This window comes from Elephas maximus, chromosome 7, assembly GCF_024166365.1.
Source record: "Elephas maximus indicus isolate mEleMax1 chromosome 7, mEleMax1 primary haplotype, whole genome shotgun sequence".
NCBI lineage: Eukaryota > Metazoa > Chordata > Mammalia > Proboscidea > Elephantidae > Elephas > Elephas maximus.
In genome coordinates this window covers 121639141-121711229 of record NC_064825.1, presented here as the reverse complement: position 1 = coordinate 121711229, position 72089 = coordinate 121639141, and the positions used below count along the sequence as shown (strand labels likewise).

Below are 72089 nucleotides of genomic sequence, written 5' to 3'. Positions count from 1 at the left end.
TATTCATAAGGTTTTCGCTGGCTAATGCTTTTCAGAAGTAGACTGCCAGGTCCTTCTTCCTAGTCTTAGTCTGGAAGCTCAGCTGAAACCTGTCCTCCATGGGTGACCCTGCTGGTATCTGAATACTGGTGGCATAGCTTCCAGCACCACAGCAACACACAAGCCCCCACAGTACGACAAACTGACAGACACTAACACTTAGGCAGGTATTATTATCCCTGCAAGAAGGAGGGAGGTGAGAATGTACGTCATCTTTTTCAGATAACAGCAACAATTAGGCAGCAAGAAGTGGTGAAAACCTGATTTCCTTGATTCCTGGTACCATCATGCTTGAGTGCCACCAACAAGTGATCTTTCTAGGACAGCAACATCAATGCTGAATTCAGCTTAAAAAGCCAGTTTCTATGATTAGAACTCAGGTAGATAAAAGTCTAAAAGATGACTGCGCTTTGAGGACAGAAGTGCTGGTAGATATTATCTGCATAGAAGTGATAAGAAGCCAGGATACCACACAGCCTGTTCTTTTTTTTTCAGGTTTTATTTATTTCTTTTTAACTGTTTAACTTTTATTTATGTTTCAATAAAATAAAATAATATGCTAAGTTAAATATGTGACAAATAAAACATTTATAAAAGAACACTTTATAACTTTTCCCCAAACTGAGAAAGAAAGAGGATTTGGCTGGGTTTAATTCCAAGGAACATTGCTCCATCCACTTTACCCCTCAAGCCTATGGGATAAATTTGAATTGTGAAAAAGATATAGGAGATATAATGGCTAGGAAGAAGGGGAAACCTTTAGGGCCAAGAGTTGTGGAGTGTCCCAGATGCTAGAAAGAAGTTAAAGGTCAGCAATTTCTGGTCATAGGTGGGTCTGTTGCATGTTCCATTGCAGCACATTGGAGACCGTACAGGGTCTCAGAAATGATGGCTGTCAAAGTGTGTCCGGGGAATCAGGTCCCAATTCCTAGAGATCTGAGCCTTCCTGTGATTCCAGGGCCTTGGGTTTCAAAAGGGGTCAGCAGAGCCATCAGACTCAGGCATACCACGAAGATTCAGACTCTAGCTGGAGAAATTTTAAAAACAGATTTCTCTTTCAGACTGGAGTTTATGGGCCAAGTTTCATGCATATTGCATTAGCATTTGTACAATACTTTACCCTTCACATAGTTCTGTCACACAGATTTGATTTTTCTATTCCTGCATGAGGTTGGCAGGTGAAAAATTACCCGCATTTTACAGATGGAATGTTTGGGCCTATAGAGGTCTTCCACCTTGTTCCAATGTAGGCAATGATCTATCTCAAATATCACAAAATGGGAGTTGTGGAACATAAATTTTTCTAAACGACCAAAATATTTCCTGCTTTGACCTACCACTTTTGTAAATTTCATAGTCTTGGTATTATTCTTGAAATCTGTCTTAAGAAGCTGTTCATTAATAAAATAATTAACTCACTGTCTCCTCCCTTACCCTTTTCTCCATAAAAATATATTTGCCTGGAACAGATCAAACCAAGAATGTAATCTCTTCTAAAACATTTTTGTAGCCCTACTAACTGGCAGGTAGGTGAGATCCCTTCCAAAAAGTAATGTAATCCAGAATGACCCTAAGTAGGTATTTTTAATGAAAGTTTAGAAACACAGCATAATATTTGGGAAAGAACTCTAAATCAGGACATATAAATTATACCTACTACTAATATAGGGTCACTACGTGTCAGAATTGACTAGATGGCAATGGGTTTGATTTTTTACTAATAGAGGAAAGAGCCCTGGTGGCATAACAATTAAGCTCTTGGCTGCTAACTAAATGTTGGCAGATCTAACCCATCCAGTGGTTCTGTGGGAGAAAGACCTGGCAGTCTGTTCCTCTAAAGATAACTACCTAGAAAACCTTCTGAGGCAGTTCTACTCTGTCACGTTGTGTTGCTATGGGTTGCAAATTGACTCAAAGGCACCGAACAAGGACAATAACACTAACATAAGGCCTATTTAATATTATAAAAAAAACCTAAAAAACCAAACCCGTTGCCATTGAGTCTATTCCAACTCATAGCGACCCTATAGGTCAGAGTAGAACTGCCCCATAGAGTTTCTAAGGAGCACCTGATGGATTTGTACTGCTGACCTTTTTTTGGTTAGCAGCGGTAGCACTTAACCACCATGCCACCAGGGTTTTCATTTTATACTATACGAAGTGTTTTATCACCCTTACCCAATTTAATTTTCTCTGTGAAGAGCTACTCTATGAATTTGTTGTTGTTTTAGGTTGCTGTGGCGTTAATACTTTCTCATGCCAATCCCCTGTGTGCAGAGTAGAACTGCTCCATAGGATTTTCAAGGCTTTGCAAGCAGATCACCAGGCCTGTCTTCTGAGGTGCCTCTGGGTGGGTTCCAACTGCCAAACTCTCATTTACTAGTCAAGTTCTTAACTGTTTGTGCCACCCCAGGAATCACTCTATGAAGTAGCTACTACTATTAGCGATAATTTATAGGTGACAAAACTGAGGTTTGGAGAGGTTATTACCCTCCATGGTCATGTGTTCAAGATTACGTGACCAGCAAGTTGCAGAGCCAGAATTCAGTCTGTAATAAGTAGTGTCTCTGTCATGAATTAGCTTTTTGTATTTCTTAGTGCCTCCGTTACCTTACTTATGCATAGGAAATTATACCGTATCTGCTTCACATGCTACTCTGGTGGCCGATTTGTGTATTTTAATAAATGTGTGTATGTGTTTTTCTAAAATGAAAGTGCATTGTAAGGAGGGAAGTGCGTGCACCCATACAAAATTTATTGCTATTAGGCAGTCGTTGATGGATTGACATAATGGTTGGAACAAGGGCCTCAAACATAGCAACAATTGTGAGAATGGTACAAACTGGGCAGTGTTTTGTTCTATGTACACAGGGTTGCTATGAGTCAGAACCAACTCCACAGCACCTAACAACAAATTGTATTAACAGCTAGGGGTGTCCCCTGGTTCCTCACCTGAAAATTCAGGGTGTTGGACTAGATGATCCCTAGGTCTATTTTAGCTCAAATGGCTTCAAAGACAGTAATTAAAATCTTACAATCATGACATCTTGATAGGTTCACAGGTAAGTGAGAAATGGATCCAGCAGGGATGTGGCAAAGTGGGGCATCAAATCAGCAAGGACAAAACTCCAAGGCAACCAGACACCACCTGGAGACTTTCCTCCCTCTAATTGGTTTGTCTCCTTTCACTTCTGCCCTTAACAGCACATTTCAGAAGATGCCCAGTTGTTGACATCTCTCTTGCTGGGTGTTCAGTATGGATCACACCTCGACATAAAGAAAACATAAGTCCTCTCAACTGGACCAATAAGCAACAAAGTGATACTAATACTTCCTGAGAATCAAAACTAAACCATATTCTTTAACACCCACAGATATAAAGCAAAAACAGAACTTCAATGAAGAGAACTAAAGTAGGATATTCATCTAGAGTCATCTGTAAAACCCCTCAGAGGAAAACCCCTCACCATTAATCAAATCTTCCTTTTTAGTGCTTCATTCTGTAACATGGACATTAAGTACACCCAAAGATGACCAGAGACAGGACCTAAATGCACAAACAGGAAAAAGAAAGAAACTCAGAAGGCAAAAAGATAATACCGAGAGCATAAGAATATGTAAAAAACAAGTCTAAAAATAGTATCCTCAAGAGATTAAAGAAAATATTCTTTTTTAAAGCTATATTAAGGTTTATTATGCTTTTTCTTTTTATTTATTTGTACTGTACTTTAGATAAAAGTTTATAGAACAAACCAGCTTCTCATTAAACAGTTAGTACACAGCGTTCTATGACATTGGATAACAACCCCACAACATGTCAGTACTCTACATTCTGGACCTTGGGTTTACTATTACCAGCATTCATGTCCCCTCATGCCTTCTAGTCCTTTCTCCTGGGCTGGTGAGACCCTTTAGTCTCGTTTTGTTTTATTGGCCTTTCTAATTTTGGGGTGAAGAGTGAACCTCGGGAGTGACTTCATTACTGAGCTAAAAGGGTGTCCGGAAGCCATACTATCAGGGTTTCTCCAGCCTCTTTCAGGGCAGTAAGTGTGGTATTTTTTGTGAATTAGAAGTTTGTCCTACATGTTTCTCCAGCTCTGTCTGTTGTTGTTCTTGTTAGGTGCCATTGAGTCAGTTCTGACTCATGGTGACCCTATGCACAACAGAACGAAACACTGCCCTGTCCTGCGCCATCCTTACAATTGTTATGCTTGAGCTCATTGTTGCAGCCACTGTGTCAATTCATCTCGTTCAGGGTCTTCCTCTTTTCTGCTGACCCTGTACTCTGCCAAGCATGATGTCCTTCTCCAGGGACTAATCCCTCCTGATAACATGTCCAAAGTATATAAGACGCAGTCTTGCCATCCTTGCTTCTAAGGAGCATTCTGGCTGTACTTCTAAGACAGATTTGTTCGTTCTTTTGGCAGTCCATGGTATATTCAATATTCTTCACCAACACCACAATTCAAAGGCGTCAACTCTTCTTTTTTTTTTTTTTTCCTTCATAGCTGGGTCATTATTGAAGGAGGCTAACTCAAGCATTGCTACCAATAGGCTTTGTGCTCATATGAGTACTGATAGAATGGGAAGCTCTCAGAAACTGTAAGTCGAAATACCTGTTCACCATTTCTGAGTATCTAGGTACCAAGTAAAAGGAGTTGAAACGCCTTCTCAGAACTCTTAGGTGAGTCACTTAGGGACTACTGTTTAAGAAATATCAAGGACCTAGGATAGAGGCACAACTCACAGGTTTACAAATAACTCAGAATCATTGTCCTTGAAGTCTAAATTTTCATGGTGACTCTTTTGGCCTGACAAACAAACCTGTAGAAGGACAGTATAAAATGTAGCCCACGTCAGTATACGTTAGGATAATGTGAAGTCTGGCAAACCTCTTACTCCTTTCATTAGTATTTCAAATAAATGGGAAAACACAGACCCAGAAGAATAGCTGCAGATTTTTTTTGAGGGGTCTTTGTAATATCATTTGTTCCATTTAAAAAGTCAAACCTAAGCAGTCCACAGGTGACTCTGTTGAGGTAAGGATTCCAGAGTGAATGAACCCAACATAGCTCTTGATTAACCTGTCATGTTGTAGCAGAAGCTAGGGACCATTAGTCAAATATACATGTAATACTTGGTCTTCTGAAAGAAATCTGCCTCATTTTTCCTGGACAAAACTCTTCAGATTTTGCTTCTTGATCTACCTACATGTTGAATTTTTTCAAAACCAACTAATCTACATTAATGCTAGACATACAATGGAGCCAAAGAAAATACTAGGAAATGTTGCTGATGAAATGTCTTAAAGAAAAAACACATGTCAAACAGGCTACTTTTTTATGATCTGTTCCAATTTCCTTCTCAATTCGCTAAGAAAGGTAAAATGGAAGTAAGCATGGAGATGGGGAGTATATCATGTCAAGAATGGTGTGAAAAAAGCTGAAGTAAGAGAACCAAGAGAAACTCCATCCTAAGATAAACGTGATCCAAAATAGAAGAAGAAAGCTGGAGTCACCCATAAATAAGACGCAACAAAATATAAGGTTTGATTGGGAATTATAGACTCTGCAGTGGTAGAGAAAAACAATGTGACAATTAAAAGGTGGCTCTGAGATTAGCAGTGACATCACTGGTTTAACTTGCTCCTCTGTCTATGGTAAGGCTTGCTGTGGTAATTTTAATTTTAAACAACCGTGGACATAGGCTTTGCAGTAGCTACCATCTAAAGGCTGAAATTTCTCTGCCCTTCAGTTATTTACATATTGCAAACACTTCAATATCTTTTCATTTCTTCCTCTTGAAAAGACTAAATTCTCCTTCAGTTTGTCTCATTTCCTTGGCAACCACTGAGTGTTACTGTTTTTTTTTTTTTTTGTGCATTTACTGAAAGAGTATCTGTGTGAAGAGACATGATGATTGTGTTGTTGATGGTAATCTCCAGTATATTGTGATTGCCCTATTCGTACAATACACCAAAGCAAACCCATTGCTCATTGAGTTGATTTCAACTCACAGTGAGTTGAGGATAGAGTTGAAACGCCTCATGCGGTTTCCGAGGAGCAGCTGGTGGATTCAAAATGACGACCTTTTGGTTAAGCAGCCAAACTCTTAACCACTATGTCACTAGGGCTCAATTTGTACTATAATGCCTCTGAAATAAGCTCTGCCAATCTGGAGACCTTTTGTGAGAAATTCTTACAAAGAATATGTAACGACCTTCCTGGATCCATAACTTCCGGCCCACATGTAGGAGCTGATGATTATCCACAGGATATGATCTCTTTCTCTATCTCGTGCTATACATCACCTCTTTCCTGTGTTATGTCTTTTCGGGCACATTTCTCATCCATCTTCCTGGGCTTTCCCCCCTCATACTGTCTCCTTTGTATCCTCCAAGTCACAAAATACAGTGCTTTGAGACTGAGGGTTGTTTAGAAATAAGGTTAATGATGTAATTGACACCTTTTAGAGAGACAGTGGAATGTAGTTGTTAAAGCTATGGCTCTGGAACTAGACGGCCTGGACTTGAAACCTAGTTCTACTCTTTATGGGTTGTGTGACCTGTGCCTGATAACCACTGTGAGTTACACAGTCACTTACTGTGTAAAATAGGAGAAATAAGAATATATATCATGTAGGGTTGTTGGACAAATAAAATTAAATAAAACATACAAAGTTTCAGAATAACACCAGGAACTTAATATGCACTATTAATCATATCTGGAACCAAAAATTTTAAGCAAGTCAAACAAGGTTGGGGTTTTAGAAAAAATGTCCAGGAATAAACTGGGGTAATTAAGACTTTCGTAGATATATTGTTTTTAAACTTGTTTCTTGAAAAATGTTAGATTATATTGTCAGGGAAAATGCTCAGAAGCCTGGATAACATCTAGAACAAGTCTTTTTTCCCCGTGGCTCAGCCAGCGAGGAAAAAAAAAGAAATTCTTCAAAATACAGAAGAGGCAAGAAAGCACTAATCGCAAGAGGTCTTAGGGTGGGGCCAACATTTTACCAGTTTGTTGTTAGGTGCTGTCAAGTTGGTTCCAACTCATAGTGACCCTATGTACAACAGGATTAAACACTACCAGATCCAGCGCCATCCTCACAATCTTACTATGTTTTTGCCCATTGTTACAGCCACTGTGTCAATCCATCTTATGGAGGATCTTTCTCTTTTTTCCAGAACTTCCACTTAACAAAGCAAGATGCCCTCCAGGGACTGGAGTCTCCTGATACCACTTCCAAAGCACATGAGACGAAGTATCGCAATCCTCCTTTCTAAGGACTGTTCTCACTGTGCTTCTTCCAAGACAGATTTGTTTGTTTTTCTGGTAGTCCATGATATATTCAATATTCTTTGCAAACACTATTATTCAAGGGCATCAATTCTTCTTCCGTCTTCTGTATTCATTGTCTAACTTTCACATGAATATAAGGTGATTGAAAACACCATGGGGATTTTGTCTTTTTCTTCATTTTTGGAACCTGGTAACTGGGAAATGATTGGGGAGAAGGAAAATGTATTGAGCAGCTAATGTTGGCAAATATTTGTAGTTCATAGAAATGTTTTATTCCCTTAATACACCAGTTTTTGTCTTTGAAAATCTCCAATATGTCTACTTTCTACCCTCCTACATAACTCCCAGTTACATTTGGCAGCTGTAGCCTACATTTAAAATATTTCATAATTTTCCTTCTAGTTTGGGTTCACCTGACTATAACTTTACTTTTCTTGAAGATGTTTCAATGATACCCTAAGGAACATGACAGCTATAACATCTTGAAGGGAGCATGGAGTTCCTGATGCAAAAATAATTTTTCGGTTAGTTACCGTTTGTTTGAAGACTTACTTCTGTGTTTCTCTGGACTGACCCCAATGTGAAGGAGAGAAAAAAAAAAAAAAAAACTTCATAAATTTTACCCAGGCTTTCCACTGTTCATGCCTGTTGTCTAAGCATGAATCTAACAAAAGTTCAAGTCAATCTCCCATGTAGGAGACACCTCTGACCTGGGAACCACAAATAAATTTCAGGATGACTGAAAATCATAAACACTCTATGTAAAGATGGTAAGAAGTTGTATTTTGCTGGATAGAGGAACCTGAGTTTCCACAGATTTTCAAAAGGACACTAAGAAAATCAATAATTACTGTCCTAGACAATTGAACTCTGAAGTATTTCTGATTGAGGAAAGGAAAATCTGCACCAGCAAGAAAGGGAGTTTCACAGCTCCCTGAACCTTCTATCACTTCATTTCTCAGGAGGCTTCCTAGAGTCACTAATTTGGTTATGTCCCATCCGTTTTCGAGCTGCTGCTGCTTCTGATTGGCTCTTCCCAACACTCTGCTACATGATTCTTATAACTCTCCAGGTATTATAAAAGCAGAAAGGATATTACAGAATTGTCAAGGGTCCCTCATTATAGATTAATTAAAGGCCAATTCTCGAGGAGATTTTAAAAAGTACTTACCCAGTCTCATTATTGTGAATATCCAGGAGCTTCTCCAATCATTAATTTAATGCAAAGCAATGTCCAAGTAGAATTTTTCTGTTTCACCATATAAAGAAACCGCACTTTTTCCTAATTTGGCCTATCTCCTAAGTCTCACATATTCGCAGAGCCTGCCCTGGGAAAATATGAAATGAAGACATTTTAGAGAAAATGGACTAATGATACCCATTGAATGCCTTTTGCCCTCAAAGGAAGAATGATAATTTATAGCCAAGAGGATATTCCAATTAAGGTAGATGATTGCATTAACTCAACATTGATAATTTGTTCTTGTTAGGTGACTTTGAGTTGGTTAAGATTCTTAGTGACCCCATGTACAACAGAATGAAATACTGTCTAGTTCTGAGCCATCCTCGCAATTGTTGCTGTGCTTGAGCCCATTGTTGCAGCCACTGTATCTAACCATCTTGTTGAGGATCTTCCTCTTTTTGGGGATCCTCTATTTTACCAAGCATGATTTTCTTCTGCAGCGACTGATCCCTCCTGATAACCTGTCAAAAGTATGGGACATATAGTCTCACAATTGTTGCTTCCAAGGAGCATCGTGGCTGCACTTCTTCCAAGACAGACTTGTTCATTCTTTTGGCAGTCCATGGTATATGTAATATTCTCCGCCAACACCACAATTCGAAAGCGTCGGTCAGTTCTTCTTCAGTCTTCTGTATTCATTGTCTAGCTTTTGCATGCATATGAGGTGATTGAAAACACCTTGGCTTGGGTCAGATGCACCTTGGTCCTCAAGGTGGGATCTTTGCTTTTCAACACTTTAAAGAGGTCTTTTGCAGCGGATTTGCCCAGTGCAATATGTCTTTTGATTTCTTCACTGCTGCTTCCATGGTGTTGATTGTGGATCCAAGTAAAATGGAATCGTAGGCAACCACAATCTTTTCTCCATTAATTAGGATGTTGCTTATTGGTCTAGTTGTAAGGATTTTTGTTTTCTTTATGTTGAGGTATAATCCATACTGAAGGCTGTGGTCTTTGATCTTCATCAGTAAGTACTTCAAATTCTCTTCACTCTCAGCAGGCAAGGTTGTGTCATCTGCATAATGCAGGTTGTTAATAAGTCTTCCTCCACTCCTGATGCCCTATTCTTCTTCATGTAGTCCAGCTTCTCTAATTATTTACTCAGCATACAGATTGAATAGATGTAGTGAAATGATACAACCCTGTTGCATGCCTTTCATAACTTTAAACCATGCAGTCTCCCCTTGTTCTGTTCGAACAGCTGCCTCTTGATCCATGTACAGATTCCTCACGAGCACAATTAAGTGTTCCTGAATTCCCAGTCTCTGCAATATTATCCATAATTTGTTATGATCCACACAGTTGAATACCTTAGCATAGTCAATAAAACACAGGCAAACATCATTCTGGTACTGTCTGCTTCAGCCAGGGTCTATCTGACCTCAGTAATAGTATCCCTGGTTCCGCGTCCTCTTCTAAATCTGGCTTGAATTTCTGGCAGTGCCCTGTCGATATGCTGCTGCAGTTTCTTTAGGAAGATTTTCAGAAAAATTTTGCTGGCATGTGATAATGATATTGTTCAATAATTTCCACTTTCGGTTGGATCACCTTTCTTGGGAATAGGTATAAATATGTATCTCTTTCAGTTGGTAGGCTGAGTAGTTGTGTTCCAAATGTCTTGGCATAGACAAGTGGAAACTTCCAGTGCTGCATCCGTTTGTCGAAATATCTCAGTTGATTCCCAAAGCCTCATTTTTCATCGATGCCTTCAGTGCAGCTTGGACTTCGTCCTTTATTATCATCAGTTCTTTATCATATATTACCTCCTGAGGTGGGTGAGCATCGACCAATTCTTTTTGGTGTAGTAACTCTGTGCATTTCTTCCATCCTCTTTGAATTCTTCCTGCATTGTTTAATATTTTTTCTATACAATCCTTCAGTATTGCAGCTTGAGGCTTGAAATTTTTCTTCAGTTCTTTCGGCTTGATAAATGCTGTGCATGTTCTTCACTTTCGGTTTTCTATCTCCAGGTCTTTGCACACGTCATCATAGTACTTTACTTTGTATTCTCACGCCACCCTTTGAAATCTTCTGTTTAGATCTTTTACTTCATTTTTTTTTTCCCCTTTTGCTTTAGCTACTTGACATTCAAGAGCAAGTTTCAGAGTCTCTTCTGACATCCATTTAGGTCTTTTCTTTCTCTCCTGTGTTTTTAATGACCTCTTGCTTTGTTCATGTATGATGTCCTTTATGCCATTTCACAACTCATCTGGTCTTAGGTCATTAGTGTTAAGTCTCTTGTTGAGATTGCCTTTAAATTCAGGTGAGATATACTCAAGGTTATACTTTGACTTCTGCGGACTTCTTCTAATTCCTTCAGTTTCAACTTGAACTTGTATATGAGTAATTGGTGGCCTGATCTGCGGTTGGCCCCTGTCCTTGTACTGACTGATGATATTGAGCTTTTCCATCATCTCTTTCCACAGATGTAGTCAATTTGATTCCTGTGTATTTCATCTGGTGAGGTCCCTGTATATAGTCGTCTTTTATGTTGCTGAAAAAGTATATTTTCAATGAGGAATTCGTTGGTCTTGCAAAATTCAATCATGTGGTCTCCACCTTCGTTTTTACCACCAAGGCCATATTTTCCAACTACCGATCCTTCTTCTTTGTTTCCAACTTTTGCATTCCAATCACCAGTAATTATCAGTGCAACCTGATTGCATGTTTGATCAATTTCAGACTACCGAAGTTGGCAAAAATCTTCAATTTCATCTTTGGCTTTAGTGGTTTGTGCATAAATTTGAATAATAGTTGTATTAACTGGTCTTCCTTGTAGGATTATGGATATTATCCTATCACCAACATGTTTTACTTCAGGGCAGATCTTGAAATGTTCTTTTTAACAATGAATGCAATGCCATTCCTATTCAATTTGTCTTTCCTGGCAGAGTGTACCATACGATAGTCCAATTCAAAATGGCCAATACCAGTCCATTTCAGCTCACTAATGCCAAGGATATCAATGTTTATACATTCCATTTCACTTTTGACAATTTCCAATTTTTCTAGATTCATACTTTCTACATTCCTTATTCTGATTATTAATGGATACTTGTAGTTGTGCCTTTTCATTTTGAGTTGTGCCACATCAGGAAATGAAGGCCCCGAAAGCTCGAATCCATTCACATCATTAAGGTTGACTCTACTTTGAGGAGGCAGCTCTTCCCCAGTCATATCTGAGTGGCTTCCAAGCTGAGGCTTCCAGCACTATATCAGACAGTGTTTTGCTTTTATTCATAAGGTTTTCACTGGCTAATTCTTTTCAGAAGTAGACTGCCAGGTCTTTCTTCCTAGTCTTTCTTAGTCTGGAAGCTAGCTGAAACTTGTCCTCCATGGGTGACTGTGCTGGTGTTTGACTAGTGGAGGCATAGCTTCCAGCAACACCTGCCCCCACAGTATGAAAAACTGACAGACATGTGAGGGGTTGATAATTTAATGTTGTAAAATTACCTGATGCATGACTAAAAAAATGATGGGTGTTTTTTGGGAATAAATCTACTTCCTTCTCTCATCTTTTCTTTAGCAGATGACATCAAGCAGATCCATGAAATGGAATGGAAATCAATCTTCTGTGGCCATGTTTGTTCTCCTGGGACTCTCAGATGAAAGAGAGCTGCAGCTCACCCTCTTTCCAATATTCCTAGTGATGTACCTTGTGACCCTGATCTAGAATTTGGGTCTCATTCTCATAGTTAGAATGAACTCCCACCTGCACACACCCATGTACTTTTTTCTCAGTTTCCTCTCATTTATAGACATCTGCTATTATTCCATCAGTCCGAAGATGCTTTCAGACTTCCTAAAAAATGAAAAAGTTATTTTCTTCATTGCCTGTGCCTCTCGGTATTTTGTTGCAGCCTCGATGGCTCTGGCTGAGTGCTGCCTGTTGGCTGCCATGGTTTATGACCCATAAGTCGAAGTTGGTGGCCCTGTATAATACTCAGTCATCTTGGTACCTGGACTCTGTGAGAAGATGGTTGTTAGGGCCTCTTTAGTAGTTTATCTTAAACAGTCTCTTGCTTTCATCTTTACTACCGTGGGCCCAAAATCATTTAAAATTTCTTCTGTGACTTGCCTCAGATTATTTCCTTGTCTTGCTCCAATCCCTTCATCAGCCAAAAGACTCTTCTTCTAGTAATTATTATTGTTGGATTTGGTTCTTTTCTTGTTATCCTCTATCCTATGGTTTCATTGGCGCTTTCATCCTGAAAATATCCTCAGGCAAAACTGTTCCAAGGCCCTTAATACCTGTGCCTCCCACCTGGCCGCTGTGACACTATACTATGGTACAACCCTCTCTGTGTACTTGTGTCTCAAGTCTAATCAGTCCATGAAACAGGGTAAGGTACTATCAGCGTTCTATGTCATAATCATCCCCATTTTAAACCCTTCGATCTATAGTCTGAGGAACAAGGAGAGCAAAGAGTCCCTCAAGAGGCTTAAAAAGAGAACCACAGCATTTCGTCAGTCAGAATAATATTTGAGCGAGTATTGTACAAGGTATAGGGAGATAAAAATGTGTCAGTGGCCTTTTGCATGTCGCATGAATAACTAGACAGCAAGAAAAAATTAAAACTTGCCTTCTTTATTTCTTGGTGCCGTCATGTTTAGCTGCCATTCAAGATGTAATCTGACGAAGTGAAACTGAATGCCATTTGAAAAACTAGTTTCCATAATAAGAAATCAGGTAGATACAAGCCTAAAAGATGATTGTGCTTTGAGAGAAAAAGTGTTGGTAAATATGATTTGTACAGAAATGACAAGAATCCAGGACACCAAGCAGCACGTTCTTCCCTTCACAGATTTTCTTCATTTCTTTTATTTATCATTAATTGTTCAACATTTATTTATGATCCAGTAAAATAAAATAGTGCATAAAATTAGATATATGAAAAATTAAAAATAATTTTAAAAGGAGCACTTTATAAGTTTGGACCCAAAATGAGAGGGAAGGAGAGAAATAGAGAGATTGAGATTTGGTGTCTTGGTCATCTAGTTCTGTTGTAACAGAAATACCACAAGTGGGTGGGCTCAACAAACAGAAGTTTACTCCCTCCCACTTTAAGAGGCTAGAAGTCCAAATCAGGGCGTCATCTCGAGGGAAGGCCTTCCTCTCTGTCAGTTCTGGAGGAAGGTCCTTCTCATCCATCGTCCCTTGGTCTAGGAGCTTCTCTGCACAGGAACTCCAAGTCCAAAGGATGTGCTCTGCTCCCTGTGCTGCTTTCTCAGTGGTATGAGATCCCCATGTCTCTGTTCCCAAGTCTCTTTTGTATCTCAAAAGAGATTGGTTTAAGACACAATCCAATCTTGTAGATCTCATCATTACAACTGCTGCTATTCTATCTCATTAACATCATAGTGATAGGATTTACAACTCATAGGAAAATCACATTAGATAACAAAAGGGTGGCCAAGCTCCCAATACAGGGAATCATTGCATAGCTAAATTGATACACATTTTTGGGGGGACACAGTCCAATCCATGACAGCTGGGTTTACTTCCAAGGACCCTTGTTTCTTCCATTTTGCCACTCAATTCAATGGAAGGAAGTGAGTGGTGAAAAATAAAGGGAAGCTACAAAGAGGAGGAGGGAGGGGGCACCTTCAAGGTCAAGGGTTGGGAAGATTTCTGGATGCCAGAAAGAAGTAAAAGTCAGCATTTTCTGGGCATAGGTGGGACTGGAGCATGCTCCATGGTAGCACACTATAGACTGTGCAAAGTCAACCAAATGATGGCTTCCATGCTGTGCCCATGAAGGCAGGCCTTGACTCTCAGAAATCTGAGCCTCTGACTGACTCCAGGGCCTTAGGTTTGACAAGAGAGTATCAGAGTCACCAGACTTGGGGGTACCATGGAGACTTAGAGTCCAGGGGAAAGAATTTAAAGGAATCTTTTTTGTGTGTGTTATTGTACTTTAGATGAAGGTTTCCAGAACAAACTACCTTCTCATTAAGCAGTTAGTGCACATATTGTTTTGTGACATTGGTTATCAACCCACAACATGTGAATACTCTCCCTTCTCAATCTTAGGTTCCCTATTATCAGCTTTCCAGACCCCTCCTGCCTTCTAGGGCTGGTGTGCCCCTTTAGTCTCATTTTGTTTTATGAGCCTGTCTATTCTTTGGCTGGGAAACCCTGGTGGCGTAGTGGTAAGTGCTACAGCTACTAACCAAGGGGTCAGTAGTTCAAATTCACCAGTTGCTCCTTGGAAACTCTATGGAGCAGTTCTACTCTGTCCTATAGGGTTGCTATGTGTTGGAATCAACTCGACGGCAGTGGTTGGGTATTCTTTGGCGGAATGGTGAACCTCAGGAGAGATTTCATTATTGAGCTAAAAGGGTGTCTAGGGCCCTTACTTCCAGAATTTCTCCAGGCTCCATCAGGCCAGTAAGTCTGGTCTTTTTTCGTGAGTTAGAATTTTGTTCTATATTTTTCTGCAGCTCTGTCTGGTACCCTCTGTTGTGATCCCTGTCAGAGCAGTCGGTGGTGGTAACCAGGCACCATGTAGTTGTAGTGGACTCAGTTTGGTGGAGGTTGTGGTAATCATGGTCCATTAGTCCTTTGAACTAACCTTCCCCTTGTGTCTTTAGTTTTCATCATCCTCCCTTGCTTCTGACTGGGTGAGGCCAGTGAAGTGTCTTAGATGGCCACTCACAGACTTTTAAGACCCCAGATGCTACTCAACAAAGTCGAATGTAGAACATTTTCTAGAATTTAAAGGAATTTTAAAGAGATATTTCTTTCAGTCTGGAGTTCATAGTACCAACACATTGTTATTGTTTTTAGGTGCCATTGAGTTACTTTCAATTCAGCAACCCCATGTTCAACAGAATGAAACATTGCACTGTCCTGTGACATCCTCTCAAATGTTGCTATGTTTGAGCTCTTGTTTCAGCCACTGTGCCATTCCGCCTCCTTGAGGGTCTTCCTCTTTGTTGCTGACCCTCTTCTTTAAGAAGCGTGATGTCCTTCTCTAGGAATTGGACCCTCCTGATAGCATGTCTAAAGTCTCTCCATCCCTGTTCTAATGAGCGTTCTGACTGTGCCTTTTCCAAGACAGATTTGTTCATTCTTCTGGCAGTCCATGATATAGTCAATATTCTTTGTCAACACCATAATTCAAACACAAAAATTCTTCTTCTTCAGTCTTCCTTATTCATTGCCCCGCTTTCACATGCATGTGAGATGATAGAAAATACCATGGCTTGGATCAGGCGAGCCTTAGTCCTTAAAGTGACATCTTTCTTTTTCAGATGTTCAAGACGTTTTTGCTGCAGATTTGCCCAATGCAGTATGTCATTTTTAGTTCTGTTATTTTCTTTATTGTAGTTTAGATGAAGGTTTACACAGCAGATGAATTTCTCATTAAGCAATTAATACACTTTTTTTGTGTGTGTGACACTGTTTACCAACCCCACTACATGTTAGCACTCTCCCCTTCTTGACCTTGGGTTCCCCATTACCAGCTTTCCTGTCCCCTCCTGCCTTCTCTTCTTGCCCCTGGGCTCGTATGCCCATTTAGTCTCATTTTCTTTAATAGGTCATTCTAACCTTTGGCTGACATCAAGGACATCATTCATGAAGAAAGCAAGAGGTCTTTAAAAAGAAAGGAAAGAAAGAAAAGACCAAAATGGATGTCAGAAGAGACTTTGAAAGTTGCTCTTGAACATTGAGTAGCAAAAGTAAACAGAAGAAATGATGACGTGAAAGAGCTGAGCAGAAAATTTCAAAGGGCGGCTTGAGAAGCCAAAGCATTATAATTACTGGTGTGTACCAAAAGGGAACACACTTTGCATTTCTCAAGCTGAAAGAGCTGAAGAAAAAATTCAATCCTTGTGCTGCAGTAGTGAAGGATTCTACTGGGAATATATTAAGTGACACAAGAAGCATTAAAAGAAGATGGAAGAAATACACAGAGTCACTATACAAAAAAAAAAAAGCAAAATTGGCTGACATTCAAGCATTTCAGAAGGTAGCATATAATCACAAACCGATGGTACTGAAGGAAGAAGTCCAAGCTGCACTGAAGGCATTGGCGATAAACAAGGCTCCAGGAACTGGTGGAATACCAACTGAGATGTTTCAACAAATGAATGCAAACCAGGAAGTGCTCACTCATCTGTTCCAAGGAATTTGGAAGACAGATACCTGGCCAACTGACTGGAAGATATCCATATTTATGCCTATTCCCATGAAAGGTGATCCAGCAGAATGAGAAAATTATTGAATAATATCATTAATATCACATGCAAGTAAAATGTGCTGAAGATCATGCAAAAGCAGCTGCAGCAGTATATCAACAGGGAGCTGCCAAAAATTCAAGACAGATTCAGAAAAGGACATGCAACCAGGGATGTCATTGCTGATGTCAGGTGCATCTTGGCTGAAAGCAGAGAATACCAGAAAGATGTTTACCTCTGTTTTATTGACTATGCAAAGGCATTCGACCATGTTGATCATAACAAATTATGGATAACATTGAGAAGAACGAGAATTCCAGAACACTTAATCGTGCTCATGAGAAACTTATACATAAATCAAAAGCCAGTCGCTCAAACAGAACAAGGGGATACTGCATGGTTTAAAGTCAGGAAAGATGTGTGCCAGGCTTTCGTTCTTTCACCATACTTATTCAGTCTGTATGCTGAGCAAATATTCCATGAAGCTGGACTATATGAAGAATAATGGGGCATCAGGATTACAGGAAGACTCGTTATTGACCTGTATTATGCAGATGACATAACCTTGCCTGCTGGAAGTTAAGAGGACTTGAAGCACTTACTGATGAAAATCAAAGACTGTAGCCTTCAGTGTGGATAACACCTCAATGTAAGAAAAAAAAAAAATCCTCACAACTGGACCAATAAGCAACATCATGATAAATGGAGGAAAGATTGAGGTTGTCAAGGATTTCATTTTTTTTGGATGCACAATCAACACCCATGGAAGCATCAATCGAGAAATCAAAAGACACATTGCATTAGGCAAACCTGTGGCAAAAGGCCTCTTTAACGTATTAAAAAGCAAAAATATCACCTTGAAGACTAGAGTGTACCTGACCCAAGCCATGGTGTTTTCAGTAGCCTCATATGCACACAATAGCTGGACGATGAATAAGGAAGACTAAAGAAGAATTGATGCCTTTGGATTGTAGTGTTGGCGAAGAATATTGAATATACCATGGACTGCCAGAAGAAGGAACAAATCAGTCTTGGAAGAATTACAACCAGAAGGCTCCTGAGAATCAAGGATGGTGAGACTAGGTCTCACAGGCTTTGGACATGTTGTCAGGAGGGATCAGTCCCTGGAGAAGGACATCATGCTTGGTAAAGTAGAAAAAGAGGAAGACCATCAACAAGATGGATTGACACAGTGACTGCAACAAAGGGGTCAAGCAAAAGAAGGATTTTGAGGATGGCGCAGGACTGGGTAGTGTTTCCTTCTATTGTACGTAGAATGGCTATGAGTGGGAACGGACTCTACTGCACCCAGCAACAACAACACAATCTGGCTGAAGAGTGAACCTCAGGAGTGACTTCATTACTGAGCTAAAAGGGTGTCTGGGGGCCATACTCTCGGGCTTTCTCCAGTCTCTGTAAGACCAGTAAATCTTGTCTATCGTGTGTGTGTGTGTATGTGTGTGTGTGTGAGTTAAAACTTTGTTCTACTTTTTTCTGCACCTCTGTCTGGGACCCTGTATTGTGATCCCTATCAGAGCAGTTAGTGTTGGTAGCAGAACACCATTTAATTGTGCTGGACTCAAGTCTGGTGGAGGCTGCAGTAGTTGTGGTCCATTAGTTCTTTGGACTAATCTTTTCCTTGTGTTTTGTTCTCTACTTTCTCCCTTGCTCCAGATGGGGTGAGACCATCTGAGCATCTTAGATGGCCACTCACAAGCTTTCAAGACCCCAGAGGCTACTCTCCACAGTAGAATGTAGAACATTTCCTTTATAAACTATGTTAGGCCAATTGAGCTAGATTTTCCCTGAGACCGTGGTCCACAGAGCCCTCAGCCCAGTAATTTTGTCCCTCTGGGTGTTTGGATGTGTCTATGGAATTTCCATGACCTCTTTGCCTTTGACAGGTTGTGCTGACTTCCCCACTATTGTGTACTGTCTTACTCTCCACCAAAGTTACCACTTATCTTTTACTGTCTTCTTAGTATTTTTCCTTCCCACTCCTTCCCTCCCATTTAATCATCAAAGATTATTTCTTTTAGTGTGTAAACCTTTTCATGAGTTTCTGTAGTAGTGGTCTCATACAATATTTGTCCTTTTGTGATTGACTTATTTTACTCAGTGCAGTGCCCTCCAGATTCAACCATGTTATGAGATGCTTCACAGATTCATCATTGTTCTTTATGGTTGTGTAGTATTCCATTGTGTGTATGTGCCATCTTTTTACTATTGAGAACAATGCTGCAATGGACATGGGTGTGCATGTGTCTGTTTGTGGGACACCTCTTATTTCTCTAGGACATATTTCTAGGGTTGGGATTGCTGTATCATACAGTATTTCTATCTCTAGCTTTTTAAGGAGGCACCATATGGTTTTCCAAAGTTGTTGTACCATTTTGCATTCCCACCAGCAGTGCATAAGAGTTCCAGTCTCCCCACAGCCTCTCTAACATTTGTTATTTCCTGTTTTTCTGATTTGTGTCAGTAATGTTGGGGTGAGACGGTATTTCATTGTGGTTTTGATTTGCATTTCTCTAATGGCTAGTAATTGAGAGCATTTCCTCATGTACCTCATGAAGTGGCTGTTTATATCCTTTGCCCGTTTTTTAACTGGATTATTTGACTGTTGTAGAGATGGCAGATTTTCCTGTAGATTTTAGAGATTAGGCCTTTGTCAGATTTGTCATATCCCCAATTTTTTTTTCCAGTTTGTAGTTTTTTTACTCTTTTGGTGAAGTCTTTTGATGAGCATAAGTTCTTAATTTTTAAAAGATCTGTTATCTGATTATTTTCTGATGTTTGTGTATTATTAGCAATGGTTTGTATCCTGTTAATGCTGAGTATTTTTTCTTCTGTGACCTTTAAGATTTTGGGTTTTATATCTAGGTTTTGATCTGTTGTGAATTAGTTTTTTTGTGTGATGTGAGGTATGGGTCCTCTTTCATTTTTTTGCAGATTGACATCCACTTTTGCATTGTATTTGTAGATTATTTGGGATAAAATTGACATTTTCACAAGGTTGAGGCTACCTATCCATGAACATGGTATGTTTTTCTGTTTTTGTAGGTCTTTTTAGTTTCTTGCAGTAGTGTTTTGTAGTTTTCTTTGTATAGGTCTTTTATATCCCTAGTTAGATTTATTCTTAAGTTTTTTTTTTTTTTTTTTTAGGGACTATTACAAATGGTATTTTTTTTTCCAGATTTCCTTTTTCTCATTCTCTTATTTGGTGTATAGGAATCCAACTGATTTTTGTATGTCTATATTGTATCATGCAACTCTGCTGAATCTTTCCATTCATTACAGTTGTTTTCTTGTGGAGTCTTTTGAGTTTTCTATGTACAGTATCAGGTCATCTGCAAATAGGGACAGTTTTACTTCTTCCTTACCAATTTGGATGTCCTTCTTTTCTTTTTCTTGCCTTATTGCTGTAGCTAGGACTTCCAGCACAATGTTAATTTGGAGTGGTTATAAAGGGCACCCTTGTTTTGTTCCTGTTCTCAAGGGGAATGATTTTGGCTGTTGGTTTTTTCAAGATACCCTTTATTATGTTGAGAAATTTCCTTTCTATTTTATACCTATTTTAGTGAGAATTTTTGTCAGAAATGTGTGTTGGATATTGTCAAATGCTTTTTCTGCATCAATTGAGATGGTCATGTGATTCTTTTGTTTTATTTATGCGGTGGCTTGCAATGATTTTTTTTTTTTTTAGTTTTGAACCATCTTTGCATTCCTGGTATGAATCTCACTTGGTCATGGTGTATTAGTTTTTTGATATGATGTTGAATTCTATTCACTACATTTTTGTTGTGAATTTTTGCATCTATATTCGTGGGAGATATTAATCTGTAATTTTCTTTTTTTTTTGTGGTGTCTTTGTCTGGTTTTGGTATCAGTGTTGTCCTGGATTCATAGAATGAATTCAGATGTATCCCTCCCTTCCATTTCTATGCTCTGAAATAGTTTGAGTAGTACTGGTGTAAGCCCTTATCTGAATGTTTGCTAAAAATCTCCAATGAAACCATCTGGGCAGGGTTTTTCTTTTTTGGGTTTTTTTTTTTTTTTTTAATTACCTTTTCAATCTCTTTTCTTGTTATGGATCTGTTCAGATTTTCAAATTCTCTTTGTGTTTGTTTGAGTAGGTAGTGGGTTTCTAGACATTTGTCTATTCTCTCTAGATTTTCATATGTGTTAGAGTAAGTTTTTGCGTATCATTCTGTTATGATCCTTTTTATTTCAATTGGGCCTGTTTTAATGTTGCCCGTTTCATTTCTTATTTGGGTTATCTGTGTCCTCTCCTGTTTTTCTTTTGTCAATTTGGCCAGATGTATTTTTTATTTCATCAATCCTTTCAAAGAACAAACTTTAAGTTTTGTTGATTCTTTGTATTGATTTCCTATTCTCTATTTCGTTTACTCCTGCTCTGATCTTTATTGCTCCCTTTCTTCTGGTGGCTGTGGGTTTCTTTTGCTGTTCTCTTTCTCTTAGTTCAAGTTGTATAGCTAATGTTCTATGTCCTTTTCTTTTCTTTTAAAGCACAACACTGTCAGCGATAAGATAATATCCATAAGCCTGCAAGGAAGTCCAGTTAATACAACTGTTATTCAAATTTGCACACCAACCACTAAGGCCAAAGATGAAGAAATTGAAGATTTTCACCAACTTCTGCGGTCTGAAATTGATCAAACATGAAATCAGGATGCACTGATAATTACTGGTGATTAGAATGTGAAAGTTGAAAAAAAGAAGGATTGGTAGTTGGAAAATATGGCCTTAATGATAGACATGATGCCAAAGACCGCATGACTGAATTTTGCAAGACCAACAACTTCTTCATTGGAAATACTTTTTTTCACCAACGTAAACAGCGACTATATACATGGACTTCTCCAGATAGAATACACAAGAATGAAATTGACTACATCTGAGGGATGAGGTGATGGAAAAGCTCAGTATCATCAGTCAGAACAAAGCCAGGGGCTGACTGCAGATCAGATAATCAATTACTCATACGCAAATTCAAGTCGAAACTGAAGAAAATTAGAACAAGTCCATGATAGCCAATGTATGACCTTGAGTATTTCCCACCTGAATTTCAAAAATAGATTTGACTTGTTGAATAATAATGAGTGAAGACCAGTGGAGTTGTGGAATGACATAAAGGACATCATACATGAAGAAAGCAAGAGATGATTAAAAAGATAGGAGAGAAACAAAAGGCCTAAATGGATGTCAGAAGAGACTCTGAAACTTGCTCTTGAACTTGAAGGAGCTAAAGCAAAAGGAAAAAACGATGAAGTAAAAGAGCTGAAAGAAGATTTCAAAGGTGGCTCAAGAAGATAAAGTGTTATGATGACATGTGCAAAGACCTGGAGACAGAAAACCAAAAGGGAAGAACACACTTCACATTTCTCAAGCTGAAAGAACTGAAGAAAAGTTTCAAGCCTCGAGTTGCAATACTGAAGGGTTCTTTGGGGAAAATACTAAATGGTGCAGGAAGCATCAAAAGAAGACAGAAGGAATACATAGAGTCACTATACCAAAAAAATTGGTTGACATTCACCCATTTCTGGAGGTAGCATATGATCAGGAACCGATGGTACTGAAGGAAGAAGTCCACATTCCAGAGAATGGGAATTTTGGAATACTTAATTGTGCTCATGAGGAATCTGTACATGGTTCATGAAGCAGTCATTTGAACAGAACAGGGTGCTGCTGCATGGTTTAAAGTCAGGAAAGGTGTGCACCTGGGTTGTATCCTTTCACCAGACCTGTTCAATCTGTACGTTGAGAAAATAATTAGGGAAGCTGGGCTATATGAAGAAGAACATAGTATCAGGAGTGGAGGGAGACTCATTAACAGCCTTCATTATACAGGTGACACAACCTTGCTTGCTGAAAATGAAGAGGACCTGACTTGAAGCACTTACTGGTGAAGATCAAGGACCACAGCATTCAACTGGAAAACAATGTGTATTTTGCGGCTTTTGGGTGGAGGTCAAGATGGTAGATTGTGGCCTTTAGCTCTTCTGCAACTTTGTTGACTTTCTTTCCGGATGTTTTGTCCTTTGCCAAGCAAGAGTGTTGTGTTGAAGTCTCCTACTATTATTGTGGAACTATCAGTTTCTCTTTTCAGTGCTGTTAGAGTTTGTTTCATGTATTTTGGGGTTGTGTCATTGGGTGTGTAGTTATTTATTATGGTTATGTCTTCATGTTGGGTTGTCCCTTTAATCATTAGATAATTCCCTCCTTTGTGTTTTATGGTGGATTTTGTTTTAAAGACTCTTTTATCTGAGATTAGCATTGCTACTCCTGATCCTTCTCAGTAGCTGTTTGCGTGATATAAATTTTTTCCATCCTTTGATTTTTAATAAATTTGTCTTTGTGTCTAATGTGTGTCTCTTGTAGACAGCATATTGTTGGGTTCTATTTTTTTTTTTATCCATTCTATCACTCTCTCTTTATGGGTGCCTTTAAGCCATTTACATTCAGGGTGATTATTGATAGGTGTAAATTTATTGCTGGCATTTTGGAGTGTTTTTTTTTCTTTTTTGTGGTGCTCACATTTTCTTTGTTCCTCTTACTGTCCTGTGTAGAATTCCTTTTGTTTAGGGAATTTTTGTTTGTTTCACTTTTTTAGATTTTGTGTTTATTGAGTCTTTATGTTTTTCTTCTTTCGATGAGTAGATTTGTTAAGTTTTGTTGTGTTTACTTTGAAATTTACCTCTACATTCCTAAGTTTACACCAGTCTTTTATTACTAGATAATGCCTTGACTTCCTCTCCATTTGAAAACTCTATACCTACGGCATTTATTCCCTTTTTCATTGCTAAAAAATCTAAACAAACAAACACACAAAGAACAAAGCAAACAAACCAAAAAAATCACAGCCTGTCAAGAAGGGGAGGGGATGGCACAAGGTGGTAGAGAAGCAACAAAAAAGAAGCCAAATAATAATAATAGACAAACAAAATAGAAACTAAAATCAACCAACCAAACAAAAAAAAAAAAAATGGAGCTTGAGGGGCCAGCTGATGGGGAGGGGCAGACCCTGGTGGCGGTGAGCTAGTGTCTCTCAGGCCGCGCAGCCGTGACCTGTTGGCAAGCAGTGAGAACCTTGTTGACTGAAGAAGGGTGGGGGATGGAAAAGCATGTATCCTTGGTTACTGGGTGCTCTGTCTCCTGATGGGAGCTCCATGAAGTTGTCTTCCTGTACTCCCTGTCTGAGTTCTTTGGAGGCTGTAGCCCAAGATGGTGAATCCAGCCATGTTAGCTGCTATGGAACCTACGCTCTGTAGCTCTCCTCGTCCGTGTTCTCTGTAAGTTTCTTATTGCATTCAGTACTTGATAGAGTTCTTTATTCCTTGATTTGGTACTTAGGGTTCCAGGATTGGTGCTTGTATCCGTTTAACTTGGTTTTTTGAGTCTTTGCTGCAGAGGGGCAGCATGGTGCTCCTGTGTACAGCACCCATGTTGGCTCTGCCTCTCTTGTTTGATTTTTTGACTGTTGCTTTTATGGGCATTGATTGTGTAACCAAGTAAAATGAAGTCCTTGACAACTTCAGTATTTTCTCCATTTATCATGATGTTGTTCACTGGTCCAGTTGGGAGGATTTTTTTTTCTTTGTGTTGACGTTTAATCCATATTGAAGGCTATACTTTTTGATCTACGTCAGTAAGTGCTTTAAGTCCTCTTCATTCTAGCAAGCAAGATTGTATCATTTCCATATCGTGGGCTGTTCCTGAGTCTTCTTCCAATCCTGATGCTTTGCTCTTCTTCATACAGTCCAGCTTCTTGGATTATTTGCTCATCCTATAGACTGAATTAGTATGGTGAAAAGTTACAACCCTGACACACACCTTTCCTGACTTTAAAACGCATAGTATGCCTTTCTTCTGTTCTAATGGCTGCCTCTTGGTCTATGCACAGGTTCCTCATGAGCACAATTAAGAGTTCTGGAATTCACATTCTTTGCCATGTTATCCATAATTTGTTATTGATCCACACAGTTGGATCCCTTTGCATACTCAATAAAACACAGGTAAACATCTTTCTAATCATCTCTGCTTTTAGCTATGATCCATCTGACATCAGCAATGATATCCCTCATTCCATGTCATCTTCTGAATGCAGCCTGAATTTCTGGCAGTGCCCTATCAATGTAGTGCCAGAAACACATTTTAATGATTTTCAGCATAACTGTACGTGCGTGTGATATGAATGATATTGTTTGACAATGTCTGCGTCCCGTTGGATCACTTTTCTTTGGAATGGGCACAAATATTGATCTCTTCCAGCCAGTTTGCCAGGCAGATGTCCTTCATATTTCTTGGCAAAGATGAGTGAGCACTCCTGGGGTTTTGTTTTTCATCGATGCCTTCAGTGCAGCTTGGCTTGGACTTCTTCCTTCAAGACCATCGGTTCTGTAACATGTGCTACCTCCTGAAATGATTGAACTTTGACCAATTTTTTTTAGTACAGTGACTCTGTATATTTCCATCTTCTTTTGATGGCTTTTGCATCATTCAATATCTTCTCCATAGACTCTTTCAGTACTGCAACTTATGGCTTTAATGTTTTTCTTCATTTCTTTCAGCTTTAGAAATGCCAAGCCTATTCTTCCCTTTTGGTTTTCTTACTCCAGGTCTTTGAATATTTCCTTAAAAGACTTTGTGTCCTTGAGACTCCTTTTGTTATCTTCCCAAGTAGTTTCCAGGTATTTTTCTCAAAGAAAAAACAAAACTTGAAGATCACATGATTAAGGGCTTCATCCCCTTTAGTGTCTTGGGTCAGTGAATCAAAAACTCTTCTTGTACAAATGTGAGAGAAGATAGAGAGGTGGGATGGAGGGAGGTAGAAGTGTTACTTCACTTTGTGTTTTGCGAACACTGAGTGTTATTTAACTTTTCTAAGTGTCCTACATAGTTTTCTCAACTCTTCCTTTTTTTCTCCTTGTCTCTGACCTTCTTCATATGTTCATTTTCTGTTCTCCATCTTCCTCTCCTACTCTTATTTCTTGACACACAATCTGCTGGAGCTAAGGGAGACAAAGAAGGCAGATGTTTAGTTTCTTCTTCCCTATTCTAAGTCTTGGTAAGATTTTCTGAATATGACCCACTCCATGATTCCCACTGAAAAGTAACAACTTCCTTCAAAATGATAAAATAGAGAGACGGGACTCCCTCTCCTGCAGAAAGTCTAATTCATAGTTCCTGGATACTTGCTGCTTCCTGGTGTCTTTTCCAGACAAATCTCTGAGAAGTGTTCCTATGCTGTGATGACAAAATTGTTTCACAGATAACAAGGTTGGAAATGATCTCTATATTAGCCCCATGATTCTTCCTTGGGAATAAAGAGAGAACCAGAAAGGAAGGTTCCTTGATTTCAAAATGTCTCAAAAGGCTTTTTGTCTCGGTTACCAAGGGCGAGGGGTGCTCTTTGACCCTTGGCGCTCGGGCGATGACACCCTCTCTCGGGGCGGAGGTGGTGTCTAAACGGTCCTGGTGAAGCTTCTGAATTCTGAAGGGAGAAAGCTGCACAAAGACGTGGCCAGCTGTTCCGAAATGCAGCAGGAATGGGAGCTGGGCAATGTGAACTTCCATTCCCTTACCTCAGTCCGAGGCATTGTTAACAGACCTTCTGGATAAAGTGTGTGAGCGAATGAATGACTACAAACTTTAAAGAAGACCCTGTAACTAAGGAGAGAACTTTCAAGAGATTTGCTCCAAGGAAAGGAGACAAAATATACAAAGAATTAAAAAAAATTCTATTTTTATTCTGATGCTTACAGACCTTTGAAGTTCGTGTGTGAAATGATAATAGAAGAGTGTGAAGATGAAATATTCTCCCTTATTGCCCAGGAGGCAGATGATCTAGCTGAAAAGCTGTGCAGTGAGAAATCAGGTCTGTGTGAACCTCCTTCCACTAACCACACTGAACTCTAGGAGTGACTGTGCTAATAGTAATAAAGAGGAGTAAAGCCAGCTCCCCACAAGGTCAATGTCTGCATGCTCTGTTTGCGTGCTGCCTTTCGTGATAAGAAATTGTATGTTTCTTGTGTATACTGTTTGTCTAATGTGTGTTTTTTTATTGAAAATCTGTTGTTTGGCATCATGACAAACTCTTACTCTTTCTGTAGGTAAAGTTGAGGAGTCCAAAAAACTTTTAAATTACTTTTGCAGGTTTTGATAGAAACAGTCTTGGTAATAAAACATTCAATTCAGTAATAGGGAAAAAAATTGAAGACATTTTATAAAGAAACAGGGATTTAATAATGTGTATTATATATTATGTAACAAATGTATATACACATATACATGTGTAAAGTCTTCTACTTGATAAGGACTTGATTTGATTTCTTAAATACTTGAGTGGTCATAGAATTAAGGAGATATTGCAACAAATTCTGAATTAGGTCTTTGGGCTTATAGATGGTTATTGGCAAAACAAACCACTTTTTGTCAAACATGAGATTTAAATCCTTCAAAGTCATATATTTAAAAATTTTAAATCTCTAAAATTTGGTTGAATACACACAAAAAAACAGATACTTTTTATAGTGAACAGTAATTTTATTGGCCTTTTTGAAAAATACATTCTGGAGCCAAAGGATTTTGGAAGTAGGTTTTTTTATTCCATCATGTGTTCTTAAAAGATGACATCAATGGTGATGTTCTGTTTTACTGAAAATTCTCCTATTTTTTGAAAAAAGATTTTTCAGCTGACATTTAGCGTGTGGATTTGGTTACAACCATTCCTCTACCTGAGTGTGTTTTGGAGGCATGGAGGTGGAAGAGGAGATGAGGACCTGGTGAGAAACTACCTTTGGCCACGCTTAATGCTGGAGCGTGGTCCCGATATCACTCGTGGATATTCCACTGTTTCAGTTGCTTTGGCATTCAGCAGATTCTGATCTTAATTATTTAAAACGTCAGGGCATATTCTGTACTGGTTTAAAAAAGGAAATGCATTGTTGTCGGTGAGAATTTAACGTCAAGATAATGCACAGCCTGCCCCCAAAGAGCTGACACAAAACTCTTTGCCATGTTACATAATTCCTTAGAAAGCACACTATTTAAATCATTCTTAAATTCAGGGAAATTTACCAAAATTTACCAAATTTTCTTCTCCTTACCCCAGCTCTTATTAAGAGTCAGATTTGTAAGTTAATGTCTTTTATATATTTGGGAAAACATCATATGTGCTTTTTTGGGGGGGTGGGGTCTATAGCCCGTTGGGAACCCTTTTGGCGTAGTGGTTAAGTGCTACGGCTGCTAACCAAAGGGCCGGCAGTTTGGATCCGCAGGCACTCCTTGGAAGCTCTATGGGGCAGTTCTACTCTGTCCTATAAGGTTGCTATGAGTCGGAATCGACTGGATGGCACTGGGTTTGGTTTTGGGTTTTATAGCCGGTTTAGTAGTATGGGTACTACAGTGTGACTCAATGAACCTGCACTATAGCTGATATAAAATGGAAATAGGATTAAAGAGTAATTAGCACTATTCTCAATGAGTCCTAGTGGTGCAGTGGTTAAACAGCTCGACTAGTAACGAAAGGCCGTCGGTTCGAACCTCCTAGCCCTTCCGCAGGAGGAAGATGTGGCAGTCTGCTTCTATAAAGACTACAGCCTTGGAAGCCATATGGGGCAGTTCTACTCTGTCCTTTAAGGTCACTATGAGTTGCAATCAACTCCACAGGAATGTATTGGGTTGGTTTTTGGTAACACCATTTTCTAGTAGGATAGTAAAATTGTTACTTAAAACATCATCTCTGTATCTTTTTAGAAACTTGTCTGTTTAAAATTAATGTAGCATTTAAAGTAGAAAGTCATCAACATTTTCCTAAGTTAGGCTTTCTTAGTAAATGTGCTAAAGAGGAATACTATCTCTTAAAACCTAAGTGTCTTTCACGAGGAGAGAGTGGAGACCACGGGGGTAGTAAATAAACTTCCGTTGAGAATGTAGCGTCTGTAAGTTGTACAAGTGTTACTTCAGTTGTTTTCTCACTCTAATGCATAATTATTAAAAAGTCTGAAATAGAATCAATTCTAATGCTAAACACAGAATTTAAGAAAATTTAGGCTCCTGTCTATAACCTAAATGAACAGGGAGAGTTATGCCTTGTTCACATGAATGGATGGATGTTTTTCATTGGTGTGGATGATTTTGCTTTGAAAGGGGAGAACCACAGATCTTGACTCTTATACCTAATATGTTAAGTTTTGCTAAATATAACTTTTCAGTTTATTTTTGGATGTCCCAGTAAAGATGGCTTTGTATCTTACAAGATTTTTGATATCGCATGACTTGCATATTTTTTTCTCTTCAGAAAAATTTTCCAGATCAAACTTGTTAAACTCATGTAAATATCTGTAGCTACCAAAGTAGTGATTAAAATTACAGTTAAGTGACAATACACAAAGCACTGTGTTTCTTGTGGCTACAGTGACTCTTAAGTTTCCATCTGGGTCATTGTGAGGCTGCTCTGCTTTTGCTCATGAACGGTAATGGAACAAGTAGCTGCTCTCGTTAGCATCCTTCCTAACCACTTTTCTGCCTTTTTAATGACATATATTGACCACAAACAAAGAAAAGCAAAAACAAAAAAAAAACAAAAAAACAAAACACTTGGGGTGTGAAAGAAAAGCTGAGCATAGTAAAGTGAAAGGTGACTTAATTCTAAGTCAAAAAAATTCCTGGAGTAACGTTGGAGGAGCGGGGCCAGAATGTAATGCTTATTAAAATAATGCAGAGAAACCATGTTTGGAGTGGATGGGTTGAAATTACGCTTTTATGAGATGGTTTATTTGGGTCTCCATGGAAGACTTGCATGAACCAGTTCTCATAAAGAAAAGACCAAATTGACTGCGATGAGCAGTTTATTTTTGTTATGTGAATTACTATTCGCTAAGAATAAACCAAGACCAATGAATCCATTTCACTGAGGAGTGGAGAGTGGAATTGAGTCAAAGTCCCAAATGGGAAAGATACTTTATTTACTAAGATAAGCCCTAACCAAAAGAAAAGTCAATAGCTGGTCATAATTTTTATGCCTATTTCTCTACCTAGGTTGATATTTATTCGTATATGTAATAGCTTTATCTAAATAAAAAGTTTTAAACTGTCACCTTACAATTCAGTTTATAATGAAATATGAGAAAAAGACATTCTTTGATGTGGTTTTAAATTTGACACAAATTTGTGAACCAATCTTAAATGCCTTGAAGCAAATTCTATAGCATATTATGTAGTTTCATAACAAAATGCAATTAACAATGAAATTCAATGAGAAAAATAAAAATATACCTGCTAGAAAAAAAAAAAATCTCAAAAGATTATCGTCCTGAAGGGAGATCTTGGAGACGAAGCAAGGGACCAGTTAAGGAGGTTGATAACCTCTGTATCACTCAGGAGGGCAGTTATTTACAACCCACATGGTTTTAATTGCCCCTTCTTTGTTGGGCAGTATGCTCTCAGATCCTTTCTTAAATGTGATGGGGAAGGTTCTTAAACATTTAAGGCCCTTTTCTTCCATGGCTGGATCATTTCTGAAGGAGGAGGCTAACAATAGGCTTTGTGCTCATCTCAGAGTCCAGGTGAACTAGGAAGCTCTCAGAAGCTACAAGTTGAAATTTCTGCTCACCATTTCTGAATACCTGGGTACACCACAAAGAAAAAGGAGTTGGATCACAAGAAAAAGCTAACACAAGAGGAACTCTTAGGTGAGTCACTTAAGGAATGTCAAGGGCCTAGGATACAGGCACAATTCAGAGGTTTACAAGTAACTCAGTGTCATTGTCCTTGAAATTATAAGAGACCACCTTCCATGATGGCACTTCGAGCTTGAAAAACAAACCTATAGAAGGATAGTATAAAACATAAGCTGTGTCAATACAGTCTAGCATAAAGTGGGGCTGGAAAAACTCTGAATGATTTCATTAGTGTTTGAAATAAGTGGGAAAACACAGACCCAGAAAAAAATAGTTGTGGATTTTATTTGATGGGCCTCTGCTGCCTGATATGTTCCTTATAAACAGCCAAACTTAAGCAGTCCACAGGTGACTTTGTGAGGGCTTGGATTCCTGAGTGAGTGGGTCCAACACAACTCTTGGTGAACGTGTCAATTTCTAGCAGAAGCCGGGGACCATTATTTAAGAGTAAATGTAATTCTTGGTCTTCTAACAGGTAACGTGCTCTCATTGTTCCTAGCAGACGAAGCTCTTCAGATTTTGTTTCCTGACTTACCTACGTATTAAACTTTTTCTAAAACCAACTGATCCCCATTAGAGCTAGAAATAAAAGGATTGTTGTTAGTTGCTGTCAAGTCAATTCCAACTCATGGTGACCCCAAGTATTACACAGTAGAACTGTTGCATACATTTTGGGGGGGGTGTCTGTAATCTTAATGGAATCAGATCAACAAAACTTTTTCTTCCACAGTACTTTGGAGTGGATTCAAATTGCCAAACTTCAGGTTAGCAGTCAAGTGCAAACTATTCGTGCCACTGAAACCAAAACCAAACCAAACTCACTGCCTGTGAGTTGATTCCAACTCATAGTGACCCTGTAGAAAAAAGTAGAGTTGCCGCATAGGGTTTCCAAGGATCAGCTGTTCGATTCAAACTGCCAAACTTTTGGTTAGCAGCCGAGCTTTTAACCACTGTATCACCAGGGTTCCTTTAAACCAGCTGCTGTTGAGTCAATTCTGACTCATAGTGACCCCAAGTGTTGCAGAGTAGAACTGCTCCACAGGGCTTTCAAGGCTACGACCTTTCATAAGCAGATTGCCTGGTCTTTTTTCCAAGGCTCTTCTGAATGCATTTGAAACACGAGCCTTTCAGTTAGAAGTAGATCACTTAACCGTTTGTGCCACCCAAATATTAGAAAGTACTGCTGCTGAAATGTCTTAAAGAAAAGGAGCATGTCAAAGGCACAACCTTTTCATTTTCTATTTCCATTTTCTTCTGTTTTTATTCGCTAAGAAGCTTCAAATGTAGGTAAGACTGGGAAGGAGGAATATGTTATGCCAAAAATGGTGTGAGAAAGAGCTGAAGAACGAGAGCCAAGACAAACTCTATCCCAAGGTAAGCTTTATTCAGGACAAAAGAAGAAAGTTTAGCAATTCCTGATAAATTAGAGGCAAATAAAAAGGGGGTTTGATTAGAAATTATAGAACCTGGGGTGACAGAAAAACAATGTGATGATTAAAATGTGTCTCTAAGATTAACACTGGTTTAACCAGACACTCTGCATATGATAGGATTTGCTGCAGTAATTTTGTCCTTTAGGCATCTGTGGATACAAGCTTTGCAGTAGTCACCATCTCAAGTCTCAGAGTTTTCTGTCGTTCAGTTACACCAGCACACATTGCAAAACATTTTAATAGCTTCTCGATTCTTTCTAAAAGAGATTAAATCTCCTCCAGCTTGACTTATTTCCATGGCAGTCAATCAGTGTTATGCCTTGAGTCTACCTGCTGGAAAGATATCTATGTGAAGAAAGGTAATGATTTTGTTATTGATGCCTCAGCTTCCCAACGTCCACGTCCTTTGCCCAAGCGTGACGCTCAAGTAATTCTGTGTCACTCTCCCCTATAGGAAAATTCTCTAACCTGGTAACTCTCCATAGACTTCAGGGTAACTCCAAATCCAATAAAACTGTATGCAAAGTTGGTGAGTGGTTGCATTTTGCTGAGCGGAGGATCCAGAGTCTCCATTAGATTTTCGGAGACACAAAGAAATAAAAAATCACTGTCTTAGGGAGTCTAACTCTTAAGTATTCCTGATGTGAGGAAAGAAAAAGCTTTCATCTGAAAGAAAGGGAGCTTCATGACTCTTCCAACCTTATCTTATTTCACTTCTCTGGAGCCTTCCTAAGCCAAAAAAAAAAAAAAAAAAAGCCAAAGCCAGTGCTGTTGAGTCGATTCCGACTCACAGAGTCATAAAATCGTTAAACCACTCCATTTCCAAACTTGTGCTTCTTAGTGACTGACTCTTCCCACCATTCTGTTACATTGTGAAAGCAGAAAGGCAGTAATAGGATCATCAGTGCTTCTGATTATAGGTTAACTGAGCGTTGGTTCTCAAGGAGATTTCAAAGAGCAGCTCCTCCAGCCTCCTCTCATGACATATTTTACACATTAACTCCTCCAAGCATCTAGTTAACAGCAGAGCCTTGCCTGGGCAGAATCTTTCTTGTTTCACCACTATTTTTCTAAGTTGGCCTTATTTGAAAGACTCACATATTTGCAACATCTGGCAGGGGAAAACATGGTATTAAGACATTTTAGGAGATGGTGGGCTAATGATGGCCATTTACTGCCTTTTGTCCCCAAACCCAATGATAATATGTATCCAAGAGGATTTTTCAGGTCAAGTTGGTGATTGTACCTGGAAGGCACAGAATAACTAAACATGGATGATTTAAGTTTGTACAATTAACTCTCTGCATAGCTAAAAAAGAAAGAGTGCTCCTTTTCCCTTTCGAGGTGGAAATAAAACCATTTCTTTCTTTCATCTTTTCTTCAGCAGGTGGCAGCAAGCAGGCCCATGGAATGGAATGGAAACCACTCCTCTGTAACCATGTTTGTTCTCCGGGGTCTCTCAGATAAAAAGGAGCTGCAGCTCATCCTCTTTCCAATATTCCTAGGGATCTACCTGGTGACTCTCATCTGGAACCTGGGTCTCGTCCTCCTCATCAGAATGGACTCCCAGCTGCACACACCCATGTACTTTTTTCTCAGTTTCCTGTCATTTATAGACATCTGCTATTCTTCTTCCATCAGCCCAAGGATGCTTTCAGACTTCTTAAAAGATGAAAAAATGATCTCCTTCATTGCCTGTGCCACTCAATATTTTATTGCGGCCTGGATGGGTCTGGCTGAGTGCTGCCTCTTGGCTGCCATGGCCTATGACCGATATGTGGCCATTGGCAGCCCTCTGCAGTACTCAGCCATCATGGCTCCTGGCCTCTGTGGGAAGATGGTCACTGGTGCCTGTGTGATTGGCTTCCTTAGTAGTTTATCTCTAACAGTCTCTTGCTTTCATCTTTACTACTGTGGGCCAAATATCATTCAACATTTCTTCTGTGACTTGCCTCAGATTATTCCCTTGTCTTGTTCTAATCCCTTCATCACCCAAATAATTCTTCTTCTGGCAGCCATTTTTGTTGTGTTTGGTTCTTTGCTTGTTATCCTCTTGTCCTATGGCTTCATCGTAGCTTCCATCCTGAAAATTTCCTCAGGCAAAGGCAGTGCCAAGGCCTTCAATACCTGTGCCTCCCACTTGGCAACTGTGACACTCTTCTTTGGCACAGCTCTTTGTGTGTACATGCGTCCCAGCTCTAGTCACTCCAAGAAGCAGGACAAGGTGCTAGCAGCATTCTATATCATCCTTATCCCCATGTTGAATCCTCTTATCTATAGCCTGAGAAACAAGGAGATCAAAGAGGCCTTCAAGAGGGTAATAAAGAGAACAACTTATTAACCTCAGTAAAAATAATATTTGGGAAGGTATTATTATCCCTGCAAGAAGAATGGAAGTGAGAATGTGTAAGTCACCATTTGCAGATAACAGAAATAACTAGGCTGCAAGAAGAAGTTAAAACCTAATTTCCTTGGTTCCTGGTGCCATCATGCTGAGGTGTCACCAGCAAGCAATCTGTCTAGGACAGTGATGACAACATTGAATGCAGCTTAAAAAGCCAGTTTCCATGATTAAAACTTGGGTAGATAAAAGCCTAAAAGGTGACTGTTCTTTGAGCAGAAAAGTGCTGGTAGATATTGTCTTCATAGAAGCGGCAAGAACTCAAGATGCCACACATCCTGTTCTTTTCTTCACAGTTTTTATTTCTTTTTAATTGTTTAACTTTTATTTGTATTCCAATAAAATAAAATAATATGTTAAGTTCAATGTATAAAAAATAAAACATTTATAAGGGAATGCTATATCTTTGGTCCCAAATGGAGAGACAGGATTTGTCTGGGTTTAATTCTGAGGAACTTTGTTCCATCCACTTTACTCCTCAAGCATATGGGAAAAATTGAATTGTGAAAAAGATATGGGAGATATGAAGGGTAGGATGAAGTGGAAGCCCTTGGGGTCAAGGTTTGGGAAATATCCCAGGTGCTAGAAAGAAGTTAAAGGCGAGTGATGTCTGGGCATTTGTGGGTCTGGTGCATGCCCCATTTCATCACATTGGAGAGTGTACAGAGCCTCAGAAATCATGGCTGTCAAGGTGTGTCCAGGGAGTCAGGACTCAAGTCCTGGAGATCGAAGCCTTTCTGTGTGATTCCAGGGCCTTAGGTTTGACAAAGGATTGGCAGAGCCCTCAGACTCAGGGGTACCGGGGAGATTCAGAGTTTACCTGAATGAATTTTAAAAACAGATCCGTCTTTCAGAGTGGAGTTGATGGAACAAGGTTCATGCATATTGCATTAGCATTTATACAACGTTTTACCCTTCATATAGTTCTATCACACAGATTAGATTTTTTCTATTCCTGTGTGCAGTTGGCAGGTGAAAAATTATCTCCATTTTATGGATGGAATGTTTGGTTATATTCAGGCCTTTCATGCTGTTCCCAGTGTAGGCTACGATCTATCTCAAATATCACAAAATGTGATTCATGGAACATAAATCGTTCTAACTGACTAAAATAATTTCCCCATTGATCTTCCACTTTTGTAAGTGTAATAGTCTTGGTATTATTTCTTGAAAACTGTCTTAAGAAGCTCTTCATTAATAAAATAATGAACTCATTGCCTCCTCCCTCACCCCTATTCCCATAAAAATATGATTGACTGGAACAGAGCTATCCAAGAATGGAACTTCGCCTAAAATATTTCTGTAGCCTAGTGACTGGTAGGTAGGTGAGATCCTTTCCAAAAACTAACATAGTCCGGTATGATCCTAAGTAGTGCTTTTAGATACAGATTAGAAATGCAGCATAATATTTGGGAAAGAACTCTAAAGCAGAACATTCCTACTACTAATAGAGGAAGGAGCCCTGGTGGTGCAATGGTTAAGTGCTGGGCTGCTAACTAAAAGTTGGTGGTACTAACCTATCCTGTGGTTCTGTGAGAGAAAGTCCTGGCAATCTGCTCCCTTAAAAATAAGAGCATAGAAAACCTTGTGGGGCAGTTCTACTCTGTCCCGTGGGGTTATTACAAGTTGAAAATTGATTCAACGGCCCCCAACAACAACAAGACTAACAGAGGGTCTTTTTTTATACTGCACAAAGTGTTTTATAACCATTATCCAATCTAATTATCATTATGATGAGCTACTCTATAAAGTTGTTACTGTCGTTGGTTGCCATCAAGTCAGTTCAGACTCACACCGACGCCCTGTGTGCAGAGGAGAATTGCTCCAAACGGTTTTCAATGCTCTGAAGGCAGATTACGAGGCCTGTCCTCCATGGAACCTCTGGATAGATTCAAACTACCAAACTTTGAGTTACTAGTCAAGTGTTTAACTGTTTGTGCCACCCAGGAAACCACCGTATGAAGTAGCTACTACTATTAACCATATTTTATAGGTGACAAAACTGAGGCTTGGAGATGTTACTACCCATCAAAGTTCTGTGTTCCAGATCACACGACCAGCAAGTTGTAGAGCCAGAATTCATCTAGATATGCTGTTTCCAAAACCCATGACTGTAATAAATAGTGGCTGTGTCTTGAATTAGCTTTTTGCATTTCTTAGTGCCTCAGTTACCTATCTTATGGGTAGGGAATTACACCAAAACTGCCTCCCAGGCTGCTGTGTTGACTAATTCAGGTAAAGTACCTAACAACGAACTGTATTAACAGCTAGGAGTGACCTCTGGCTCCTCACCTGAAAGTTGAGGGTATTGGACTAGATGATCCCTAGGTCCATTCTAGTTCAAATGACTCCAAGGACAGAATATAAAATGCTATACTCATGACACCACGTTAGGACCATGGGGACGTGGGAAATGAATCCAGGGGGACATGGCAAAGTGGGGTATCAGATCAGTAGGGACAAAAACTCCATGGCAACCATACACCAGAGAGCATCACCTGGAGAGTTTCCTTCCTCTAATTGGCTTGTCCCCTTTCACCTCTGCCCTTAACAACACAGTTAAGAAGAAGCCCAGTTGTGTACCTCTCTGTTGCTGGGTGTGAGTGGACAGCCAGTTTCATGGGCCAACAGAGATATGGGGGTGTAATATGGCACACTTAAAAAATTGTTTTTGAAAAGAAATAAGCATTTTTGATGTTTCTTGAGAGCTGTGTGTTCTTCTGGTATCTGGTCATCCTCACAGGGCAGGCCCTAGAAAGACCGGTGGACTCTGCACTCTCTTGTATATCCATGTGATTATTCCAGGAGGATCTACCGGTGGCAAGGTGAATGGTCTTCAGTCTCTCCTATTCTTCAACCCTTTCCTCTCCCTCACCTGCACACTCTCCACTCAAGGCCCTTCCTCACAGTCTCTTCCTGTTTACCCAAATCCTCTAAAATTTTTGTTAGCCATCTGACCTTTAGTGAAAAGAATAATCTCTGGTATAAAATTTCAAGTGTTACTCTGGGGTGGGGTGAGGGTTTGAATTTTAGTTCTGCACTTTCTTAAGGATGTGGCCTTGAGCTCTGTGTTTCACCTGTATAATGGGAATAATAGAAACACCTAGAATTAAATGAGGCAATGTCTGTAAAGTCTGATATTATGAATGTCAATAATTAAGGACCAAAAAAAATAATAATAATTTACAGTTGGCTTTCCTTATCCACAGGTTCTGCATCCATGGGTTCAACCAACCGTGAATGGAAAATATTCAGAAAAAGGAAAAGTTCCAAAAAGCAAAACTTGGATTTGCTGCACTGAGCACTATGCTGAATCCATGCGAATGAAGTGATGTGTAGGCATCCCCTGCTGTAGCCTCCCACCATTTCACAGATCCTCAGTCTCTTTCCAGCTCTTCTAGTTTGAGCGTTGTTTGCCTCCTGTCTTGTCGTTCTTCCCTAAACTATACAGTACTGTATAAGAACTATTTACATAGCATGTACATTGTATTAGGTTTATACATAATCTAGAAGTATATGGGATAGTATGCATAGGTTACATGCAAATACTACACCATTTTACATAAGGGACTTGAGCATCCTCCAATTTTGGCATCCACGGTGGTCTCAGAATGAAATCCCGTGGACACCCAGGAATGACTGCACTGGGTTTTAGAGGAATTTCTAAGATCCAAACATACACGTCTGTGTTTCCCAAGTTTTCCTCCACTCCAAGGACTTTTTAAATTTAACTTTGATCCCTGAGGATTCTGTTTTTGAAATAATAATAATCAATTTGATTTCTACTTAAATATAAAGCCTGTGTTCATAATTTCTGGGTAGCAAGAGACAGACTGACTCGCTACATAATGACAGAACTGTTGTCTCCAAGCAAAGTGCTCATGTATAACTCCATTAGGCCTTTTGAAGTACTACAAATAGCCCTGCATTGTCATCTTTGGAGACCCTGGGATCAGAAGACACTAGACTGGGGAACACTGTGTCAGAGACACCCACTTCAAGCACAGGTAGTGTTGGTCCAACTTTCCTTTTTATCCTTCCTACACTTACATTGATCTTCATTTAGAAGCATTCCCAGGTTTCATTATCTGATTTGGTACCCAGCACAGCGTAGAAAACTCACCATATTTTTATTTTTAGATCAGCGTTGCAAAGTATTTTGATTATCTAGATCCACAAAGTAAAATCAACAACTTTCTGCATTCCCTTACCCGTTGCAGTGGAGTTGATTCCAACTCAGAGCAACCCTATAGAACAGAGTAGAACTGCTCCGTAGGATTTCCAAGGAGCAGCCAGTGATTCAAACTTCTGACCTTTTGGCTAGCTGCCGAATTCTGAACTACTGCTCTACCAGGGCTCCCATTTTTTCTAACTGTGCTTTAAGTGAAAGTTTACAGTTTACATCATTTTCTCATACAAAAACTTATACACACATTGTTATATGATCCTAGTTGCTTTCCCTACAATGTGACAGCACAATTCTCTCTGTGACAGCACAATTCTCTCTCACACCCTGTATTTCCTGTGCCCATTGAACCAGCTCCCGCCTTCTCATCTCACCTCCAGAAAGGAGCTGCCCACATGTTCTCACATGTCTTCTTGAGCTTAGAAGCACACTCCTCACCTGTATCATTTTATGTCTTATAGTCAGTCTAATCTTTGTCTGAAGAGTTGGCTTCAGGAATGGCTTTAGTTTTGGGCTAGCAATAAGTCCTGAGGTCATGACCTCTGAGACCCTCCAGACTCAGTCAGACCATTAAATCTTGTCTTTTTTACTAGAATTTGAGTTTTGCATTCCATTCTTCTCCTACTCCATCAGGGATATTCTCTCGTGTTCCCTGTCAGGGCAGTCATTGGTGATAACCAGGCACCATCTAGTTCTTCTGCTCTTTCTTTCTCTTGGGCTCATATTTTCCTTGTGCTTTTGGTGTTCTTCATTCTCTTTTGCTCCAGGTGGGTTGAGACCAGTTGATGCTTCTTTATGCTCCAGAGCTCCCTTTTATCCTTCACACTGTGTTGGGGAATGGTGAGCCAGTCAAAGAAATTAATCAGAATGAGTGATGTATTCAGAGTTTTTTTTTTCTTTTTCCTCTCACTAAATTTTAAGAAGAGAAAATTTCAGAACATGCTCTACTAGGATGAGAAAAACAGTGTACACTTACGCTTTTCTGAGAATGGTGGGTTACATAGACTACATTTAATTAGGGCTGCTCTGTCACTGAAATGTAATAAGAAGTGAAGAATTTTAGTGCAACTGACTGATCTACTGTTTGACTCATATTCATAAAATTGACCAGTTATACTGGTTTGGGGATATTGCCTGTAAGAGTTTGTATTTTCAAAATATTTTCATGGAAGCTCACTCATCCTGCTTAACATACCTGACAATGTGTATTGGCAGTACTGTATTCTAAGTATAAACAGAGAGAAAGATTTCCAACTTCAAAAAGCTGTAATTAAAATGATAAAAAAGTATTCTTAATTTCACATCCAAAGCTGAATGAAAAAAACATTTATTAATGTATTCAACATGTATTTATTGAGTTGTGCTTGTAATAATTTCCAATATTCTTACCATTAGATAGTAAAATATTTCAACCAATCCATGTGCCCTTTATAAACAGCTTCATCGGCTTGTTTAGGGTACTGCATAAAAGATGTCATTAAAGAGTTATAATGTGGCTGGATGAGGGATAACAGAATAATATGTTAGAAATGAGTTCAGTCATTTATTAAGAATATTCCTGAATGTAGACTTGGAGACCATCTAACTTAGGAAATCATTTTAAGAGGAGCTCCTTGATACATCAGCATTAGTTCTTCCTTCTTCCTCTTTCTTGGAGACAAATGATAATGGAAGTGAGAATTGCTAAAATATATTGAGCTTGTATTTTAGGCCCTTTATCTTGTTCAGTCCTTACAACAATCCTATGAGACCCATCTTACAGATTAGGCACCTGAGGCATGGAAAGGTTAATAACTTGCTCAAGGTCACACAGATATAAGTCAGAAAAGTCTATTCTTTCTCTTTCCCTTTCTGTCTCTTGATTCTGTTGAGGACAAAATGAGCAAAGGCATAGTCATTTATTTCTAGTGATAATACAAAATGGTTTAAAATATTTAAAAATATGAGTATGATATTTGGCTAAACGTAATTGATTGGATCCGTGCATTTGTCTCTTCTCTTACTGGATCTCACATAAAACAGGTGATAAGAGGCTTTAAAAATGCATAAAATCATCAAGGTGTCAATGCGAGAAAGAAGAGACTACATACAAGACAATTGGAAAATGGAAAGTAGATGCATGAGGGATAATTATCTCAGATTTGAAAAAGCAGAAAGCAATGGATGTGGGCAATGTGGGGGGCAAGGACGGAAGACCAGAAACAAGCAAGTTAATTCCTAACCCTAACCAAGTTGCACTGAAATTGTTGACAAAAAACAAAGCTCCAGGAATTGAAGACATACCAATTGAGATATTTCAACAAATGGTTGCAGTATGCAGGAGGTACTCATACATCTATGCCAAGAAATTTGGAAGAGAGCTGTCTGGCCAACTGACTGGAAGAGATCTATACTATTGCCCATTCCAAAGAAAGGTGACCTAACAGAATGCAGAAATTATTGAACAATATCATTAATACCACATGCAAGAAAATTTTGCTAAAGATAATTCAAAAGCAGTGGCAGTAGCACATCGATAGGGAACAGCCAGGAATTCAAGACTTATTCCGAAGAGGACATGAAAAGAGGGATATCATTGTTGATGTCAGGTGCATTGTGGCTGAAAGAAGAGAGTATCAGAAAGATGTTTACTTGTGTTTTATTGAGTATGCAAAGGTATTCAACTGTGTGGATCATAACAAATTCTACATAACATTTTGAAGAATGGGAATTCCAGAACACTTATTTGTGTTCATGAGGAACCTGTATACAGACCAAGAGAAAGTCATTCAAACAGAACAAGGGGATACTTCAATATCATTGGTTCTTGATCATGTGCTATGTCCTGAAATGGTTGACTTTTGCCAATTCTTTCTGGTACAGTGACTCTGTGTATTACTTCCTCTATTTATTTGATGCTTCCTGCATTGTTCAGTTTTTTGCCCATAGAATCCCACAGTATTGCAACTCAAGTCTTGAATTTTTTCTTCAATTCTTTCAGCTTGAGAAATGCCCATCATATTCTTCTCTTTTGGTTTTCTATGTCAAGGCCTCTGTACATTTCATTATAATAGTTTTTCTTCTCAAGGTACCCTTTGAAACCTTCTGATGAACTTTTTACTCCATCATTTCTTCAATTCATTTTAGCTATTCTACATTCAAGAGCAAGTTTCAGAGCCTCTTCTGACATCCATTTTGGTCTTTTCTTTCCTTCCTGTCTTTTTAATGACCTTTTGCTTTCTTCATGTATGATGTCCTTCCACAACTTGTCTGGTCTTTGTTCATTAATGTTCAATGCATCAAATCTATACTTGAGATAGTTTCTAAATTCAGGTGTGATATCATCAAGGTTGTATTTGGGCTCCCATGGAGATGGATTTATATTTTCTGGGCAGAGAACTAGAGAATTTCTATGTAGAGAAAAACCTGCTGCTGAAGAAAATATGTACTGATAACTGTAGCAGGGGTTCATCACAGCAATTGTGAGGTTCCTGCCAGAGCACCTGTAAAACCCATCAGAGGAAAACTGCTGACCATCAATCAATTCTTGGTTTTTATTGCTCTACCCTGAAATTTGAAAGAACGACCAAGGATTACCAGAGAGAGGCCCTAAATACACAAACAGGAAAAAAAAAAGGAACTCGGATGACAAAAAACAATACAGAGAACATAGGAATAAAAAAAAAGTACAGAAGTCTATAAGTAGTGTCCTCAGAGAGATTAAAGAAGATATTCTCAAATCTCGAAAACTTAAAATACTCAACTTTTAAAACTATGTACATTTATTATTTATTACATTGATAGCTAAATTACAAAAATTACTACTTTATTTATTTGTTGCCTGGCATCCATAATCATTCTTTCTGTGAGGAGTATCTTAAAATTATTTTGGGAAGGGGAATCCCCTTACTGTTCTCAGTCATCATCCTATGAGCATGATGGGTCCCAATTCTGGGTTTTGGTTGTAAACTCTAATTGATTTCAGCCAATCAACATATATCGTCCATTTGCCATTACAACTAACTTGGGGTTTAAGTGGGGGACAAGCTCAGTCAAGGCCAGAAACATGCAAGGAGGTGATTTTTGGGTCTTCTGGGAAAGAAAATGTTCCTGTCTTTTGGTCTTGGTGTCTTCTAAAGTACTCGATGGTTTTACTGGCTCCCTTGAACTCTGCCTGTAGGACATTCTGACGATTCATTTGGATATTTTTTGTCTTATCACATCCACTTCAATTTCTTTCTATTGTTACAAACCTTCTCCGAGGCTGTGAACCTGAGAACCTACCTTCCTGAAAGACGGGACTGGTCAAAGAGATGTGGAGAAGGAAATACTAGGTAAAAAGTTAGATACTGTTTTAAAAATATCTTGTTACACACAGTTTAGTGAGCATTTAAAAAAGAGAGTCAGATGCGCTTAAAGCAGGAGATTAAATATGTGTCAGTAAGATAAGTAGACCTTATATTCTGATATATGGCAACTAGCTGTTTGACTTTCTCTACAGTCTGGTCTCTTTTATCCACTCTAAATGATCTTCCTCTATATATATATAAAAAAATATATAGCCCAGGGTTTTCCTGAAATAAAAAGCATAACTTAAAGACTAAATGACAGGGGCTTCATTTTCTGTAGTGTTTCTGGGCTGGAAAAGAAAAATTATTCTCTTAGGTAGTGAGGTGGGATTAAGGGATCGGCAGGGTAATTTCACTTTCTGATTTGGCATGATCGAATGCTATTTGTCCTTTCAGAGTTTCCTACCTACTTTGCCAAGTTTTCCTTTTTTTTTTTCCCTTGTCTTTGCCCTTTGTCTCATGCTCATCCTCTCCTTCTTCTCATTTCCCTCTCTTACTCTTCTATTCTTTTAATCCCAAGCAGCTGGAGTTATGGGACACAAAAGGGGAGGCATTTATGTTTCATCTTCACATTCCAAGTCATACTAAGGTCTTTCTGAATATAATCCACTCGATGATGTTTCATCCAAATAACAACTTGTTCAAATATGAGAAAGTAGAGTTGAGACTCCCTTTTCTGCAGAGTTGGGTTTATAATTGCTGGGTGTTTGCTGCTTCCTGGTGTCTTTTCAGTTAGAGGTCTCTGAGGACTACTACTATGCAGTGGTGACATAATTTGTTTCATAGATAACAGGGTTGGAAATGACCTCTATATCAGTCCCATGATTCTTTCTTGGGCATAAAGAGACAGTCTGCAAGAGGGTTCCTTGATGTCAAAATGTCTCAAAAGATTAGGAGCCTGAAGGGAGATCTTGGAGCCTAAGCAAGGGGCCAATTAACATGGATGGTCTCCCTCCATCACCGAGTAGGGTGGTTATTTACAGCCCACATGGTTTTAATTGCCCATTCTTTGTTGTGGATTGTACTCTCGAGCTGTCTCTTAAATATAGTAGGGAGGATTCTTAAGCATTTAAGGCCCTCTTCTTTCAAGGATGGTTCATTTCCGAAGGAGGCTGAGTCAAAAATTGCTACCAGTGGGTCTTTTGTTCTCAGAGTATTGATGGAATGGGAAGCCTGAGCAGCTGTAAGTTGAAATATCTGTTCATGATTTCTGAGCATCTGGGTACATCACTAAGTAAAAGGAGTTGAAACACTTTCTCAGAACTCTTAGGTGAGTCACTTAGTGACTATTCTGTAAAGAATGTCAAGCACCTAGGATAGAGGCACAACTCACGATTTACAAATAACTCAGTATCATTGTCCTTGAAGTCTAAATGTTATAAGAGACCATCTTCCAAGGTGACTCTTTTGACCTGAAAAACAAACCTGCAGAAGGATAGTACAAAATGTAGGCTGAGTCAATACATTTTAGCATAATGTGGGGCCTGGAAAATTTATGACTCCTTTCATTAGTGTTTCAAATAAGTGGGAAAACACAGACCCAGAAGAATTGCTCTGGATTATTTTTGAGGGTCCTCCACTACCTCATTTGTTTCACTTAAAAAGTCAAACTTAAACAGTCCACAGGTGACTCCTTTGGGGGAAGGATTCTGGAGCGAATGGATCCGACACAGGTCATGATTAACGGGTGAAGTTGTAGTGAAAGGGAGGGTCCATTAGTCAAGAGTACATGTAATACTTGGTCTTCTGACAGAAATCTGTCCTCATTGTTCCTCAACAAAACTCTTCAGATTTTGTTTCCTGATCTACCTATATGTTGAATTTTTTAAAAAACCAACTAATCCGTATTATGCTTGACATAAAATAGAGCAAAATACTAGGAAGCGTTGCTGAGGAAATATCTCAAAGAAAAGGAACATGTCAAAGGGGCCACATTTAATGATCTGTTTCCATTTCCTTCTTTTTAATTTTCTAAGAGGGGAAAAATGGAGGTAGGCATAGAGATGGGGAATGTATTTGCCAAGAATGGTGTGAAAAAAAGCTGAAGTAAGAGAGCCAAGACAAACTCTACCCCAAGATAAACTTTATCCAGGAAGAAAGCTAAGGAGTCGCCCATAAATAAGACACAATAAAAGATAAGATTTGATTAGAAATTATACACTCTGGAGTGGTAGAGAAAAACAATGTAACGTTTAAACCGTGTCTGAGATTAGTAGTGATATCACTGGTTTAACATGCCTCTCTGGCTATGGGAAGTTTTGCTTTGGTAATTTTAACCTTAGACATCTGTGGACACAGGTTTTGTAGTAGTTATCATCTGTTTTAGTCATCTAGTGCTGCTGTAACAGAAATACCACAAGTGGATGTTTTTAGCAAAGAGAAATTTATTCTCTCATAGTCTAGTAGGCTGCAAGTCCAAATTCAGGGCATCAGATCCAGGGGAAGGCTTTCTGTCTCTCTTGGCTCTGGAAAAGGTCCTTGTCATCATTCTTCCCCTGGTCGAGGAGATTCTCAGGTGCAGGGACCCTGTGTCCAAAGGACGAGTTCTGCTCCTGTTGTTGCTTCCTTGGTGGTGTGAGGTCCCCATGTCTCTCTGTTTGCTTCTCTCTTTTATATCTCAAAAGAGACTGGCTTAAGACACTATCTAAGCTTGTAGATCTCATCAATATAACTGCTGCTAATCCATCTTATTAACATCATAGTGATAAGTTTTGTAACACATAGGAAAATCTCATCAAAAGACAAAATGGTAGATAATCATGCCATATTGGGAATCATGGGCTAACCAATCAATTTGAGACATATTTTGGGGGGACACAATTCAACCTATGACACTGTCTAAAGGCCAAAATTTCTCTGCCCCTCAGTTATTTATTTTTTTCAGTTATTTATGTATTGAAAACACTTCAATGCCGTTTCATTTCTTCTTCCTGAGAGAGACTAAATTCTCCTCCAGTTTGTCTCATTTCCTTGACAATCAGGGAACGTTACTGCTTTTCTATTCGTTTACTGAAAGGATATCTATGTGGAGAGACATGATAATTGTGTTATTGATGGTGTTTTCCAGTATGTTGATTGCCCTGTTTGTACAGTAATGCCTCTGGAATAAGTTCTGCCATTCCTGAATTGTTTTGTGATAAATTCGTACAAAGAATGTTCCAGGGCCTTCTTGGATCCATAGTCCTGCTCACATCTAGCCGGTGATTACCCACAGGATATTGTGTCTTTCTCTGTTTCATGCTATGCATCATCTCTTTTCTTGTGTCTTTACGGGCACATTTCTTACCTAACTTCCTCGGTTTTGGCTCCCTTTCTGTCTCCTTTGAATCCTCCAAGCCAAAAAATGCAGTGCTTTGAATCCAAGAGTTGTTTCAAAATAAGCTTAATCATGCAATTGATACAGTTTTGAGAGACAGTGGAATGTAGTTATTAAACATGTGGCTCTGGAGCCAGAGGTCTTGGACTTGAATCCCAGTTCTCTTCTTTGCAGGGTGGGTGACATGTGCCTGGTTACCACTGTGAGTTACACTGTCTCTTCATCTGTAAAATAGGAGCAATAAGAATGCATATCATGTGGGCTTGTTGAACAAATAAAATTAAATAAAACATAAAAAGGTTCAGAATAACACTGGGAAATTAATAAGCACTTATTGATCATATTTGGAAACAAAAAATTATAAGCATATCAAACAAGCTTGTGGTTTTAGAAAAAATATCCAAGGAATAAACTGGGGTAATGAAGACTTTCATGTAAATATTGTTTTTTTAATTATTTCTTGAAATGTGGTGGCTTATGTGGCCAGGGAAAACACTGAGAAGGCTAGATAACATCTAAAATATACGTTTTTTTCTCCCATGACTCAGCCAATGACAAAGTAAAGAAATTCTTCAACATACAGAATAGACAAGAAAGCACCAATCTAAGGAGATCATAAGGTAGGGCCAGCATTTTTCCAGTTTGTTGCTAGGTGCCCTCGAGTCAGTTCCAACTCATAGTGACCCTGTGCACAACAGAACAAAACACTGTTGAGTTCTGTGTCATCCTCACAATCTTGGTATGTTTTAGCCCATTTTTACAGCCACTGTATCAATCCATCTCATTGACAGTACTCCTCTTTTTCCCAGACCCTTTACATAAGCAACATATCCTCCAGGGACTAGTTCCTCTTGGTAACATTTTCAAAGTATGCGAGACAAGGTCTCATCATTCTCCTTTCTAAGGAGCATTCTGGCTGTACTTCTTCCAAGACAGATTTGTTCATTTTTCTGGTGGCTCATGGCATATTCAGTGTTCTTTGCAAGCACCGTAATTCAAAGGCATTAATTCTTCTTCAGTGTTCTATACTCATTGTCCAACTTCTGCACGAATATGAGGCGATTGAAAATACCATGGCTTGGGACACCTTAGTCCTCAAGGTGACATCTTTCCTTTTTAACACTTTAAAGAGGTCTCTTTGCAGCAGATTTGCTCATTACAAGACATAATTTGATTTCTTGACTGCTGCTTCCCTAGGCGTTGTTTGTGGATCCAACTAAAGCAAAATTCTTGCAACTTCAAACTTCTCCATTTTTCATGATGTTGCTTATTGGTCCATTTGTGAAGACTTCTGTTTTTTTTATACTGAAGGCTGTAGTCTTTGATATTCATCAGAAACTGCTTCAAGTCCTCTTCACTTTCAGAAAGCAAGGTTGTGTCATCTGTGTATTGTAGACTGTCAATGAATCTTCCTCATTCTTCTTCATAAAGTCTCATTTTTTGGATTATTTGCTCAGCATACAGATTGAATGAGTATGGTGAAAGGATACAAGCCTGGTGCACATTTTCCTGTTTTTAAATCACGGAATATCTCCTTTTTCTGTTCAAAAGACTGCCACCTGATCTATAGATGTGTTTTGCATGAGCACAATTACTTGTTCTGGAATTCCCATCCTTCGCAATGCTATCCATAATTTGTTATAATCCACACAGTTGAACACCTTTACATAGTCAACAAAACACAGGTAAACATCTTTCTGATTTTCTCTGCTTTCAGCCAAGATCCATCTGATATCAGCAATGATATCACTTGTTCCATGTGCTTTTTTGAATGTGGCTTAAATTTCTGGCAGTTACCTATTGATGTAGTACTGCATACATTTTTGAATTATCTTCAGCAAAATTTTACATCTGTGTGTTATTAATGATACTGTTTGATAATTTCCACATTCTGTTGGATCATCCCAGAAGGCATGTATTTATCCTTGGTGGTCTAAGGGCTGAGATTTAATGGGCATGTGTGTGAGAGGTAGGAGAAAAAGGCAATATGTGAGACTTGATTAGAGAAAATATTCCACTCTACTGAGAGCAGGGACTCCCGTAGGATGACACTCTCAGAGATGAAGGAGAAAAACACCTTCCCTACAGAGGGAGACAGTGATATGCACACCTCACAAAGCGTCAATTTGGGAAGGGCGGAGAAAAAGTTCCACTGATAATTCTTGTCTCCGAATTTGTATTCATGTAAACATGAAACCTAAACCTTATCAGTGTTGTGGCCCCAAAACATCCCAAGTAAAATCTATGTTTAATGGTATTCCGAGCCAGTATTGCTATTAAGGTACCATACAGAAGTAATATAAATCATTTCTAAAGGCATATATTTCAAAGTCGTTCTTCAAAGTTTCCCATAGGCAACATTCAAAGGAACATGGACTCATAATGAAAAGTCAAGTAAACAAGGCGCCATAAACATCAATCTGCAATAACATCAAATTGTACAGTCAGACCCACAAAACTACAGACATTTATATTATTCAATAATACTTTTAAATACATATGTATTTAATATGTTTAAATAAAAGAATCTTTGAAAGTACAATGAGGAAACAAGATACTTTTAATTTCTGCCGGGCATATATGAGAAAAGAACAAAATTGAACTTTTAGAAAACAAATTATTTAATTGGGATCTAAAACTCAGCAGATGGGTTAAACATTCAATTAACACAGCTTAAAATAGAAAGAATGAGCTGGAGGACATATCTATAAAAATTAACCAGAACACAGTGTAGAAGTACAAAGAAATGGATCTTTCAGAGACGGTAACTATATAATGAGAAGATCCAACATACATCCAATAGAGATTCCAGAGAGATATATAAGAGAAAAAATGAAAGAGAAACAATGTTCAGAATACTGTTTAGTAGGCAGCACACTGGCCTAATACCATATTTAATGAATGAACATTAGAGGAAGCTGTGCAGGTCTTCATGACCACAAGGAGAACATCAGTATGTATCAGAGATTTTCAATAAATCTCTTTGTTGTCTTGGATTGTTAGTGAAAAAAAAAAAAAAAAAATGATGATGAATATGATCTTCTTTTCAGTTTCCACAAGATTTTACAACCATTCAGTCTCTCTGTAGAGGGACATCTCCTAAGTCTGGATGGTAAATAGATTGTGTATCTGCTACCACTCTCCCTTTATTTACTAATATGAGATATCTTGACATTCTTTTCTAATTAATTCCTTTGTTCCCTCATAATCCTTCGGAAAACAGGGTACCAGAGAACCACAACCAATCTGATTTAGAGAAATGGGCCCTTTGATGTTATTTTCCTAGTCATGTCCTTATAGTCCCATAAGGATTTTCTCTTTTCTTCATTTTCCATGACTGGGAAATGACTGGGGAGAAGGAAAATATTTTGAGCAGCTAATGTTGGCAAATATTTGTACTTCATAGAAATGTTTTATTCCATTAATACCATAGTATTTCTCTGTGATAATCTCAAAGATGTCTACTTTCTACCATTATACATAACTACCAGGCTACGTTTGACAGCTGTTTTTGATATTTTTTTTGTTTTTGTTTTCCCTTTTTTGTTATTGTACTTTAGATGAAGATTTACAGAACAAACTAGTTACTCATCAAACAATTAGTACACAGATTGTTCTATGACATTGGTTAACAACCCCACTACATGTCAACACTCTCCCTTCTCAACCCTGGGTTCCCTGTTGCCAATCTTCCTGTTCCCTCCTGCTTTCAAGTCCCTATCCCAGGGCTGGTGCACCCCTTTACTCTTGTTTTGTTCCATGGGCCTGTTCAATCTTAGGCTGAAAAGTGAACCTCAGGAGTGACCTCATTACTGAGATGAAAGCATGTTCATGGGCCATACTCTCAGCATTTTTCCAGTCTCTGTCAGGCCAGCTAGTCTGGTCTTTCTTTTTGGGTTAGAATTTTACTCTATATTTTTCTCCAGCTCTGTCAGAGTAGTCAGTGGTGGTAGCTGGGTACCATCTCATTGTTCTGGACTCAGGCTGGTGGAGGCTGTGGTAGATGTAGTCCATTAGTCCTTTGGACTAATCTTTCCCTTGTGTCTTTAGTTTTCTTCATTTTTCCTTGGTCTCAAAGGGGTGAGACCAGTGGAGTATCCTAGATGGCTGCTTGCAGGCTTTTAAGACCCTAGACACTATGTTCCAAAGTAGAATGTAGAACATATTCTTTATAAACTATGTTATGCCAATTGAGCTAGATGTTCCCTGAGATCATGGCTCCCACAGGCCGAAGCCCAGCACCTCGGTCCCTCAGGGAGTTTGGATGTGTCTAAGGAGTTTCCATGACCTTGCCTTGTACAGGTTGTGCTGGCTTCCCCAGCATAATGTACCATCTTACCCTTCACCAAAGTTTCCACTTATCTATTATCTTTTAAGTGTTTTTTCCAACCCACCCCTCTTCTCCCTCGTAACCATCGAAGATTGTTTCTTTTTGTATGTAAACCTTTTCGTGAGTTTTTATACTAGTGGTCTCATACAATATTTGTCCTTTTGTGATTGACTTCTCTCACTACTCTTAAACACAACTCCCAGGCTACATTTGATAGCTATTTCCTGTATTTAAAATAGATCATAATTTTCCTTCTTGAACAGGTTCATTTGAATAAAAATTTTTTTCTTGGGGGATGTTTTAGTGATACTACACAGAAAACAACAGTATAACTTCTTGAAGGAGATGTATAATTCCTGATGCAAAAATATTTTTTAGATAGTTACCATTTGTTTGAAGACTTGCTTCTGTGTTTCTCTGGACTGACTCCAATGTGAAGGAGAGAGAAAAAAAAAAAACCTCCTGAATCTTTCCCAGAGTTTCCAATCCTCATGCTTGTTGTCTAAGCATGAATCTTACAGAAGTCCGATTAGTTTCCCCTGTAGGAGAAGTCTCTGACCTGGGAACCACAAATAGACTTCAGGGTGACCGAAAATTCCAAAATTCTCAAAGTAAAGGTGATAAGTAGTTGTATTTTGCTGGATAGAGGAACCTGAGTTTCCACAGATCTTTAAAGGACACTAAGACAATCAATAATCACTGTGCTAGACAATCAAACTCTGAAGTATTTCCGATTTGAGGAAAGGGAGTTTCACAGCTCTGTGAACCTTGTATAACTTCATTTCTCAGGCGGCTTCCTAGAGTCGCTAATTTGCTTCTGTCACATCCATTTCCAAGCTGCCACTGCTTCTGATTTACTCTTCCCTCCATCCTGCTACATGATTCTTACATCTCTCCAGGTATCATAAAAGCAGAAAGGGCATTCCAGAATTGTCAAGAGTGCCTTGTTATACATTAATGAAAGGCCATTTCTCAAGGATATTTTAAAGAGTACCTACCCAGAATCCTTTTTGTAACTATTCAAGAGCTTCTCCAATCTCTAAGTTAATGCCGAGCAATGCCCAATAAAATTTTTCTGTTTCACCATATAAAGAAATTGCACTATTTCCCTAATATGGCCTACCTCCAAGTCTCACATATTTGCAAAATCTGCCATGGGAAAACATGAAATGAAGACATTTTAGGAGAAAATGGACTACTGATGCACACTGAATGCCTTTTGTCCCCAAAGAAAGAATGAAAATATAACCAAGAGGATTTTTCAGTTAAGGTTGATGATTGTATATGAAAGGAGATTACACTCAACATTGATATTTTAATGTTTTAAAATTAGTCTGATGCATAACTAAAAAAATGAGATGTCCTTTTTTGGGAATAAAGCTATTTCCTTCTCTCATCTTTTCTTCAGCAGATGACATCAAGCAGGTCCATGGGAAGGAATGGAAACCACACCTCCGTGGCCATGTTTGTTCTCCTGGGACTCTCAGATGAAAAGGAGCTGCAGCTCATTCTCTTTCCAATATTCCTAGGGATCTACCTTGTGACTCTCATCTGGAACCTGGGTCTCATCTTCCTAATTAGAATGGACTTCCACCTGCACACACCCATGTACTTTTTTCTCAGTTTTCTGTCATTTATAGACATCTGTTATTCTTTTTCCATCAGCCCGAGGATGCTTTCAGACTTCCTAAAAAATGAAAAAATGATGTCCTTCTTTGCCTGTGCCACTCAGTATTTTGTTGCAGCCTGGATGGCTCTGGCTGAGTGCTGCCTATTGGCCACCATGGCCTATGACCGGTATGTGGCTATTGGCAGCCCACTACAATACTCAGCCATTATGGTACCTGGCCTCTGTGGGAAGATGGTTGCTGGGGCCTATGTGAATGGTTTCCTTAGTAGTTTATCTCAAACAGTCTCTTGCTTTCAACTTTACTACTGTGGGCCAAATATCATTCAACATTTCTTCTGTGACTTGCCTCAGATTATTTCCTTGTCTTGCTCCAATCCCTTCGTTGCCCAAATGACTCTTCTCCTGGTAGCTATCGTTGTTGGATTTGGTTCTTTGTTCGTTATCCTCTTATCCTATGGTTTCATTCTAGCTTCCATCCTGAAAATATCCTCAGGCAAAGGTAGTGCCAAGGCCTTCAATACCTGTGCCTCCCACCTGGCAACTGTGTCACTCTATTATGGCACAGCCCTGTCTGTGTACTTATGTCCCAAGTCTAATCAGTCCATGAATCAGGACAAGGTGCTATCAGTGTTCTATGTCATCACCATTCCCATTTTTAAACCTCTGATATATTGTCTGAGGAACAATGAGATCAAAGAGGCCCTCAAGAGGCTTATAAAGAGAGCAACAGCCTTATGTCAGTCAGAATAATATTTGGGCTAGATGGAGGTAAAAATGTGTAAGTGACATTTTACATGTCACATGAATAACTAGACAGGAAGAAGTAAAAACTTGGCTTCCTTATGTCTTTGTGCCGTCGTGCTTAGCTGCCATCAAGAAGTAATCTAATACAGTGATGTTATGTAAATTTAAAAAGCCAGTTTCCATTATTAGAACTCAGGTAGATAAAAACCTAAAAGTTTATTGTGCTTTGAGAAGAGAAAGTGTTGGTAGATATTATATGTACAGAAACGACAAGAATCCAGGACAACAAGCAGTGTGCTCTTTCTTTCACAAGTTTTCTTCATTTCTATCATTCATTATTAATTTCTCAACATTTGTATACACTGAAAATAAAACAGTACTAAACAATAACAATAAACAATTGAAAATAATATTAAATAATGCATAAATTTATATATATGAAAAATTTAAAATAATTTTTATTTATTTATTTAGTTTATTGTCCTTTTGGTGAAAGTTTACAGTTCAACTTAATTCCTCACACAAAAATTTATAATACCCTAGTTTCTCTCCCTATAATGTGACAGCACACTCCTCCTTTTCATCCAGATTTCCTGTGTCCATTCAACCAGCTCCTGTCTGTTCCTGCCCTCTCATCTCCTCTCCAGACAGGAGCTGCCCATTTAGTCTCATGTATCTACTTGAGCTAAGCAGCATAATCTTTATGTTACTATAATTTTATGTCTTATACTCCAGTCTAATCTTCTGAAGAGGTGGCTTTAGGAATGGTTTTAGTTTTGATCTAATAGAGAGTCTGGGGGCCATGTCTTCTGGGGTCCCCCCAGTCTCAGTCAGGCCATTAAGTCTGGTCTTTTTAGGAGAATTTGGTTTCTGCACCACACATTCCTCCAGCTCTGTCAGGAACTCTCTGCTGTGTTCCCTGTCAGGGCTGTCTTAGTCGTAGCTGGGTACCATCTAGTTCTTCTGGCCTCAGGATGATGGAGTCTCTGGTTTATGTGGCCCTTTCTGTCTTTTGAGCCCTATTTTCCTTGTGTCTTTGATGTTCTTCATTTTCCTTTGCTCCAGGTGGGTTGGGACCAATAGATGCATCTTAGATGGCTGCTTGCTAGTTTTTAAGACTGCAGACGCCACTCACCAAAGTGGGATGCAGAACATTTTCTTAATAAGCTTTGTTATGCCAATTGACCTAGATGGCCCCTGAAACCACGGTCCCGAGACCCTCACCCCTGCTACTCTGTGTCTCAAAGTGTTTGGTTGAATTCAGGAAACTTCTCATCTTTTGATTCAGTCTAGTTGTGCTGACTTCCCCTGTATTATGTGTTGTCCTTCCCTTCATCTAATTCTTGTCTACTAACCCTGGAGGCATAGTGGTTAAGAGCTATGGCTGCTAACTAAAAGTCAGCAGTTCGAATTCACCAGGCACTCCTTGAAAACCAAATGGGGCAGTTCTACTGTGTCTTGTAGGGTCATTATGAGTCGGAATTGAATAGATGACAAAGGGTTCGGTTTTTTGTTTGGATCTAGTTAGTGAATATTGCTCTCCCTCACTTCCCAGCCTCTTAGCCATCAATGAATGTTTCATTCTGTGTTTCAACCTTTCCTTCAGTTCTTGTAATAGTAATCTCATACAATATTTGTCTTTTTGCAACTTTCTAATTTCAGTCAGCATAATGCCTTCCAGATTCAGCCATGTTGTGACACGTTTTTAGGATTTAGCTTTGTTCTTTATTGTTGTGTAGTATTCCATTGCGTGTATATGCCATAATTTGTTTATCCATTCATCTGTCAATGAGCACCTAGGTTGTTTCCACCTTTTTTCTCTTGAGAACAGTGCTGCCATGAACATGTGTGTGTATATATCTACTCATGTGACAGTTCTTATTTCTCTAGGATATAGTCCAAGGAATGGGATTGCTGGATCGTATGGTACTTCTCTTTCCAGTTTTTTAAGGTGCTGCCAAAGCAGTTTCCAAAGTGGTTTTACCATACATTCCCACCAACAGTTATAAATGTTGCGTTCTCTCCACAACCTGTCCAACATTTATTATTTTGTGTTTATTGGATTAATGCTAGACTTGTTGGGATGAGATGGTATCTCGTTTTAGTTTTTATTTGCATTTCTCTAATGTTTAATTGCCATGAGCATTTCCTCATGTATTTGTGAGCTGCTCAAATGTCTTCTTGGTGAAGTGTCTGTTCATATACTTTGCCCATTTTGTAATTGGATATTTTGTCTTTTTGTTGTAGACATGTTGGATTTTCCTGTAGATTTTAGAGATTAGGCCTTTGTTGGATTTGTTGTATCCCATTTTTTTTTCCCACTGTGTAGTTTCTGTTTTTCTCTTTCAGTGAAGTCTTTTGATGAGCATTAGTATGTAATTTTTAGAAGATCTCAGTTATCTAGCTTACCTTCTGATATTTGTGTACTGTTAGTTATCGTTCGTATCCTGTTAATGCCATGTATTAGGGCCTCTAGTGTTTACTCTATTTTTTCTTCTATGAACTTTATAGTTTTTGGTTTTCTATTTAGGTCTTTGATCCACTGTGAGTTAGTTTTTATGTATGGTGTGAAGTATGGGTCCTGTTTCATCTTTTTGCAGATGGACCTTATGTTTGCATTGTATTTGTAGATTGTTTCGGTTAGAATTGACATTTTCACAATGTTCGTCTACCTATCTATGAGCACATTATATTTTTCCATTTATGTATGTTTTGTTTGGTTTCTTGAAGTAGTGTTTTGTACTTTTCTTTCTATAGGTTTTTTACATCCCTGATTAGATTTATTCCTAAGTATTTTATTTTTTAAGGCATATTATAAATTGTCTTTTTTTCCTGATTTCCTTTTCATTATTCTTTTGTTGTTGTTGTATAGGAATTCGACTGATTTTTTGTATGTTTATCTTGTATCCTGCTATTCTGCTGAATCTTTCAATTAGTTCCAGTAGTTTCCTTGTGGAGTCTTTTTGGTTTTCCATGCAGAGTATCATATCATCCTCACATAGGGACAGTTTTACTTCTTCCTTACCAGTTTAGATGCCCTTCATTTCTTTTTCTTGCCTCACTGCTCTAGCTAGAACTTCCAGCACAATGTCAAGTAGGAGTGATGATAAAGGCATCCTGAATCTTGTTCCTGTTCCCAAGGGGAATGGTTTCAGCTTCTCTTCATGAAGACTGATGTTGGCCCTTGGCTTTGTATAGTTGACCTTTATTATGTTGAGAAATTTCCCTTCTATACCTATTTTATTGAGAGTTTTTTCAGGAATGGGTGTTGGACATTGTTGAATGCCTTTTCTGCGTCGATTGAAATGATCATGTTATTTATTTATGTGGTCGATTACGTTGATTGATTTTCTAATGTTACACCATCCTTGAACACCTGGTATGAACTCCACTTTGTCCTGATGTGTTATTTTTTTGATATAATGTTGAATCCTACTGACTAGAAGTTTGTTGAGAATTTTTGCGTCAACATTCTTGAGAGATATTCATCTTTAATTTTCTTCTTTTGAGGTTCTTTGCTGGTTTTAGTATCAGGGTTATGCTGTTTGCAAAGAATAAATTCAGAAACAGTCCTTCCTTTTCTATCTTCTGAAATAGTTTGAGTAGTACTGGTGTAAATTCTTCTCTGAATGTTTGGTAGAATTCTCCAGTGAAGCCCTCCGGGCCAGGGCTTTTTTTGTTGGGAATTTTGTTTTTTTTTTTAATTAACTTTTCAATCTCTTCTCTTGTTATTTGTTTGTCCAAATTTTCAACTTCAGTTTGTTTTAGTTTGGGTAGGTAGTGTTTTTCCAGAAATCTGTCCTTTTCCTCTAGGTTTTCAAATGTTTTGGAGTACTATTTTTCATAGCATTCTTTTATGACCCTTTTATTTCAGTTGGGTCTCTTGTGATGTCATCCATCTCATTTCTTATTTGGGTTATTTTTGTCCTCTCCTGTTTTTCTTTTATCGATTTGGCCAATGGTTTGTTGATCTTTTCAAAGAGCCAACTTTTGGTTTCGTTGATCCTTTCTGTAGTTTTTCATTTCTCTATTTCCTCTCTGGAGTTTATTATTTCCTTTATTTGGGTGGCTGTTGGCTTCTTTTGTTGTTCTTTTTCTATTTGTTCCAGTTGTGTAGCTAATGTTTTGATTTTGTCCCTTTCTTATTTTTTGATGTGTGCATCTATTGCTGTAATCTGACTTCTTAGCACTGCCTTTGCTTTTTCCCCAAGGTTTCTGCCTGATGTGTTTTCGTTCTTGTTTGATTCTAGGAATTTTTTGATTCCGTCTTTGATTTCTTCTATTACCCGATGGTTTTTAAGGAGGGGGTTATTCAGTTTTCATGTATTCAATTTTTTTCCCTTGTTCTTTGTGTTATTAATTTCTACTTTTGGGGTTTTGTGATCACAGATGTTGTCTCTTATTATCTCAATCTCATTGAGGATTATGTTGTGGCCTAAGATGTGATCTGTTCTGAAGAACTTTCCATGTACATTGGAAAAGAATGTGTAGTTTGCAGCTGTTGGGTGGAGTGTTATATATATATCTATGAGGTCAAGTTGGTTGATTGTGGCCTTTAGATCTTCTGTATCTTTTTTGAGTTTCTTTCTAGACATTCTGCCCTTTACTGAGAGTAGCGTGTTGAAGTCTCCTACTATTATTTTGGAAGTATCAATTTCTCTTTTCAGTGCTGTTAGAGTTTGTTTTACGTATTTTGGAGCCCTGTCGTTGGGTCTGGAGATAATTATTATGGTTTTGTCTTCATGGTGTATTTTCCCTTTAATCATTAGATAATGTCTTTCTTTGTCTTTTATGGCAGATTTTGTTTTAAAATCTCTATTTTTTGACATTAGTATTGCCACTCTTGCTCTTTTTTGGTAGCTGTTTGCTCGATATATGTTTTTGCTTCTTTCATTTTAAATAAATTTTGTGTCTTTGTTTCTAAAGCATGTCTCTTGTAGACAGTATATTGATTGGACTTTTTTTTTTTAATCCATTCTGTCACTCTCTGTGTCTTTATGGGTGCATTTAAGCCAATTACATTTAATGTGATTATTGATAGGTGTGAGTTTATTGCTGTCATTTTGTAGTGGTTTTTTTTTTTTTTTGTGTGGTGCTCATATTTGTTCTTCAACTCTCCTGTATTAAATTCCTTTTTTTTATGGATTTTTTTTTTTTTTTTTTTGCTTTGGTAGATTTTGTGTTTACTGAGTCTTTATGTTTTTCTTCTTTCTTTTGATGAGTAGATTTGTTAAGTTTTATTGTGTTTACTTTGAAATTTACCTCTATCTTCTTAAGTTTATACCAGTCTTTTACTACTTGATAATGCTATGACTTCCCCTCCATTTGAAAGTTCTAAACCTACACCATTTATTCCCTTTTTAATTGAACTGATGTTGTGGACATTCATAGGTTGGCCTTTCTGGTTCCCTGTTGTAAGTCTTTTAGTTTTGTTTTATTCTTGACTGTTTATTATCTATGTTCGTATCCAGCTGATGGTGTCTTATGTGCTAGGTTCAGGTTGTCATCTGATGTTGTTAGTTCTCTAACAGAAGGACTCCCTTTAATAATTCTTGTTAAGTTTGGTTTGGTTTTTTACACATTCCCTTATTTCTGTTTATCTGGAGAAGTCTTAATTTTTACATCATATTTGATGTAGAATATAATACTCTTGGTTGGCAGTTTTTTTTCTTTCCAGGTTTTATATATGTTATCCCATTGCCTTCTTGCCTGCATGGTATCTGCTAAATGGTCAGAGTTTAGTCTTACTGTTTCCTCTTTGTATGTAACTTTTTGTTTTTCCTGAGCTGCTTTCAAGATTTTTTTCTTGTCTTTGGTTTTAGGGAGAGTGATCATGGTATGCCTTGGTGTTTTTCATTTGAGCTGTCTATCCTATATGGGGTTTGTTGAGCTTCTTGGATAGCCAGTTTTCATCTTTCATGATATTAGTTAATTTTTCTCTTAGCAAATATTCAATGGTCTGCTCTGTGTTTTCTGTCTTCTTCCCCTGTTCTGGAACTCTGATCACCTGCAAATTTATTGCTTTTCATTGTATTCCATATAGCTGTCATGATTTTTTTTTCATTTTTCTTCATTTTTTTCTCTGATTTTTCCTGAAACAAAGTGTATCCAAGAATTTGTCTTCAATTTTCCTGATCCTGTGTCTTCCATTGTTTCAAATTGGCTCCTAGAGCCTAGTATTAAACTGTTCATTTCAGAAATCTTGTTGTTTATCTTTTGGGTATAATGGCTGTTTTTGTATGATTTCTAGTTGTTTATTTATTGTGAGATTTTATTCCTATATTATTTGCCTGATTTATCCCATTGTTTTGTCAGTCTTTTCCATGGTTTTGTCTATTTTTTCCTTATCTCTGTGTGCATTTTCCTTCATCTATTGAAGAACCCTGAACATTAGAGTTCTGAATTCCCTATCAGGTAGTTCCAGTGCCTTTTCTTCCAGTAGAAGGTCATCTGGCATTTTATTTTGGACACTCTCTGGAACGGTCTTCTATTTTTTGGTATTGTTTGCTGTCTTCAGGATATTCAGGAATTATTTTCTTCATTTATTGATTTTAGATTTGATTATTTCTTCCTTTTTTTTTTATTTGATCATGTCTGCTCAGGTAGGCTGTGTGAGTGTTTTTGCTTGCTTGCCTGTGGGCATGATAGCTCTCACCACCTTGTCCAAGTGAGTAGGGCCAGTCATTCAGCTATGTTGCAGTAGGGTGGGTCCAGTGGGGGTGGAACGGTGGTGATGGTGGTTTGCTGTATGTACTGGCAGTGACGGGGTTGAGCTGGGGTCAGTACAGAGCTAGGTCCAGGGTACTGGGTTGGTACCACTCAGGGGGTTTGGCACTTGGCACATGATGGAGATAAGCATAAATAAAAAGACAGGATGTGATGTATAGACCTAAGTGGGTGGGTGAAAGAAGAGAGGAACAAAGGCAAAAAAGGCAAAAAGATGAGAATAAATAAAAAGAAAAAAGTAATAAAATAACAGTGAGTTAGGACTCAGTCTGTGGGGTGGGGCAGATGCAGGGAGCCCTTGTGGTAGTGGCTCTCTAGCCAGGCAGTATGGCTTGCCCTGTCAAAAATCAACATTGGTGGCACATAGGGTTAGGCAGTTGGGAGAAAGGACAGGAAAGAGGAGAAAGCAAGAGAAGAAACCAACAATCAAGCAATCAAATAAAAAAAAAATTATGGTAGTGGGTGTGCAGACTGTTGAGTGTGAGGCAGAATGGGGTGGTGCCAAGCAGCTGTCTCTCTCACTGGGTGGCATGGCACGGTCCGTCAAGAAGGGGCAGAGGCAGTAAAGGGCCTCGGTGGGAGGGAGAAGGGGAAAGATAAAGAAAAATACAAAATATGGCACTGAGAAAGCTGTCCTATTGGGTCAGTGCAGATCTGGGGAAGCCATTTGCCAGAGGCTCTCTAGCAAAGCAGTAGAGTACAGCCCTCCAAGAAGTTGGGGGTGGTGTGCAGTGATGGATGGATGGGATAGAAGAAAGGAGGGTGTGGGAGGGAGAGGAGAAACAGCTGCATCAGAATAGCAATGACAACAACGAAATGGAAAAATAAGACCGAAAAAACCAACTAAACAAACAAACAATACATAAAGTGGCCCTGAGGGAGCCAGTTGGTGTTGGCTGTGCAGACCTGGTGGAGCTGCCCTTGATGACTCTCCAAACAAGCTGTGCAATATGGCTCCTCCAGAAGCGGTGGGGCTGCTTCACAAGACTGGGTAGGCTGGAGAATGGCGAGGAAGGAAAGGAGAGAGAGAGAAAGAAGGAAGGAAGGAGGGAGGGAGGGAGGGAGGGAGGGAGGGAGGGAGGGAGGGAGGGAGGGAGGGAGGGAGGGAGGGAGGGAGGGAGGAAGACAGAACAAAGCAAATGCCAAAAAATCGCAACCTTCCATAAAGGGAAGGGGACAGCTTGCTCTAGCTGGGTGGGAGAAAGGTAAGGAAGGAAGGTAGAGAGAGAGAAGCAACACAGAAGGCTAGAAAAATCCTGTCGAAAGCAAACAACAAAAAGAATAAAGCAAATGAACCAAAAAAATCACAGCTCATCAAGCAGGAGAAGGGTTGGTACATGGGACCAGCTGGGTGGAAGAAAGTGAAGGAAGGAAGGGAGAGAGAAAAAAGTAACAAAATGCCCCACTCCCAAATACATAAAAAAACAAATAAACAGCAACAACAACAAGAAAGAACAAAGCAAACAACAACAAAAAAAAATCAGCCTGTTAAGAAGGGAAGGGAATTGCACACGGGGCTAAAGAAACAACCAAAAAAAAACCAAATAAAATAAAATAAACAAACAAACAAAAATGCAAGTCAAAACAAACAAGCAAAACAATGGGCCTGGTGGGGTTGGCTGGTGGGGGCAGGGCAGACCACAGCAGCAGTGAGCTAGTGTTTCTGTAGCTGAACAGCTGTGCACCATTATCCAGCAGTGGGGACCACTTAGAGGGAAGAAAAGGGGGGGGGGCGAAATGTGTATACTTGGTTAATGAGCTCCATGAACCTACCTTTCCATAGTCCCTGTCTGAGTTCTTTGGCAGCTGTAGCCCAAGATGGCAAATCCTGCCACGTTAGCTGGTATGGACCTCCACTCCATAGTTCTCCTTGTTCCCTGTTCTCTGTCGGTTTTTTATACTGTTCAGTGCTTGATTCTTTATTCCTTCATTTGGTACTTAGGGTTCCAGGATTGACATTTAAACGTTTTATTTAGTTTTTTGGGTCTTTGCTGCAGGGGGATAGTATGGTGTTTCTGTCTATAGACATGTTGGTACCACCTCTCTTGTTTTATTTCTTGACTGCTACTTCCATGGGCATTGATTGTGGATCCAAGTAAAATAAAATCATTAACAACTTCAATATTTTCTCCATTTATCGTAATGTTGTTTATTGATCTAGTTGTGAATATTTTTTTTTTCCTATATGTTGAGGTTGAATCCATATTGAAGCCTTTAGTTTTTGATCCTCATCAGTAAGGGCTCCAAGTCAAATCAGCAAGCAAAATCGTAGGTTGCTAATGAGTCTTCCTCCAAATCTGATGTTATGTTCATCCCCATACAGTCCAGCTTCTTGGATTATTTGCTCACCATACAGAGTGAGTAAGCATGGTGAAAGCATACAACTCTGACACAAACCTTTCCTAACTTTAAACCATGAAGTATCTCCTTGTTCTGTTCAAACAGCTGCCTCTTGGTCTATGTACAGGTTCCTCATGAGCACAATTAAGTATACTGGAATTCTCATTCTTCTAAATGTTATGCAGAATTTGTTATAATTCCCACAGTTGAATGTCCTCGCATAGTCAATATAACACAGGTAAACTTCTGATGTCTCCAATTTTAGCCATGATCCATCTGACATCAGCAATTGATATCCCCCTTTCAACATCCTCTTCTGAATCAGCCTGAATTTCTGACAATTCCCTATCAACGTAGTGCTGGAAACACTTTTTAATGATTTTCAGCATAACTTTACTTGCATGTGATATTAATGATATTGTTTGATAATTTCTGCATCCTGTTGGATCTCTTTTCTTTGGAATGGGCAGAAATATGGGCCTCTTCCAGTCTCTTGGCCAGGCAGCTGTCCTCCATATTTCTTGGCATAGACAAGTGAACACCTCTGGTGCTGCATCTCTATGTTGACACATCTCAGTTGGTACTTTGTCAATTCCCAGAGACTTGTTTTTCACCAATGCCTTTACTGCAGCTCAATTTCTTCTTTCAAGACCATCTGTTCTGTATCATATACTACTTCCTGAAATGTGTGAATGTTGACCAGCTTGTTTTGGTATAGTGGCTCTGTGGGTTCTTTCCACCTTCTTTTGATTGTCCTTGCATTGTTCAATGTTTTCCCCATAAACTCTTTAGTATTGCAACTCAAGGCTTGAATTTTTTCTTTGGTTCATTTAGCTTGAGAAATGCTGAGCATGTTCTCCTCTTCTAACTCCAGTCTTTGCACATTTCATTAAAATGCTTTGTGTTCTCAAGAGATCTTTTGAAATCTTCCCATGTAGTTTCTAGATTTTTTTTATCAAAGAAAAAATGGAGCTTGAAGACCACATCATATGGGCTTCATTCCCTTTAGTGTTTTGGGGCTGCGAATAAAAAATTCTTCTCATATAAATGTCAGAGAAGATAGAGAAGTGGGATGGAGGGAGGCAGAAGGATTACCTCATTTTGTGTTTGAGAACATTGAATGATATTTACCTTTTCTAAATGTCATACACAGTTTTCCCAACTCTTCTTTTTTTTTTTTTCCTTCCCTCATCTCTGGCCTTCTTCATATGTTCATTTTCTCTTCTCCCTCTCCCTCTCCTACACTTTTACTTAAACCCAATCTGCCGGAGTCATGGAAGAGAAGAAGGATGGTGTTTAGTTTCTTCTTTCCTACTCTAAGTATTGGTAAGATTTCCCAAATATGATCCACTCCATGTATTCCCACTGAAAATTAACAACTTGCTTCAAAATGAGGAAGTAGAGAATTGAGACTCCCTCTACTGCAGAAAGTCCGATTCACAGTTGCTGGGTTTTTGCTTCTTCCTGGTGTCTTTCCAAAACAAATCTCTGAGGAGTATACCTATGCTGTGTTGACAAAAATTTATTTCACAAATAACAGGGTTGGAAATGACTTGTATATTAGCCCCATGACTCTTCCTTGGCAATAAAGACACAATCAGAAAGGAAGGTTCCTTGATATCAAAATATCTCAAAAGATTAACACCCTGAAGGAAGATCTTGGAGCCTAAGCAAGGGAGCAGTTAACAAGTTTGTTGTCCCCTCTATCACCCAGGAGGGCAGTTATTTACAACCCACTTAGTTTTAATTGCCCCTTCTTTGTTGTACATTGTGCTCTCATATTCTTCCTTAAATGTGCTGGGGAAGTTTCTTAAGAAATTAAGGCCACCTTCTTCCATAGCTGGATCATTTCTGAAGGATGCGGCTAACAATAGGCTTCGCGCTCATCTCAGAGTACTGATGAACTGGGAAGCTCTCAGATGCTGTAAGTTGAAATTTCGGCTCACCATTTCTGAATACCTGGGTACACCATAAAGTAAAAGGAGTTGGATCACAGAAGAGGAACACTTTTCAGAACTCTTAGGTGAGTCACTTAGTTAATGTCAAGGGCCTAGGATACAGGTACCATCCACAGATTTAGAAACAACTCAGTGTCAGTGTCCTTGAAGTCATAAGAGACCATCTTCCATAGTGGCACTTTTAACCTGAAAACAAACCTATAGAAGGATAGTATAAAACATACGCTGTGTCAATATACTTCAGCATAAAGTGGGGGCTGGAAAAACTCTGACTCATTTTATTAGTATTTGAAATAAGTGGGAAAACACAGACCCAAAAGATTAGTTGTGGATTATTTTTGAGGGGTCTCTACTACCTGATATGTTCCATTTCAAAAGTCCAACTTAAGTAGTCCACAGGTGACTTTATGAGGGGTAGGTCCTGAGTGAGTGGATCCAACACAGCTCCGGATTACACATGTCCAGTTCTAGTGGAAGCAAGGGACCATTATTCAAGAATAAAGGTAATACTTGGTCTTCTGTCAGATAACTTGCCCTCATTCTTCCTCATAGACAAAGCTCTTCAGATTTGTTTTCTGACCCATCTATGTGCTAAGAGTTTTCAAAACCAAATGATCCCCATTACAGCTAGATATAAAAGGGTTGTTGTTAGTTGCTGTTGAGTCAGTTCCAACTCATGGTGTCCCCATGTGTTACAGGGTTGAACTACTGCACAGGTTTTTTCTTTTTTTGACTGTAATCTTAATGGAAGCAGATCTCCCAAGCTTTTTCTTCCACGGTACTGCTGGGTGGATTTCAACTGCTGAACTTTAGGTTAGCAGTCAAGTGGAAATTGCTTGTGCCACCAAAACCAGAACCAAACCAAACCCATTGCCATCGAGTTGATTCTGATTCATAGCGACCCTATATGACAGAGTAGAACTACCCCATAGTGTTTCCAAGGAGCAGCTGGTGGATTCAAACTGCCGAACTTTGGTTACCAGCTGAGCTCTTAACCGCTGTGCCACCAGGGCTCCTTTAAATCAGTTGCCCTTGAGTCAGTGGTGACTCATAGTGAACCCACGTGTTGCAGAATAGAAATTCTCCGGAGAGTTTTCAAGGCTGGGACCTTTGAAAAGGAAATTGCCAGGCCTTTTTTCTGAGGTGCCTCTGAGTGGATTTGAAAGAGCAACCTTTCAGTTAGAAGTAGATCACCTAACTGTTCGCAACACCCAAGCATTAAAAAGTACTGCTGCTGCTGAAAGTCTTAAAGAAAAGAAGTATGTCAAAGGGACCACTTTTTCATTGCCGTCTGTTTTCATTTGCTAAGAAATTTCAAATGTAGGTAAGACAAGGAGGAGGAATATGTTACGCCATAAATGGTGTGAGAAAGAGCTGAAGAAAGAGAGCCAAGACAAACTCTATGCCAAGATAAGCTTTACTCAAGACAAAAGAAGAAAACTTAGGGGCCTCTACTTTATGCTATGGTATATTGATACAGCCTACGTTTTATAAAACTCAAAATGAGGTTTGATTACAAGTTAAGGAACCTGCATGGGCAGGAAAACAAAGTGACAATTAAAAGGTGTCTCTAAGTTTAACAATGGCATCAGTGGTTGAACTTGGCTCTCTGCATATGATAGGATTTGCTGTGGTAATTTTGTCTTTTAGGCATCTGTGGATACGATCTCTGCAGTGGTTACCATCTCACGTTCAGGATTTTCCTGTTGCTCAGTTACACCAGAACATACTGCAAAACATTTTAATACTGCCTTGTTTCTTTCTAAGGGACACTAAATCTCTTTCATATTGCCTTATTTCCTTGGCAGTCAGTCAGCGTTATGCATTTTCTGTTAATTACCTGGAAGGATATCTATGTAAAGAAACATGATGATTGTGTTATTGATGCCTCAGCTTCCCAATGTCCATGCCTTTTGCCCAAGCATGACCCTTACATAATTCTGAGTCACTCTCCCCTTAGGAGAGTTTTCTAACCTGGTAACCATCAATAGACTTCAGGGTAACTGGGAATCCAATAAAACTGTATGCAAACGTGGTAAGTGGTTGCATTTTGCTGCGCAGAGGGTCTAGAGTTTCTATCAGATTTCCAAGGAGACATAAAGAAAGCATTAAACACTGTTGTAGACAGTCTAGCTCATAAGTATTCCTGTTGTGAGGAAAGAAAAAGCTGCACCGGAAAGAAAGGGAGCTTCATGACTTTTCGAACCCTGTCTTATGTCACTTCTCAAGAGCCTTTCTAGAGTCATTAAATTGGCTAAATCACTCCATTTCCAGGCTTCTGCTTCTTAGTGACTGACTCTTCCCACCGTTCTGTAACATTGTGAAAGCAGAAAGGGTGTTACAGGATCATCAGTGCTTTCTGGTTATAGGTTAATTGAGTGCTAGTTCTCCAGAAGGCTTTAAAGAGCTTCTCCTCCAGCCTCCTCACTTGACGTATTTTACACATTAACTTCTCCAAGCATCTAGTTAACAGCTGAGCTGAGCCATGCCTGGGCAGAAACTTTCATTTTCACCACTATTTTCCTAAGTTGGCCTTACCTGAAAGACTCACATATTTGCAAATCTGGCAGGGGAGAACATGATATTAAGACATTTTAGGAGATGATGGACTAATGATGGCCGTTTACTGCCGTTTGTCCCAAAACCCAATGATAATATCTATTCAAGGGTATTTTTTTGGTGAAAGCTGGTGATTGTACACGGAAGTCACAAAATTACTCAACATGAATGATTTAAGGCTGTACAATTATCCAGTTACATGATTAAAAAAATAGTGTTTCTTTTTTCTTTTGGGTGGGAAATAAAGCTATTCTCTCATCTTTTCTTCAGCAGATGGCAGCAAATAGGCCCATGGAATGGAATGGAAACCACACCTCTGTAACCATGTTTGTTCTCCGGGGTCTCTCAGATAAAAAGGAGCTGCAGCTCATCCTCTTTCCAATATTCCTAGGCATCTATCTGCTGACTCTCATCTGGAACCTGGGTCTCATCCTCCTCATCAGGATGGACTCCCACCTGCACACACCCATGTACTTTTTTCTCAGTTTCCTCTCATTTATAGACATCTGCTATTCTTCTTCTATCAGCCCAAGGATGCTTTCGGACTTCTTTAAAGATGAAAAAAGGATTTCCTTCATTGCCTGTGCCACTCAATATTTTATTGCGGCCTGGATGGGCATGGCTGAGTGCTGCCTCTTGGCAGCCATGGCCTATGACCGATATGTGGCCATTGGCAGCCCTCTGCAGTACTCAGCCATCGTGACTCCTGGTCTCTGTAGCAAGATGGTTGCTGGGGCCTATGTGAGTGGTTTCCTTATTAGTTTATCTCTAACAGTCTCTTGCTTTCATCTTTACTACTGTGGGCCAAATATCATTCAACATTTCTTCTGTGACTTGCCTCGGATTATTCCCTTGTCTTGCTCCAATGCCTTCATTAGCCAAATAATTCTTCTTCTGGAAGCCATTTTTATTTTGTTTGGTTCTTTGCTTGTTATCCTCTTGTCCTATGCTTTCATTGTAGCTTCCATCCTGAACATATCCTCAGGCAAAGGTAGTGCCAAGGCCGTCAATACCTGTGCCTCCCACCTGGCAACTGTGACACTCTTCTTTGGCACAGCCCTCTCTGTGTACATGCGTCCCAGCTCTAGTCACTCCATGAAGCAGGACAAGGTGCTGTCAGTGTTCTATGTCATCCTTATCCCCGTGTTGAATCCTCTGATCTATAGCCTGAGGAATAAGGAAATCAAAGAGGCCCTCGAGAGGGTAATAAAGAGAAAAACTTATTAACCTCATATGAATAACATTTGGGCAGGTACTATCCCTGAAAGAAGGATGGAGGTAAGAATGTATAGGTCACCTTTTTCAGGTAACAAGAATAACTAGGCTGCAAGAAGAAGTGAAAACCTGATTTCCTTGATTCCTGGTACCATCATGCTTAGGTGCCACCAACAAGTGATCTTTCTGGGACAGTGACATCAATGCTGAATTCAGTTTAAAAAGCCAGTTTCCATGATTAGAACTCAGGTAGATAAAATTCTAAAAGATAACTGTGCTTTGAGAAGAGAAGTGCTGATAGATATTATCTGCATAAAAAAACATAGAAGTGATAAAAAGCCAGGACGCCACACAGCCTGTTCTTTCCTTTACAGGCTTTATTTCTTTTTAATTGTTTAAATTTTATTTATATTCCAATGAAATAAAATAATATGCTAAGTTAAATATGTGACAAATAAAACATTTGTAAAGAAACATTTTATAACTTCTCCCCAAATGAAGAGAGAAAGAGAATTTGTCTGGGTTTAAATCCAAGGAATGTTGTTCCATCCACTTTACCCCTCAAGCCTATGGGATAAAATGAATTGTGAAAAAGATAGGGGAGATACAAAGTGTAGGAGGACGGGGAAGCCTTTGGGACCAATGGGTTGGGGAGTGTCCCAGATGCAGGAAAGAAGTTAAAGGTCAGTGATTTATGGGCATAGTTGAGTCTGATACATGTTCCATTGCAGCACACTTGAGACTGTACAGGGTCTCAGAAAAGATGGCTGTCAATGTATGTCCAGGGAATCAGGTCCCAGGTCCTAGAGATCTGAGCCTTTCTGTGATTCCAGGGCCTTGGGTTTCAAAAAGGGTCAGCAGAGCCATCAGACTCAGGCATACCATGAAGAATCAGACTCTAGCTGGGGAAATTTTAAAACCAGGTTTGTCTTTCAGGCTAGAGTTTATGGACCAAGTTGCATGCATACTGCTTTAGCATTTATATAGCATCTTACCCTTCACATGGTTCTATTGCACAGATAGATTTTTCTATTCCTGCATGAGGCTGGCAGGTGAAAAATTACCCCCATTTCACAGATGGAATGTTTGGGCCTATAGAGGACTTCCACACTCTTCCCAATGTAGGCAACAATCTATCTCAGATATCACAAAATGGGAGTTGTGGAACAAAAATTTTTCTAAATGACCAAAATATTTCCTGCTTTGACCTGCCACTTTTGTAAATTTCATAGTCTTGGTATTATTTCTTGAAACCTGTCTTAAGAAGCTGTTCATTAATAAAATAATTAACTCACTGTCTCCTCCCCTCACCCTTTTCCCCATGCAATACATTTGCCTGGAACAGATCAAACCAAGAATGTAATCTCTTCTAAAACATTTTTGTAGCCCTACTAACTGGCAGGTAGGTGAGATCCCTTCCAAAAAGTGATGTAATCCAGAATGGTCCTAAGTAGGTATTTTTAATGAAAGATTAGAAATGCGGCATAATATTTGGGAAAGGACACTAAATCAGAACATATAAATTATACCTTTTTTACTGATATAGGGTCACTATGTGTCAGAATTGACTAGATGGCAATGGATTTGATTTTTTACTAATAGAGGAAAGAGCTCTGGTGGCATAACAATTAAGCTCTTGGCTGCTAACTAAATGTTGGCAGATCTAACCCACACAGTGGTTCTTTGGGAGAAAGACCTGGCAGTCCGTTCCTCTAAAGATAACTGCCTAGAAAACCTTCTGAAGCAGTTCTACTCTGTCACATGGCGTTGCTATGGGTTGCAAATTGACTCAATGGCACCTAACACGGACAATAACACTAACAGAAGGCCTATTTTATACTACAAAAAAAACCCCACAAAACCAAACCCGTTGTTGTTGAGTCGATTCTGACTCATAGCAACCCTATAGGTCAGAGTAGAACTGCCCCATAAAGTTTCTAAGGAGGGCCTGGTGGATTTGTACTGCTGACCTTTTTTTTGGTTAGCAGCGGTAGCACTTAACCGCTACCCCACCAGGTTTCCATTTTATACTATACCAAGTGTTTTATAACCCTTATCCAATTTAATTTTCTCTCTGCAGAGCTACTCTATGAATTTGCTGTTGTTTTACGTTGCTGTGGTGTTAATTCTTTCTCATGCCAATCCCCTGTGTGCAGAGTAGAACTGTTCCATAGGATTTTCAAGGCTTTGCAAGCAGATCACCAGACCTGTCTTCTGAGGTGCCTCTGGGTGGGTTCCAACTGCCTAACTCTCATTTACTAGCCAAGTTCTTAACTCTTTGTGCCACCCCAGGAACCACTCTATGAAGTAGCTAATACTATTAGCCATATTCTATAGGTGACAAAACTGAGGTTTGGAGAGATTACTACCCTCCATGGTCATGTGTTCAAGATTACGTGACCAGCAAGTTGCAGAGCCAGAATTCAACCTAGACAGGCTGTTTCAAAACCCACGACTGTAATAAGTAGTGTCTCTGTCATGAATTAGTCTTTTTATTTCTTAGTGCCTCAGTTACCTTACTTATGCATAGGAAATTATACCGTATCTGCTTCACATGCTACTCTGGTGCCCGATTTGTGTATTTTAATAAATGTGTGTATGTGTTTTTCTAAAATGAAAGTGCATTGTAAGCAGGGAAGTGTGCACATATATAAAATTTATTTGTATTAAACTGTCATTGATGGATTGACATAATGGTTGGAACAAGGGCCTCAAACATAGAAACAATTGTGAGAATGGCACAATCTGGTCAATGTTTTGTTCTGTTGTACATAGGGTTGCTATGAGTCAGAACTGACTCAACGGCACCTAACAACAAACTGTATTAACAGCTAGGGGTGACCTCTTTTTCCTCACCTGAAAATTGACAGTATTGGACTAGATGATCCCTAGGTCTATTTTAGCTCAAATGGCTTCAAAGACAGTAAATAAAATCCTACAATCATTACATCGTGATAGGATCACAGGGAAGTGAGAAATGGATCCAGCAGGGACGTGTCAAAGTGGGGCATCAAATCAGCAAGGACAAAACTCCATGACAACCAGACACTAGAGTGCACCACCTGGAGACTTTCCTCCCTCTAATTGGCTTGTCTCCTTTCACTTCAGCCCTTAACAGCATGTTTCAGAAGATGCCCAGTTGTTGATGTCTCTCTTGCTGGGTGTTCAATATGGATCACACCTCAACATAAAGAAAACAAAAATCCTCTAACTGGACCAATAAGCAAAAAAATGATAATAATACCTCCTGAGAATCAAAGCTAAACCATATTCTTTAGCACCCACGGATATAAAGCAAAAACAGAACTTCAATGAAGAGAACTAAAGTAGGATATTCATCTAGAGTCATCTGTAAAACCCTTCAGAGGAAAACCCCTCACCATTAATCAAATCTTCCTTTTTAGTGCTTCATTCTGTAATATGGACATTAAGGACAGCCAAGGATGACCAGAGAGAGGACCTAAATACACAAACAGGAAAAAGAAAGGAACTCAGAAGACAAAAAGACAATGCAGAGAACATAAGAATATGTAAAAAACAAGTCTAAAAATAGTATCCTCAAGAGATTAAAGAAAATATTCTTTTTTTAAAAGATATATTAAGGTCTATTATGTTTTTTCTTTTTATTTATTTATATTGTACTTTAGATGAAGGTTTATAGAACAAACCACCTTCTCATTGAACAGTTAGCACACGATGTTTAATGACATTGGATAACAACCCCACGACATGTCAACACTCTACCTTCTGGACCTTGCGTTTACTATTGACAGCTTTCTTGTCCCCTCCTGCCTTCTAGTCCTTGCTTCTGGGCTGATGTGCCCATTTAGTCTCATTTTGTTTTATTGGCCTAAGTTTTGGGTGAAGGGTGAACCTCGGGAGTGACTTCATTACTGAGCTAAAAGGGTGTCCTGAAGCCATACTATCAGGGTTTCTCCAGCCTCTTTCAGGGCAGTAAGTCTGGTATTTTTTGTGAAATAGAAGCTTGTCCTACATTTCTCCAGCTCTGTCCAGGACCCTCTATTTTGATCCCTGTCAGAGCAGTCAGTGGTGGTAGCCATGCACCATCTAGCTGAACTGGACTCAGACAGGTGGAGGTCATGGTAGTTGTGGTCCATTAGTCCTTTGGACTAATCGTTCTCTTGTATCTTTAGTTCTCTTCATTCTTCCTTACTCCCAAAGGGGTGAGAACAGTAGAGTATCTTAGATGGCAGCTCGCAGGCTTTTTAGACCCCAGACGCTTCTCACCAAAGTAGACTGTAGAACATTTTCTTTATAAACTATGTTATGCCAATTGAGCTAGATGTTCCCCAAGACCATGGCCCCTACAGCCCTCAGCCCAGCAATTGGGTCCCTCAGGAAGTTTGGATTTGTCTATGGAGCTTCCTCAGCTGGCTTCCCCAGTATTGTGTACTGTCTTACCCTTCACCAAAGTTTCAACTTATCTACCGTCCAT

General features: G+C 39.0%; 3 protein-coding genes and 1 pseudogene across 3 annotated transcripts; all 4 read left to right on the top strand.

Annotated features, from left to right (window-relative positions):
• Positions 1-26419: 26419 nt before the first annotated feature.
• Positions 26420-26703, top strand: LOC126080873 (protein canopy homolog 1-like; annotated as a pseudogene).
• A 5072-nt stretch (positions 26704-31775) lies between these two features.
• On the top strand, positions 31776-34241 carry LOC126080627 (olfactory receptor 5A1-like). The gene is made up of 2 exons (XM_049891810.1): positions 31776-31841; positions 33288-34241. Exons 1-2 carry the CDS (start codon positions 31776-31778, stop codon positions 34239-34241), a joined length of 1020 nt encoding a protein of 339 aa, XP_049747767.1.
• Positions 34242-51872: 17631 nt separating this feature from the next.
• LOC126080626 (olfactory receptor 5A1-like) lies at positions 51873-52841 on the top strand. The gene has a single exon (XM_049891809.1). The coding sequence runs from the start codon at positions 51873-51875 to the stop codon at positions 52839-52841; it is 969 nt and encodes a 322-aa protein (XP_049747766.1).
• Positions 52842-66691: 13850 nt separating this feature from the next.
• LOC126080625 (olfactory receptor 5A1-like) lies at positions 66692-67645 on the top strand. The gene has a single exon (XM_049891808.1). It carries the CDS (start codon positions 66692-66694, stop codon positions 67643-67645), a length of 954 nt encoding a protein of 317 aa, XP_049747765.1.
• Positions 67646-72089: the final 4444 nt, after the last annotated feature.

What these genes read in the sequence shown, in the direction of transcription:
- LOC126080627 (XM_049891810.1), top strand. Translation starts at nt 31,776, where the DNA reads ATGTTATGCCAAAAATGGTGTGAGAAAGAGCTGAAGAACGAGAGCCAA. An exon ending in AAGACAAACTCTATCCCAAG is followed by an intron (nt 31,842 to 33,287) that starts GTAAGCTTTATT and finishes TTTCTTCAGCAG; the next exon opens with GTGGCAGCAAGCAGGCCCAT.
- LOC126080626 (XM_049891809.1), top strand. Translation starts at nt 51,873, where the DNA reads ATGACATCAAGCAGGTCCATGGGAAGGAATGGAAACCACACCTCCGTG.
- LOC126080625 (XM_049891808.1), top strand. Translation starts at nt 66,692, where the DNA reads ATGGCAGCAAATAGGCCCATGGAATGGAATGGAAACCACACCTCTGTA.